General features: G+C 40.8%; 1 non-coding gene across 1 annotated transcript; it reads right to left on the reverse strand.

Annotated features, from left to right (window-relative positions):
* Positions 1-16,531: 16,531 nt before the first annotated feature.
* On the reverse strand, positions 16,532-16,604 carry TRNAC-ACA (transfer RNA cysteine (anticodon ACA)). The gene has a single exon. It is a non-coding gene; the product is annotated as a tRNA-Cys (tRNA).
* Between the last annotated feature and the right edge of the window lie 55,485 nt (positions 16,605-72,089).

Consider the following 72,089-nt stretch of genomic DNA (forward strand, 5'->3'; position numbering starts at 1 on the left):
TCTAATTTTTGTTTGTTTTTGGCATACAGTAGGTAGATTCTATAGCACTGTGAAGTAAGTTTGTTCATTTTAGTATCTGATCTGTATAAGGCTCAAGTGGCCAGAAAGATCCACCCTTGTTTGTCTCTATGTCACCAACTGGCACATAATGAGCTGCCAGGGGCTATGTACTATGACTCCTAAGCATAAACCACTTGAGTCTGCTCTTTCACCTACTCCACGTGTCATCTGGGGTGAAGCAGGATTGAAAGAAAGGGTACTTGCAATATAGCCACATTCGGACTTAGTCATCTACTAGTTAACTTGCACATTTGACCTCCCCAAATCTCAGAGACCATGTCAATAAAATGAAGAGAACAGTAGCTTCCCCGTGAGCTTGGGAATTAAATGGTTTGTAGCTTAGATGTGATAAAACAAATGATATTTTAAATTAGTGTAACCTATAGGGCCTGCACTTTAAACATATACACAAAATGTCTTTTAAGCCAAAACTCTTAATTATGTCACTGCTATCCACACAGAATTTAGCCTGAGTTTTGAATTTAATCTGGAAGTTAACATACTGCATTCCTGCAGGAAATGAAATGCTGTGAGAGGGGAATCTTGCCCAGGTGCTTCTAAATTTGACTTGAAGAGTTCAGAATTTTTAGGATGACATTGGCGCATGCAAACATAAGCATAAAAGTTCTTTTAAAAAGTCAGATAGGAAGATCTGGTAATCATTTGTTCTCCTGAATTATCAAAGCAGCTATGCCTTTTGGAAGAACAGCTCTTAGAAACTTCTTGAGAAAGCTTGCTTTCATCAAAGGTTTACCAGAGGATAAATTGCTCTATTTTAGGCTCCTGATATTTTCAAAGGACAAGTTAAGGCTCTTTTTTCCCCTTCAGATAACTTTTCTAATTCCTTTGGGCCGAAGATAACTAGAATCTAATCATTTCTCCTGTGGCATTGTGATTCACTGCTCATGTATTTCAGGCATCTATTTCCTCCAACAGACTACAAGTGCAGTAAGAATAGACCTGAGTTTTCCATCTTGGTAAATTTTGTCCCTGATTGTGACATAATTATGTCTGGAGCACCAGACCTATTATTGGTGCTCAATGAATCATTCATTAAGGAATAAAAGATGAGAAAACAGGAAAAAGGGGAAGAGAGAAGAGGAACACATGATGGAGGAAGAAAAGGAAAGAGGGAGACGGGAGGGTAAGAGGGAGAAAAGATAGAAGAGAGAGAGGCCAGAGAGGGAGGATTCTACCATAAAACTTAAATATAGCCATCTTCAAAGAAAAACTAACCAAGCTATTTTTCATGGTTGGTAACTTACACATGCATTTTGGAAAATCTGCAACAATGTGAAAAATACTCTCCACCACATCCCCCACTGTTGAGATTGAAATGATGTTGCTGCCAGAAGAAGGGTTTCAAATGAGGAGCCTTCCTTGGTATTCTGTGAGATTTCCTTCCCTCATCTGAACAAACATCAATAACACTGAAGCGTCTGTCCCTGTAGTGTCTTTACAATTTAGCACTTGTAGAAATGAGACTTTCCAGCTCACTAATTTGCTTACGCAAATAGAGCCCCAGAACTAGTTAATCCCCCAAAGTGACTAGTCTTGTTTTCATCGTGTAATGACTTGCATGCCTGGACTTCAGCCTAAGCTAGACAGAGACTCCTCACGGCCCAAGTGGACTGCTGGAGAGCATCTTCAAGAAAACTAATTTAATGTGACAGGTCCTCATCATTTTCAGAAAATGACAGAGGACATCATTATTCAATCAGAAGGCAAGGCTGCAGCAGCCAGGGTAACATAGTGATTGATCTACACGAGATCATTGCAAAGATGCTTGAGCTGACATCCCCAAGATCCACAATCAGATTGGAGTCCCTCATTATATATCCATAATTCCTTTCTGAAGGCATTTTATAAAGTAGTCTCCTTTTACGTATACACGTGTAATAGCTCTTGTGGCCAAAAAATCTGCCATTATTTAAATATGTTTAACACCCCTGTCCTTTAAAAAGTTGAGAATTTATTAACAAAATAATGACAGCAAGTTTGCTGTTACAACTCTCACACTGAACACCAACTACCTCTCTACTTTCTGAAGCATGGAGTCCACAGCCCAACCTCCTGAGGATATAGTGATAGAAATATTTGTAACTTTAGCCTTCTTAAGTTCTGAAAACTACTGGGTCAATTACCTTGAAACTATTTGTTACTTACAGCCAATACAGGTAGGCTTGCCATCTTAGAGTGAACATGTGAAAATAAAGGAACTCTAAAAGTAATTGTCCGAGATAGGATAGGCCTCTGTGCCTTGTGAATGCCTCTATTTTGATCCTTTTGTTTGCTAGGTCATCTTCACTTAGAGAAAAAGCACCAGGAGGGCAAAGCAGGGTGTGATTTGCGGGTGCTTTTCATTTCTCTTCATACCTCCGGTGTTGGTGGACACAGCAGCTGTTCAGCAAATGCTTTAAAAAAAAAAAAAATGAGTGAAGCTAGAAATTGGACAAAGCAGGGGAAGTGTAATTGATTTGCCACAATGGGGCAGCAAACTCTCTGGGCTAAAGCTGGTTGGGCCCTGGAATGGCTGAAGTTGCATTTATTGAGTTCTTACTGTTTCCCCAGGCACTGAACACGGATTATCTCCCAAATCCCTCACAATACCGCCAATGAGATAAAATCAGACCAGGTAATGGGCTTGCCTAAGATCATACAGCCAGGAAATGGCTCAACCAGGATTCAAAGCTAGGACTGTGGGAATCCAGAGCACACTCCATCACTGTTTCACACACCACCCACTTACTGCTAACTTCTTTGTGGTCACAGACAAGCCATTACTTGAAACGAGCCTCATTTTCCACCCTGGTAACATCAGAGCTGGGCGACCAGCTGTTCCCTAATGTCTCATTCAGTTCTGATATTCTATAATCCTATCAATCAAAATTAAGGAACAGTTGCTTTTGAGCCAGCCTCTGTGACAGGGAATAAAATAATTGCCCATTTATGGATTTCTCTCATACCAACCAAATAGCCTGCTTTGCAATGTAAAATCTTGAGACTTCTTTTTAAAATCCTTTAGATATTTTTTTTAATGAAAGCCAAGAAGGGGAAGCAATGATTTTTCTTTCTTGTCTCTAAAAAGAGCTCTGTATGATAGAAACAAAAGTATCTCAGCAGAATAGAATGCTATATCCAAGCCATTCTCCAACTCCCAAGAAAGCAGACACTTCTGAAAGAAAAAAATCCAGGAGGCCTTTTATATAACAGTCTTTTTAGAGCTTATCCTTGATGTACAGTTGCCTATAAAAATCCATGAGAGTGGAATAAAAACAAAACCAGCACCCTTGATGAGTGAGAAAAAAATGAGTAATTCCAGTGAGATAACAATTGAGCATTTTGTTGTTGTTGTTGTTCGGTCACTAAGTTGTGTCCAACTCTTTTGGGACTGCATGGACTGTAGCCTGCCAGGCTCCTCTGTCCACGGGATTTCCCAGGCAAGCATACTGGAGTGGGTTGCTATTTCCTTCTCCAGGAGATCTATTTTCCCAACCCAGGGATAGAATCCACCTGCTAGTGCAGGAGATGGGTTTGATCCCCAGCCCAAGAAGATACCCTGGAGAAGGAAATAGCAACCCACTCCAGTATGCTTGCTATTTCCTTGAGAAATCCCGTGGACAGCGGAGCCTGGCAGGCTAAATCCATGGAGTCCCAAAAGAATCAGACACAACTTGGTGATTAAATAACAACAACAAAATGTAAAACATTAGACCGTGGTAAGATGTTTGCCCCTTGATTCCTTTTTCCTTTTTTTCCTGCTTCTTTCTGGATTAAATTTTTTATGATTCCATACTATACCCTCTGTTGGCTTATTAGACAAAACTGTTGTGTTCTTTAGTGTTTGATTTAAGGTATATAATACACATCCTTGACTTATCACAATCTATCTTCAATTTAAGGGAATTCACTCCGTTTGAGAACCTTACAAACTTATACCTCCATTTCTTCTCTCCTGTTGTCGTATACTTTACTTCCATTTTTAAAACAAACTCCAAACACATTTCTATTACTTTTTTTCTCTAAACAGTTGATTCTGAGAGAGGTTTAAATTATAAGATAAATGTATTTATATTTATCCACTTACTATTTCTAGTGCTTTTCATTCTTTCCTGTAGAGCAAGATTTTCATTTGTTATATTTTTATTATGATTAAAGTACTTCTCTTAAAATTTCTGGTAATACAGTTTTGCAGGGATAAATTAGTTTAATTTTTATATAGTTGGAAAAAGAATTTTCCTTTCTTTTTTGAAAGATACTTTCTTTAGATATGGGCTTCCCTGGTGGTTCAGCCAGTAAAGAATCTACCTGCAATGCAGGAGACCTGGTTTCAATCCCTAGGGTCGGGAAGATCACCTGGAGAAGGAAATGGCAACCCACTCAGGTATTCTTGCCTGGGAAATTCCATGGACAGAGGAGGCTGGTGGGCTACAGTCCATGGAGTTGCAAAGAGTTGGACACAGCTGAGCGACTAACACTAATACTTCACTGGACATGGAATTCTATATTTTTTTTCTTCTAGTACATATAGAATGCATTGTTTCTCATGATAAATCTACTGTCACTGTTATCTTTATTCCTCTATATATAAATGCACCCTCTCTCCCTGCTCCCAGACCTGCTGTCCTTAATTTTTTCTCTTTAGAGCTGGTTTCAACTTGTTTAGATTGTAATTTCCCTCTCTGGATATTTTTGGGGAGAGAAAAGAGTAAGATTTTTTTTTCCTGATTATAGTATTTCTCTCAGCTCCTTTCCTGTCCTTCAGGAACTCCAATTACACATATATTCCTTCAAGTTGCTCTACAACTTTGTTCATTTTTTCATTCTTTGTCCACTTCATTTTAAATTGTTTTTATTGTTCCTGACTTTAATTTCATTGGTATTTTCTTCTGCAATGTTTAATCACACTTCTTCAGCAGAGATCAAATAAGGTAACACTCTGCCTTCTAGTTTCAGCTCACACACTCTAAACAAATTTCCTTTTTTATGGTATAATTAGTACCATGTTTTTCATAATTTTGTGGTTTTTATTCATAATCTTGCTACTTAAAATGGCCCCCAAACACCCTACTAAAATGCAGTCTAGAGTTCCTAAGCACAGGAAAGCTGCAATTTGCCTTACAGAGAAAACACACATTATTCAGTTTTTTTCAGCATGAGTTATTAAAGTTGAACTGATGGCCAACAGCACTATGAATCAACTGTATACATTAAATAAGATATCTTTGCACAGCAGCACATATAAAATAAAGTTATACATCAATTGGCTGACAAAAATATTGTGATCAGAGTTTCAAAAGAAACTAATGAGAGAGGAGAGTGAAAAAGTTGGCTTAAAGCTCAGCATTCAGAAAACTAAGATCATGGCATCTGGTCCCATCTCTTCATGGGAAATAGATGGAGAAACAGTGGAAACAGTGTCAGACTTTACTTTTTTGGGCTCCAAAATCACTGCAGATGGTGATTGCAGCCATGAAATTAAAAGACGCTTACTCCTTGGAAGGAAAGTTATGACCAACGTAGATAGCATATTAAAAAACAGAGACATTACTTTGTCAACAAAGGTCCGTCTAGTCAAGGCTATGGTTTTTCCAGTAGTCATGTATGGATGTGAGAGCTGGACGGTAAAGAAAGCTGAGCACAGACGAATTGATGCCTTTGAACTGTGGTATTGGAGAAGACTCCTGAGAGTCCCTTGGACTGCAAGGAGATCCAACCAGTCCATCCTAAAGGAGATCAGTCCTGGGTGTTCATTGGGAAGACCGATGCTGAAGCTGAAACTCAAATACTTTGGCCACCTGATGCGAAGAGCTGACTCATTAGAAAATACCCTGATACTCGGAAAGACTGAGGGCAGGAGGAAAAGGGGACGACAGAGGATGAGATGGTTGGATGGCATCACCGACTCGATGGACATGAGTTTGGGTGAACTCTGGGAGTTGGTGATGAACAGGGAGACCTGTCATGCTGTGGTTCATGGGGTCGCAAAGAGTCGGACAGGACTGAGCCACTGAACTGAACTGACTAAGTGATCCTGGAGGCAGAGAGATGAGTTTGGAGATCACTGCAACAATCAACACGGGGAGAGAAGAGGAGCATGGAGAAGGTCAGTGCTGCTCCCCACATTCCCACCCATTTACCGTTGCTTAAGTCATATCAACCACCTAGTACACCCCATACAGATCATTTCCTTCATGCCTTTGTGCTTTGACATGCCATTTTCCCCTTGCCTACAATTTTATTCTCTGGCTTTGTTTGTTTGGAAAGTTCCCCCTCATCCTTAAGTACATCTCTATATTCAACCCTTTGCCCACAGCCTCAGGTCAAGTCAGCCTCTCCCTAATCTCTCCTTTCATAGCCCACCTCCACTACAGTAACCTTCAAAACTGATAAATACTCACTCATCTATTTAAGAACTCAACTAGACTGAGATTTGCTTGAGGACAAGGATTACTTCCTGTCCATCTCCCAGCTGGGTGGACACAGGTGTTACTATATGCTGTAGATCCATGGCTGTCAGACTTTACAAAGTTCATCAGAGTCACCTGGGGAGCCTGTGCAAACACAAACGGATGTTCTCCAGAATTTCTGATTCCATAGATCTGAGATGAGACCTGAGAATGACATCTCTAATAAGTCCTCATGTGGTATTGATGCTAGGCCAGGGCTACGCTTTGAGAACCACCACTGCAGAGTTCCAGACGTGACTTACTAGGTCATAAATATCTCCACCATTCCATGTGTCAAGACCTCCACTGTGTGCGTGCCTGTGTGTGGACATAAGTAGAAATGTTGAGCAAGAATGTATGTGCCTTCCCTTATTTCCAACATATCTATATTTCAGAAGAAAGGTTGTTAGGTGTAACTGTCATTTTGATCAGTTTAAGTCATTCTGCTGAGAAATGGAATATTTCCTTCCATATCAGTAAACAAGAACATTACAGTCATCAGCAATCACAGCCCTCCAACAGGAGCCCTGAGGAAGCAGGAAAAGAACACCTGCCATCCAGTAGCCATTAGACTATAGCCACGCCTTATGGTAAGTCCCTAGGAAACTCAGAATGTAAAAACACAGGATGCTAGCTCAGATAACTGAGGTGCATGTCAAAGGAATGATTTCAGTGAGCCCAAACTCTTGCATCTTCCCATACATAGAAAAGCACTAAATTCCTTAACTAGGGATGTCTGGTTTTCTTTTATTCACAATAACCTTGACATTCAGACTACCTGACCTTTATTGAAAGTTTCTATATAATCTGGCTCCTCCCCTCACTTCCTTGGAGCAGTTCGCTCAGGATTACTTGAGGCGCTGCCTCTTGAAGTCCTAAAATTTCCTGCTGAATAAAACATAACTCTCAGCTTTTAGATTACATGTATTTTATTTTTCAGTCAACACTACTTTAGAAGAGCTATTCCATATACCTTCTACCGCATTCCACAAACCCACCTATGCTTTAGCTGCACAGACCACTCTGAATTGCTCACCCATTCGCATGTGACCTCCTATGATTTTTCTCCATTTTCTGCATTACAAATGAAAGTAATCACACACACAAAACAAATTTAGCCAAAATAATCAAGGAAATGTTATGACTCCTTTTTAAAATTTGAACTCTTTGTCCTTGTTTTTATTACTAAAATGTACACAGGCTGATAGTCCAGGGGAATAAGAGAAGGTCGGAAGGAAGAAATGGACCTCTCTAGGCAATGCCAATGACCACCAACCATCTTGATTTTTTTTTTTTTTGTCTACGTGACCCAGTGCTGATCATTCCATCACATCATCAAAGCGCTTTTTCTCTATAAAATCTATTCCACTTCATTTTCAGTTAGTTTTCAAACTTCTCTGGGGAAACATGTTCTACTCAGTTCATTTATTTTGTGAAATTCTGCATCACATTTTCTTTTGTTCTCCTTGTAGTCTTCCAGTATCTTCACAGATTCTCTATAAAAAAACAATAACAATCCCCCCCACACACACACACTAAGAACAATGATTTACATAATCCTTTTCTGTTCTTTACTTGGAACCAATCTTATGAATGTCCCCAAGGCCTAACTATGTAAATAGTTGTGGGGTTTGGGACATGCTTAGTACTCTCACGGTTTCAAATATAATTATTTAAATATCTCCATTATGACATGTTCTCTTGTATTTCTGAGTTTTTCATTGAACTTAGAATGGTTACAAAGTTAGCAATTATCTTAAGGTAATTTCTATCTACTATGGAGCCTAATTTCCCTTGGGGGTGGTGGTTCTTACACAGTTGTTTTGATCAATATCCAAACTCTCTTCTCCAGCTTATTCTAACACAAAATCACTTTCCACGTACATTATCTTGAGCCCTTTACATTATCTTGAAGACTTTCCAGATTGCACATGAGCATGCATGCCTTTGTATGTGTGTGTGTGTATGTGTGTATGAAAGAGAGAAAAGAAACTTGAATACTGAAAACTTCTGTATCTGCTTCTCTTTTTGATATATTAGCCCTCAGGGGCAGCTGTGCCACATGGTTGCTAAGCTATTAGGTTTATCATCCCTGTGGGGCTTCACTTCAGAAAGAACATAGATTTTTTTACATGATTAGGGTCTGACACCTAAACTTTTTGAAACATATAATATAGTTAAGAAACTTAAGCCTTAAAATGTCACATGAAAGCAAAGCAATGCATCTGAGCCTGTATTTCAGAACCAAACGGACCCAGGCTTGAAAGATAGCTCTGTCATTCATGAGCTATATGACAGTGGGTAAGCTACAACTTCTGAGTCTAGGTGTTCTTAGACACACACACACACATATGCACACTTACAGTTCTCAAATATTAAATATTTATACTGTTCTACATTTTTAACACCTGCCACTACACATGTCTTCTATCCTTAATTCATAGATAACATGGTTAGATCAAGTATCATAGTTATTACACAAATATATCAACATATATATTATACAAACATATATAAGAATGAATTTGGTTACCATATGATCCAGCAATCCCACACCTGGGCATCCATCCAGACAAAACAAAAATCAAAAAGATACATGCACCACTAAGTTCACAGAGCACTGTTCACAATAGCCAAGACATGGAAACAATCTAAATGTCCATTGACAAATGCACGGGTAAAGAAGATGTAGTATATATATACAATGGAATACCACTCAGCCATGAAAAAGAATAACACAATGCCATTTTTAGCAACATGAATGCAACTAGAGATTATCACACTAAGTGAAGTAAATCAGAAAGAGAAAGACAAATATATCCCTTATATGTGGAATCTAAAATATGACACAAATAAACTTATCCATAAAACAGACATAGAGAATAGACTGCTAGTTATTGAGGGCAATGGGAGAGGGATGGATTGGCAGTTTGGGGTTAGCAGATGTAAACTGGTATATATATGATGGTTATACAGCAAGTTCCCACTGTATAGCACAGAGAACCATAGTCAATATCCTGTGGTGATAAACCTTAATGAAAATAATATGAAGAAGAATATATATATGCATGTATAACTGAGTCATTAGCACAACACTGTACTTCAACTATACCTCAATACAAAAAATAATGACTTCTTACTGTTCATCTACTTTGTACTAGACATTAGGCTTTATTTCATGCTATAACAGATGTATAAGGACAGGACAGGTTTTATCCTCCCCAGTCTTTGAGAAAGAAACTAAATTCAGAAAAGTCAATTAACTCAGACAAAAACACAGACCTCGTAGTACAGAGCTAAGATGATTCCCACCTTCACTGCTGTGCCCATAACGTGGAGATGACCTGGGTTCAAGTTTAAACTCTGGTCTGGTTAGTTGTGCTATTAGGGAAAGTAATGCAATTTAAATTTCCTCACTAGTTAAATAGGATTAAACATGGTATCTTGTTGCCAGGGCTTCTGTGAGGATTAAATACATTAATTCCTCTAAATCTCCAGCACATAGCAGAGACCTGAGAAGTATTATCTCTTCATGATTTTATAGGGCTTCCTGGGTGGCTCAGTAATAAAGAATCTGCCTGCTAATGCAGGAACTATAGGAGACATGGGTTCAATCCCTGGATTGGGAAGATCCCCTGGAGGAGGAAATGGCAACCCACTCCAGTGTTCTTGCCTGGGATAATCCCAGGCAGAGGAGCCTGGTGGGCTACAGTCCATGCAGTCGCAGAGTTGGACATGACTGAGCATGCAAGCATAGCATTCATGATTTTACAAAGTGGAAAGAGAAGTTATGTCTTCTGCAGGTCAGAGTGAGTGTGAATCATATTGATTAAATAAAAACATATTTTTACATGAGGCACACTTCTGTTGATTTCTGACATCCCCTCTGCCCAGAAGAGAGATTAATTAACCAAATGGAGCTGCTGATCGCAGATCAGAACTAAGGTGAGGTCATCCAAGCATCATCCTATCTCCCTTACCTCTCCCTGCCCTGTCATGATGTGGAACTTATCTGGGAAACATAGCAAAGATAATGGAAAAAAAAAAATCAAAGGATTTTTTTTAACAGAAAGATGAAAGAATTGGGCTTTAGAAAATGATCCTCTATCAGAGGGGATTTTGACCACAGAGGGTATTTGGCAATGGCTGGAGACAGTGTTGGTTGTCATGACTGCACTGGCCTCTAGCAGGTAGAGCCCTGGGATGCTATCAGACATCCTACACTGCACAGAAGCTTCTCTGGCTGCAGCAGAGAGTTCTCCAGTTCAAAACTGGCAAAGTGGTGAAGTCAAGAGTTATTGATCTAAAAGTTGTAGGATAAATGACTTTGTAGATGGGGGAAGAAAAGAGGAGAGAACCCAATGATGTGGCTGTTGACAGTAACCCCAGAAGAAAATGATGATCCCAGGAATACAGATGATAAGACGCAAGAGGACACAAAGACAGTGGTTCCTGACTCGGTGAATGGTTAGCTGTAGTAGGGTTATTATTCAACTTGGGCTCCATAACAAAATACCAAAGTGGGGACTTGAATGACAGAAAGCTATTTTCTCAGTCTGGAGCCTGGAGGTCAGAGGTCCAAGATCAGGGGTGGGCAGGTTCAGTTTCCTCTGAGGTCTCTCTCCTTGGCCTGAAGACGGCCACCTGCTCACAGCATCCCTGGTGTCTCTCTGTGGGTCTCCCCTTCCTCTTCTTAGGACACCATTCAGATTGGGTTAGGACCCACCTGGAAGACCTTATTTTAACTTAATCATCACTTTAAAGGCCCAATCTCCATACATAGCCACATTCTGAGACAATGGGAGTTAAGGCTTTAATCCTATGAATGGGGGTGGGGGGTGGATGGAGCACAGATCAGCCCATAAAAGATGTTTGGCTAAACATTAGTTCTGGGTATATGCTTATAAAGAACTTTCCAGATGAAATTAACATTGGAATCAGTGGACTGAGAAAGCTGTTTGCTCTCCCCAGTGTGAGTGGGCACTATCCAATCCTCTGAGGGCTTGAATAGAACAAAAAGGGGGAGGAAGACCAATTCAGACCTTCCTGCCTGATTGCATGACCTTGGACATCAACTGCTGTAGGGGCCCCTGACTCTCAGGTCTTTGGACTTGGACTAAATTACACCACCAGCTCTCCTGGGTCTCCAGTGTGCAGACAGCAGACAATGGGACTTCTCAGCCTCCATCACAACATGAACAGACTCCTTACATTAATAAATAAATCTCTTCCTCTCTCCGTAGATACACTATCAGTCTGTTTCTCTAGAGGACTCTCACACACTGACTTTGAAAAAGCAAAAGACAAGTTACTTGGTTCCTAGTTCCTTCCTTTTCAAAAGGCAAAATCCAATCTTGTTTGATAAGAACACCTGGATATCAAACTGCCAAGTTTGTTCAGATCAAAACATGAGATTAGTTGGGAAGCTTAGAGAATACTCATTCACATCTATGATCCAAAATGACTTCATTCAAAATACTAGCATAACTATATTGGCCCAAACATGGTCCAAACCACTAACTACCAAGAGTTGCTGGAGGCTGAGCACACAAAATCCCAGAGTGAGAGCCAAATATGTCTTGCTTTGGGAAGAATTTCTTTACAAAATATATCTAGCTGCTGGCATTCATGGTTTGTTGTCAGCCAAAGTCTGTCCATTGGGAAAACACCCGAAGGCTGTGTCAACAATGAATAAGATCTGAAGTTGCTGATTTATAATTTCGAAATAAGAAATCACTTAATCCAACCCTCAGTCTCCTCTCTCTCTCTGATCACTTATTCTTGGAAAGTAAAATCACCTTCCCTCTCCACTTCCAACTGCTACTTACATGCTGCTGACTCTCAGATCTTCATCTCAAGCCCAGACAGTACTTCTCAACTCCAGACCCACCCTACCCTCTATAATCCAACTTTCTACAGGATACATCAATCTGGAAGACCCACAGGCACCTCAAATCCAACAAATCTAGAACTCAGTTCATCTCAGATGCAAATGTCAGCATCCCAAAGAGTTTATTGTCCCATTTTTAATTTCTTCTGCAAGGAAGAGCTTCCTCCCATCATCTGACTGGCTCCTACTCATTCCTCAAGATTCAACCTTAGGAAACAAGTCACACCTGACCCCATGCTGTCTGCTGAGCCCTCCTGAACAGAAACCACTATGTTGTGTGTGTTTTACCACATTTCTGTCCTTCCCACCTGGCGGTGCCTTCCCTGGGGAGCAGAGATCATAACCTATTTCCCTCTGCATCCCCACAGCCCCATAAGCATCACTTCAGTTTTAGAGAGACAATGTCAATGTTATGACACCCAACTCTGCAGGTGTGAAGTCAGTTAGAGCTGCCAAAGTTTAAAAAATAGGAAAACAACTCATCCTCTGAAATTCCTACTCTGCTGCCTGGACCAGAAGAAGTCACAATCCACATTCCATCTGACAGGGTTCCATAAAGTGGAGGTGAGATCACACCATCATCAGCTCTTGCTGAGGCTAGAAGAGAGGTGACTTTTTCTCCATTTCAATGTGTTTGCCATTTATCATTTCCATTAAGTCACTTCTTACTTGGTTGAGTCTTCAAAATGTTTTCCTATAACTCTCCTCACAATGGCATCCTATATTGTCAAATATCAAGATTCTCTGCCTACAACCATGAAGACTTTTGCACATCACTCACCTGGAATACTCAGCATCTTCATCTACTTCCATCCCAACCCCCCCTACCCACCCCGTCTCTAAGTAGAAAACTCCTCATTTTCCTCCAAGACCCAGTTCACTGATCATAAACTCTGAGAAAACATTCCCTCAATTTTCAAAACTATACTTTTCCTTGTGTATGCTTACTGCACAGTATTGCATGTGTCTGTCTTTTATATAAGATGATGAGTTATTTGTGGCTAAAGACAGGGGTCTATTCATCTTCAGATCCCACTGCTTTATTTGGTAACTAGAGTACAGGAACTCCTAACAAACCTATGTATGAGTGAATGAATACATGAATTTGTGAGTAAATAATGTGATGGGGTAGGGGGCGAAAGATCCCTGATATATGTAAATATTGGAGGGTTGACACAAACAGGAATTAATGTAAGCAATCATCTATTATTTGCAAATGTGCTCTTGTGTTAAATTTATGCTCCAAAGTTATTGCAATTAGAATTGAATAGAGTCTCTGAACTGGAGAAGGCACTGGTAACCCACTCCAGTACTCTTGCCTGGAAAATCCCAGGAATGGAGGAGTCTGGTAGGCTACAGTCCATGGGGTCACACAGAGTCGGACATGACTGAAGCGACTTAGCAGCAGCAGCAGCAGAGTCTCTGAACTGAATTAAAAAAAAAAAAAAAATTGGATTTCCAAGGTTAAATTTCAGTTCTGCAGCTGGCCATGGCTGTGACCAGGGGCAAATCAGCCTCTCAGGAACCTAATTTCCTCACCAGTGGGGTGGGGATGTGAGGTTGAGTATTCATCAGGTATACTTCCTGCTCTGCACATCTATAAGCTCATGATGCTACTGTTTTTCCAGACTCTGCATTTCCCACCCACATAGCCCACTCGTCCTGTCCCCTGAGCACCCTGTCACCACCTTCCCACACTTGCTGCCTCTCACAGCCCCCACTTGTCCTGGCTCCATCTGTTTGATGGGACGGATCTCAAAACCCACTCACCCTGTCCTCCAGCACTGTAAGTCCTCAGTACTCACTTGAAATCACCTCCTACTTCATGTCCAATGAGCTGTCTTCTCACCTCCTTCAAAAAATTCCTCAAGGTATTTTTCTCCCCAAAACTCAGCTTTATCCTGAACCACTTTTTACAATGTGAAAATGCATACGTGCATGTGACATACATAATAACAACACTCATCGTTAGCATATCCTAATTGTTCAAAATTTTATCTGGCCCCATCATCTCACCTACTTTTTTCAATAACCCTGTACTGTAGTTAATATTATTAAACATAATTTGGCAGGAAACTGAAGCTCAACATGTTTATGTGGTTTTCGCAGACTCACAGACTTAGGTTATGGAAGAGGAAGGATTTGTTCTCAGGTCATCTGACCCCGGTTTTCATGTTCTTTCCACTCCTCCCAGCATGCCTCTCACAATAGAGATCCTCTATACAGAACCAGAATGAAAATCTTTACATACTACAAGGGATAAATGCTGTTTCCTCATTTGCTTTATTTGTGACAGTATCAGTGTCTAAGCCCTACAGGAAAAGCATGAAATGGTTTGACGGCCAAACTCCTACAAAGCAGCCAGTGGAGAAAAGTAAGTCCTGGAGCAGCAAGGCCAGTTCCTGAGGGTCCCTAGAGGTGACACCCAGGAAGGGGCACAGAATTAAAAACTCTCTGCCCCTAGGGTCCTGAAGCACAGGCCTGTATTCCTGTGAATTTGAAATGTTTCTCTATATTTCAGCCTTTGAACAGGTACAGCTTCTGCGTGAATGCCTGTTCCTATTCTACTCTTTTTTTATCTAAACAATCCCTACTCACTCTCCAAGACTAAGGTCAAGTTCAACTCCTCTACAGAGTTTTTCCTGAACAGCCTAGGCTCAGCCCTATGCCATTCCTTTCTGCTGTTTCAGTATGGATTTTTTCCTATAACCCCAAACAATTAACTCAATCTTAACACTCTCTACCGAGAAAAAGTGTTGGATCCTGTAAGAATGCCCCCCGACCTTCCCTCCTACTTCAGATGTCAATCATCAATCCAGATGATTGTTATTTGCACCACTGATTGGCTATAAATTAGAGGTTCCTATGACCGCTCCTACAGTTTAATTTACAGAAATGCCTCACAAAACTAAGGAAAACATTTATTTTATGCCTATCAGCTTAGGTGGCTCAGATAGTAAAGAATCTGCCTGCGATGCAGGGGATCCAGGTTCAGTCCCTGGGTTGGGAAGATCTCTTGGAGATCTTGCCTGGAGAATTCCATGGGCAGAGGAGCTTGCTGGGCTACAGTCCATGGAGTGACAGAGTTGGACACAACTGAGTGACTAACACTGTCACTTTTCTCACTTTCACCAGCTTGTTATAAAAGGATATAACTCAAGAAGAGCCAGGTGGAACAGATGCACTGGGTGAGGCATGTATTAATACACAGGCACATGGAGTTTCCACATGTGCTGGACATGCCACTCTCCCAGAATCTCCATGTATCCACCAACCCAGATGCCAGAAGCTCTCTGACTCAGGGATTGAACTGAGTCTCTTATGTCTCCTGCATTGGCACAGGTTCTTTACCACTAGTGCCATCTGGGAAGCCCATATAATATATATAACAGGTCTAACTTGAATAACGACCCTCACTATAATACAAATTTTCCAAAGAACTGAGTACGTAGTATTTATCTCACTGAAATAGAGGGACAAACTGGGTCATCTGTCAGTTGAAACTTTGTACTCTATTTTTTTTCCTGTTCTTACTACTGCCAGAAGGAACTGTCAAAAACAGCAGTTTTCTATCTCACCAGGAAATGGCTTCAGTTCTGTTTTCCCAGAAACCTTGTTCCCAAGTGATTTCACCCAAATTCTAATGTCTTGTAGCTGTGGGACTGTAGAGTTAAAAGGGACACTGAAGATCCTTGAGATAGGAGGCTCTTAACCCTTCATGGATTCATCTGAGAATGTATTGAATGGTATTTGAGCAAACTTCAGGAGATAGAGAAGCCTGGTGTGCTGCAGTCCATGAGGTCACAAAAAGTCAGACGTGACAGCAACTGAACAACAAAAGCAAACAGATCTTTACCCCCAGAAAACTGTACCTACACACATTATTTTGCATATACCTCTTACATAGACATCAGCCCCCCAAACGCTATAAATCCCCAATTAAGCAAACCAAATCTAGCAATCTAATCCAACCCACCATCTTATTAAGGAGTGAGTGAGTGAGTGAGTGAGGTCGCTCAGTCGTGTCTGACTCTTTGCAACCCCATGGACTGTAGCCTACCAGGCTCCTCTGTCCATGGGATGTTCCAGGCAAGAGTATTGGAGTGGGTTGCCATTTCCTTCTCCAGGAGATCTTCCTGACGCAGGGATTGAACCTGGGTCTCCTGCATTGTAGGCAGACGCTTTACCATCTGAGCCACCAGGGAAGCTAGCAAATTATGCCACTTTCTTGTTCCCATCCACTTTCTTCCCGTCACATGGTGTGACTTCCCAAAGAGAATTCCAACAACATGAGCACCTTGAATAGGCAATGGACATTTCAAGACTAAAACCTCAATTATAAATATAAAATTGTAGTTTAAGATTATAGATCATACCTAAAGCAAGTCACTAAAATGAAGCCATCATAATAACACACCAATTATCAAACATACCAGGCAAATGTTTGATAAAGATAAAATGTTTTCTATGAAGAAAGCTGAGCACCAAAGAATTGATGCTTTTGAACTGTGGTGTTGGAGAAGACTCTTGAGAGTCCCTTGGACTGCAAGGAGATCAAACCGTTCCATCCTAAAGGAAATCAGTCCTGAATATTCATTGGAAGGACTGATGCTGAAGCTGAAACTCCAATACTTTGGCCACCTGATGCGAAGAACTGACTCACTGAAAAAGACTCTGATGCTGGGGGAGATTGAAGGCAGGAGGAGAAGGGGACGACAGAGGGTGAGATGGTTGGATGGCATCATCAACTCGATCGACATGAGTTTGAGCAAGCTCCGGGAGTTGGTGATGGACAGGGAAGCCTGCCATGCTGCAGTCCATGGGTCGCAAAGGATCAGACACGACTGAGAGACTGAACTGAACTGATACCAGGCCAACTTCTAAATATAATACTGCATTAACCTTCATCATTAGCCTATGGTAGGGGGGCAGGGGGGCAGGTATACCGTTGTCATGCTTCTTGTACAGAAAGGCTGAGTGACTTGCCCAAGGACAAACAGGCTGTGAGTAACGGAGCCAGGGCTGGACCCTAGAATCTGGGACCAGAGTCCGTGCTCAGAAACACAACACTGCCCAGATACAAGCTGAATTACCAAAACAAACAGAAATTGTATATATGATTTTTTTTTTTAGCAAAGTATACTTTTATTCCTGTCAAGAATCTACAGGGATGCAATTTAAGCAAAGCATGTTCCACAGGTCGCATTAATGAGTAGTTAAGAAAGGTTTGCAATTAGCCAATCAATTTTTTTATATCTAAATCCATACTCTTCAAGAGTTTCAAATTACTTGCAAGTGTTCTCTCAAGCATTTTAAACCTTTCTTTCTATAATCTCATTTACACCATTCATTTGTAAAACTTAAAATGAAATTGTTTTACTTAAGTTTTCATTTCCCCATTATTTGTAACTAAATTAAAAAGAATCAGAATTTGCCATTTTTTGTTAAGAGCAGAAAAGGATCTTACAGATCATTTAATCTGACCCATTCATTTTATAATGAGGAAACAGAGCCTAGATTAAAAGTGATTTTTATAAAGATCTCACAGCAAGCTGTTAAAAAATCGGGACTAAAACTCAGTTCTGCTTTTCTATAGCAGACCAGGGTCCAATCCCATGTCCTACTACAGCTCTCTGAGCTTTAAAATTTTCCATAAGATTATTTCATTCTTTTTAAATGAAAAGCAAAACCAAGGAACAGTAGAATTATTTTTTAAGAAGTTGAAATTGCATCATATTTGAGTGGCAAATTAACAAGCAGTAAAAATATACTGGCTTTTACTCTTTTTCTTTTTTTATGATACTTGAAGCACAGGTTTTCTTAAACTTTAGTTACAGCATCGACCATCTTTCCTCAGAACTTCAGATGATAATTCAAAGCATTGCCTCAAATAAAATTTAAAAGCAACAGTAATGTAAACATTTGCCAGCAAACTATGAAATCTTTCAACCAAAGATTCAAAATCAGAACCAGAGAAGAAGGAAACCGAGCCTCCACAAGGCACTGCTTCTCTGATGCTCTGACCAACCTACCCAGAACTTAAAGCTCTGGATGTCCAAAGCCAGTCAGCCCCAAGCAGGTAGAAAGGAAATGAACATGCTTCAGGGCCAGGAGAGCAAAACGTAGTGCCAGACACTCTGCCAACAAGCAGCGTCTCCATCCACGCCCTCATTCCAGCATCTCATTGGAAGCAAGGATTATTATTTCTGCTTCTCGGGTGATCACACTGAGGTTCAGGGACTAAGGAACAGGCTTAAATCTCATGTGTAGTCAATGAAGCAAGAACTGGGTGTGGAGCCTAGATTTGTTGATTTCACCATAGGAGCTCTTTTCTAAAAATACCACCTTGCTATTACAGGCAATTGTGGGCCTTCCAGGGGGTACAATTGGTTCAAGATTAAAGAAAAAATATCTTTAAATATAAGTAAAAGTAGAAATATTTAAGTAAGTAAAATAAACTATAAATAAAGCTATTATGAGTTTTACCTCTAAAATGACAGCTTGTGCACTAAGTATAAAATCTGGAAGATGCCTGGTAAATAGTTACAGAAAATGGAATGAAGAGCAGGAAGGGAAAAAGGGTGAGAGGGAGGCAAACACTCAAAACCAGGTGTGAGGGTGCTGTAGATCACAGGGAGCTCAGCTCGGTGCCCTGTGATGACCTCGAGGGTGGCTTACGGGGTGGGAGAGAGGTCTAAGAAAGAGGGGATGATATGTATACATACAGCTGATTTACCTTGTTGTAGAGCAGAAACTAACACAATATTTTAAAGCAATTACACTCCAATAATAAAAATAAATAAACGTATATTTTAAAAAACCAAGTAGTCTCAACCCTTGTTATTCAAAGTGTGGTTCAGGAACCTCCAGCAAGGAAGCTTGTTAGAAATGCAGACTCTCGGGCCCCATTCGGATTGCTGAAGCAGACCCCGACTTCCACTGAATCCCCCAGGTGATATGCATACACGTAAAAGTGTGAGAAGGGAGGCTTAGACTAAGTAGCAAATAGCAAATACCACTGGAATTCCAAAAAGGAAGAAAGCAGTGATGATCAGAGAGGGCACCATGCAAGTGGTTGAATCTGAGTTAATCTTCCATGTGATTATGCAGAGAATTCCTATGAGGAAATGTTTTAGAACTCTCCCAGGCAGTGAGGAGCAAGAGAAATGTATGAGAAAGAATAGGTGTGTAGGAAATGGAGTGGATTCAGGAGAAGCAAGCAGATCCTTCTGCCCAAGGCGAAGGGTACCTGAGGATAAATGTTTGAAGTTTTCCTTTTGTGTTCTTACTAGGCTCCAGCATCACACAGTCCTGCATATAGGATTTCAATTTACAGAAAGAAAGCTATTAAAGTAAAGTGTGTGCACCTGGAAAAGACAAGTACTCTTGGGGAATAAGAGCCAGCTGGGTTCTCCTAACACATAGGCGAACCGATGGTTGATTCTGCCACCTGAGACGCCGGTCCCTGATGTGAGCAAGTCCAGTGAATCCATGGTGCAGCGGAAAGCCCTGCACCAAGCTTGACAAAGTTTTCATATTTTACAGGTTTTATATAAAGAGGTTCTGAGGACAGGATCCATTTACCAAATGTGGTTGCTACCCATGTAAAGTAGGGAGCATGTGGTGACTGGTTTACTGGGGGTTAACCTGGCCCAGTGCCTTTCTCCAGAGGAAGCAGATTTCACCAGCGTCCCTGTGGCCTCAGTGACTTGCTGTGATCATTAACTAAATGCTGATCACCCGGAAATGCCATAGGTATATGGCCTTAGAAACGAGCCCTGTCTCTCCAAGTCCACGATAATCCATTTGCACACAAAACAGACATTTGCTGGGGTTGACCTCATGTCAGGGCTTTGCCAACTACTGTGAATTTGAGAACAGGAAAAAAAAAAAAAAGGTCCTTGGATTCAAGCAACTTATACTCAATATTTCAGACAGCTAAACAACTGAAAGCCTTTAAGAACTTTGCTAAATGGGGGAAAGGCAGGGTTTTATAGGAGTTTAGATGAAGGAAGTCATCGGTCATTCCAGAGAAATTAATAAGGATCCACAGAGGAGTCAGGAATTAGGCTGAGTGCTGGTAAGTTTGCCAGCTAGAAAGAGGAGAAAGGACAGGAAAGTTCCAGGCAGAGAAAGCAAGTTTGCACAGAGCTGGGAGGCATGAGTGAGCTTGAAGTGTTGGGAGCTGTAGAGGTTTAAGAATACAGGTTTTGGAATCTCATGGTCCAGGGTTCAAACAGACTTTGCAACGTAGTGCTACAGAACCTCAGAAACTGTGAGATAACAATTTGTTGTTTTAGGCAGCTAAATGCGGCGGTGGAGGGATGATCAGTTACAGAGCAATAGATAACTAAAACACTGTGAAACTAATGAAGTTTCAGGGCTCCTTCCTCGCACTGGGCTCTTTCAAAGCCCAAAGGGAGTGGCAGCCCTAGCCACTCCCGGCGTTCACACAGTCACAAGTTTTATAGATATGCAAATATAAGATAATAGATTTTCTAATCTCTGAGACAGTTCTTCACATTTTAAATTTTTTAATCAGTTGTGCTTTTAAAATTTATTTTAATTGGCTGGGCAGGGTGTGGAAAGAACCTTCCTACACTGTTGATGGGAATGTAAATTGGTACAGCCACTATGGAGAATGGTATGGAGCTTTCTTACAAAACTAAAAACACAACTACCATATGACCCAGCAATTCCACTCATAGGCATATAATGAGAGAAAATCATAATTAGAAAAGACACCTGCACCCCAGTGTTCACGGCAACACTATTTACAAGAGCCAGGATATGGAAGCAGCCTCAGTGTCCATCAACAGGCGAGTGGATAAAGATGTGGTACATATTTACAATGGAATATTACTCAGTCACAAAAAAGAACAAAATAGATGCCATTTGCAGCAACATGGATGGACCCAGAGATTGTCATACAGAGTGAAGTCAGTCAGACAGAAAAAGACAAATATAATATCAGTTATACATGGAATCTAATAAAAGGGTACAAATGAACTTACTTGTAAGGGTTCTTAAGGGTTGGGGGGACAAATAAATTGGGAGATTGAGATCAACATATATACATTATATAACATATGCACACTATATATATAATATATAAAATAGATAACTAATAAGGACCTACTATATAGCACAGGGAAATCTACTAAGCACTCTGTAATGGCTTATATGGGAAAAGAATCTAAAAAAAAACAGTGGATACATGTATATGTATAACTGATTCACTTTTCTGTACATCTGAACCTAACACAACACTGTAAATAAACTATAATCCAATAAAATTTTTAAATGTATTCTAAACATCAACTTTTATATATAAATGTATAATATATAAATATGAAAGTTTATAAGTATGTAAATTTCAGTTCAGTTCAGTCACTCAGTTGTATCCAACTCTTTGCAACCCCATGGAATGCAGCACACCAGGCCTCCCTGTCCAACACCAACTCTGGGAGCTTGCCCATACTCATGTCCATTGAGCTGGTGATGCCATCCAACCATCTCATCCTCTGTTGTCCCCTTCTCCTCCCACCTTCAATCTTTCCCAGCATCAGGGTCTTTTCTAAACAGTCAGTTCTTCCCATCAGGTGGCCCAAGTATTGAAGTTTCTGCTTCAGCATCAGTTCTTTCAATGAATATTCGGGACTGGTTTCCTCCAGGATAGACTGGTTGGATCTCCTTGCAGTCCAAGGGACTCTCAAGAGTCTTCTCCAACACCACAGTTCTAAAGCATCAATTCTTCAGTGCTCAGCTTTCTTTATGCTCCAATTCTCACATCCATACATGACTACTGGAAAAACCATAGCTTTGACTAGATGGACCTTTGTCAACAAAGTAAGGTCTCTGCTTTTCCATATGCTCTCTAGGTTGATCATAGCTTTTCTTCCAAGGAGCAAGCATCTTTAAATTTCATAGCTTCAGTCACCATTTGCAGTGATTTTGGAACCCAATAAAATAAAGTCTTTCACTGTTTCCATGGGTTCCCCATCTATTTGCCATGAAGTGATGGGACTGGATGCCATGATCTTAGTTTTTTGAATGTTGGGTTTTAAGCCAGATTTTCACTCTCCTCTTTCATTTTCATCAAGAGGCTCTTCAGTTGCTCTTCACTTTCTGCCATAAGGGTGGTATCATCTGAATATGATATTTCTCCCTGCAGTCTTGATTCCAGCTTGCGCTTCATCCAGCCTGGCATTTCACATGATGTACTCTGTATATGGGCTTCCCTGATAGCTCAGTTGGTAAAGAATCTGCCTGCAATGCCGGAGACCTGGGTTCGATCCCTGGGTTAGGGAGATCCCCTGGAGAAGGAAAGGCTACCCACTCCAGTATTCTGGCCTGGAGAATTTCATGGACAGTCCATGGGGTCACAAAGAATAGGACATGACTGAGCGACTTTCACTTTCAATCAGTATATAAGTTAAATAAGCACAGTGACAATATACAGCCTTGACATACTCCTTTCCTGATTTGGAACCAGTCCATTGTTCCATGTCTGGTTCTAACTGTTGCTTATTGACCTGAATACAGATCTATCAGGAGGGAGGTAAGGTGGTCTGGTATTCCCATCTCTAAGAATTTTCCACAGTTTGATGTGATCCACACAGTTAAAGGATTTGGTGTAGTCAATAAAGCAGATTTTTTTTTTTCTCTGGAATTCTCTTGCTTTTTCAATGATCCAGCTGATGTCGGATTTGATCTCTGGTTCCTCTGCCTTTTCTAAATCCAGCTTGAACTTCTGGAAGGTCACAGTTCACGTACTGTTGAAGCCTGGCTTGGAGAATTTTGAGCATTACTTTGCTAGCATTTGAGATGAGGGCAATTGTGTGGTAGTTTGAACATACTTTGGCATTGCCTTTCATTGGGATTGGAATGAAAACTGATCTTTTCCAGTCCTGTGGCCACTGCTGAGTTTTCCAAATTTGCGGGCATATTGAGTGAAGCACTTTCACATCATCTTTTAGGATTTAAAATAGCTCAAATGGAATTCCATCACCTCCACTAGTTTTGTTCCTAATGATGCTTCCTAAGGCTCACTTGACTTTGCATTCCAGGATGTCTGGCTCTAGGTGAGTGATCACACCATCATGGTTATCTGGGTCATGAAGATCTTTTTTGTATAGTTCTTCTGTGTATTCTTGCCACCTCTTCTTAATATCTTCTGGTTCTGTTAGATCCATACTGCTTCCATCCTTTATTGTGCACATCTTTGCATGAAATGTTCCCTTGGTATCTGTAATTTTCTTGAAGAGATCTCTAGTCTTTTCCATTCTATAGTTTTGCTCTATTTCTTTGCACTGATCACCGAGGAAGGTTTTCTTATCTCTCCCTGTTTTTCTTTGGAACTCTGCATTCAGATGGAAATATCTTTCCATTTCTCCTTTGCCTTTCACATCTCTTCTTTTCTCAGCTCTTTGTAAGGTCTCCTCAGACAAACATTTTGCCTTTTTGCATTTCTTTTTCTTGGGCATGGTTTGGATCACCACATCCTGTACAATGTCACGAGCCTCCATCCATAGTTCTTCAGACACTCTATCAGACCTAATCCCTTTAATCTATTTGTCACTTCCACTATATAATTGTAAGGGATTTGACTTAGGTCATACCTGAATTGTCTAGTGGTTTTCCCTCCTTTCTTCAATTTAAGTCTGAATTTGTAATAAGGAGTCCAAGGGACTCTCAAGAGTCTTGTCTAACTCCACAGTTTAAAAGCATCAGTTCTTTAGCACTCAGCTTTCTTTATGGTCCAACTCTCACATCCATACATGACTACTGGAAAAACCACAGCTTTGATTAGATGGACCTTTGTTAGCAAAGTAATGTCTCTGCTTTTTAATATGCTGTCTAGGTTTGTCATAACTTTTCTTCCAAGGATAAAGTATCTTTTAAATTCATGACTGCAGTCACCATCTGCAGTGATTTTCTAGCCCAAGAAAATAAAGTCTGTCACTGTTTCCATTGTTTCCCCATCTATTTGCCATGAAGTGATAGGACCAGATGCCATGATCTTCATTTTTTGAATGTAAATTTAAAATATGATAAATATACACATAAATGCACACAGGTTAAGTCACTTCAGTCATACCCAACTCTTTGTGACCCTGTAGACTGTATCTAACCAAGCTCCTCTCTCCATGGGATTCTCCAGGCAAGAATACTGAAGAGGGTTGACATACCCTCCTCCAGGGGATCTTCCCAACCCAAGGACTGAACCTGCCTCTCTTATGTCACCTGCATTGGCAGTCATGTTCTTTACCCTTAGCACCACCTGGGAAGTCCCATACCCATATATGTAAATATAAAACATACTCATATACATGAGACAGCGCGTTTAATGTTATGTAGTGTATATGATGCTATGCTTAAGGAGATGTGTGTTGATACTATATATAAACCAGATATCATTTGGAGAATTAAATAAATTTCATTTCCTGAATGTGGATTAATCCAGAACCATGTCAGGCCATCTCTACTCTTGCCTCTGTCTTTCCATTCCTTTCTTGTACCATCTCCATGCAGAGCTCACTCCTCACCATCTTCTTGAAGGAGTCCAGTCTTACCAAACAATGTGTGGTTTTCTAATGTTTCAGGACAGGCTGGCTGAGCCATGAGAAAGAGACCACCTTCTGCCCCTCTAAGGCATTCCATCCCCCTGTGGCCAACCTTCTGTCAGAGCCCATCTACTTGTCATTTGACCCCACCCCCAAAGCCCCGAAAGAAGGGCCTGTGCTGTCACTTGCAGAACCCTACTGGTTGCCTCCCTGCTTCTGACTACTTTTTTCCAAGAGATATATGTGTGCATGTATGCTCAGTCATGTCTGACTGTTTGTGACCCCATGGACTGTATAGCCTATCAGGCTCCTCTGTCCATGGAATTCTCCAGGCAAGAATACTGGAGTGGGTTGCCATTTCCTTCTCCAGGGGATCTTCCTGACCCATAGATTGAACCCACATCTCCTGCATGGTAGGCAGAAGACTCTTTACCACTGAGCCACCAGGGAAGCTTGCCAGGAGATACCTCCCTGGAATTCTAGGAGACAGCACATCACAGCCACTGTAAATTTATGCTGGACTATCTGGATAGTCACATCCTTAAAAACAAGCCTGAAACATGACTCCACTGGCCCTGCTTACTTCAGGTTAAAGTTCATATCACATTCAGAAGCAGAACTGGATGTAATTGAAAGGGTTAATGAGAAAAGTCAGAAGGGAGCGAGCTTCCAGTATATCACACTCCTTCCAAATAAACACAAGTCATAACATGGTATAGAAATTAAAGCTTTGCAGCAGTGCTAAGAGAAAAAATGAAAAATGGAACTGTCACAAGCAAATGACAGGATAGTCCTGTGAGTTCAAAAGAGTTCGTGTCTTAAGAATCAGTACCTTATTCACCTGTGAGTGGTGACTTCATTTCATCAAAACATCATCTATTTTCATTAAGTCAGTAATTGTCAATTTGAATTGCTTTTATTGTGATAAGTGGAATATTTCCTGCCATATCAGTGAACAAGGATGTCACAGTCATCAGTGACTTTAGCCATAGGGATTGCAGCCACTCCCTATGGTGAGTCCCAAAGGAGCTTAGGATGTGAAAAAACACAGGATACAAGCCCCAGGTAGCTGAGATATATATGAAAGGAATGATTTCAGTAAACCCATCCTCTTGCATTTTCCCATATATAGAAAAGTGCTAAATACCTTAACTTGAGATATCTGCTTTTCTTTAACAACAATCTTTGGATGTTCAGACTACCTGCAGTTTGTTGCAAAAGGTTCCTTCCTGCCTTGCCTCCTCAGTGCAGTTCTCTTAGTGTTTCTTGAGATGCTATCTCCTGGGCTTGAAGTCCTAAAAATTCCTACTGAATAAAACATAACTCTCAACTTTTAGATTGAGACTTTATTTTTTTAAGTCGACAGTAGCTTTGTTAGTAGTATGTAGTTTGTAAATGTGGTTTGGCTCTAGAGCCATATAAGAACTATAAGCATAAGGAACATAAATACATTTCACATTTGTTCATGTATAAGTCAACATTTGGTGGGGCTAGTGGTATCCTATGGGCAATTTTTTTCAGGTTTACAACATACCAGCTTAACAGTTTAGAAAATGAAAAAACAAAAACACAAAAAGGAATGTTCACTATGATCTCAGTTATTCATTCATTCATTGACCCATTAAATACATATTTATTGGATACTGATTACATGTTGCCAGGAATCATTTGAAATACTGGATATAGCAATACATGTTAGGCAAGGTCATGATTCTCCTCCGTCTTACTTTCAAACAAAAAGGAAATTTTTTTTAATGTTTTTAAAGGTAATTTTAGAATTTGACATATGCATAGAAGCAAAGAAACCAGGGTGATCTGGTAACAAGTGGCTGAAGAGGCTGCTTTGGTTCAAGGAGCAGGAGAGATCACTCTGTGGACATAACATTAGCCTTGAGACCAGGGAAGGGACAGCCTTCTGCAAAAACCAGAGGATTAACTTTCCAGGAAGAGGAAATAGGAAATGTAAAGGCCCTGAGGTGAAATGACTAGAAAAGAATCCATGCAGGGAGTAGTGGGGAGGGTGTAGGTAGGGAGATCAAACCACACTGGATCTTTTAATGATTTGAAAGGGATCTGGATTTTATTATAGGTACTTCTGGAAACCTCTGGAAAGTTCTTTAGATGGTAATGACAAGATTTAATATAAACTGTGAAAAGTAAAATGAAGTCTATGAAACAAACAAGAGTGAAAACCAGATGAGTTGGAAGGCTACTGGAATAAACAAAGTAAGAACTGACAACGGCTGGGCAAGGAGGTAGCAGTGGAAATAAAAAAGTGGATGAATTTGAGATATAGGTAGAGATACAGTCCACAGGTCTTGTGATGGATTGGATGTTAAAAGGTGAAGGAGAGAAAGATAAGATTCAGAGGTGCTTTGAAGATTTAGGAATTGAGGCGTTAGTGCTTTTTGTTTTATTTTAAAATAAAACAGCATGGATATAGCAATAATTCTGAATGGAAATAAAACATTAAAACTCAGTATGTTTGGACAGTGGAAATAAAGTTTCCTTTTGTGTGGATATAGATTTCTAAATGAAAATATATAACTAATACTTTTTGTTTAAATTTCCTGGTGATAAATATCTTTTCTCTCTTTTTTTTTTTTTTTTTTTTTTTGGCAGAGTCAAGGCTCAAGTCATCTGAGGAAGGCAGAAGTCTGTTAGAAGTCTGCATAGGAGAGTCCCAGAATAGAAGAAACCAAGGCTTAAGGCACAAAGTAAGGATGGGGACCTGGGTCAATGGATGATATTATAGAAAGAAGGTCACAGCAAGTCAGAAAGGGAGCTTGGACTTGCTAACTCGGTAGTCCTAATCTACCTGTGCATCATGACTGCTTTTAAAGAGCTGGCAATACCCTTCTGTTCATGCCAAGCAATAATAAAGCTCAGTATTAGTATTATTCTCTCTCAATGAATGGGAGTTTCTACCACTAAAATGCACAACTGGTACCAATCTACTCCCCTCTTTACCACTCAAAGCACAAGAAAGAAGACAAAGGACAGGGTGGCAAGGAGGTCATATCCAAATTGTGTATTTTATCCTCATTATTATTCATGGTCATTAAAATTGCCAACCTGAAATGGTTGTATAGATGGCAGAACTGGGAAACAAAGTGCTCTGTCCATGAGATTTTTCCCCAACCTCAAAAAAAGAGAGAGAAATAAAGTGCATTTCTAAGATTACACAACTGTCTGGTGACTGAGTTCTATTTTCTTTCCATCACAGTGTGTTAAACACAACGGTTCGGTACTTCCCAATACTTTTCACACCATGCCATACGTAGAGACTGATAGTTTTACAGGATAGTGGGGCAAATGGCCAGGGATGCTCCTGGCTTGCTATTTCCTCAGAGTGCCATCTGCCCCAGGGCTTATGTGACCACACAGAAACTAAATGGGTAAACAGCTAGATACAACTTTAAGAAAACTGTACATTTGTTTACAGGAGACTTAAACTGGTGATTCCCGAACTTTCCACATTTTGGAAAACTTTTAAGACACAGATCCCCAAGGCCTTATCCAAGACATATTGGTAAAATTGCTTATGATTTCAAGTAACAGGAGATACCCACTCAAATTGTGTTAAGCAATTAATAGGAAGTTTAAGCTTTGGTCAGTTTTAACACTAATTCAGTGTCTCATCCACAAAGTCATGCTGAGCGGATCAGCTTTGTCTTCCAGTTGCTTCTCCTTGTTAATCAAAAATGGTTGCACCTCTTCTAGGCAAGATAGTTTCTGTTATACAATCTTCAGCAGTGTAAAGAGGCAGAAGGGGCCATGTTTTCTTATGTCTCTCTAATTTAGAATCTTCCTCTGAACCCTTAAAGCTGACTTAGTCTCATCTAATTAGCCTCATATACTTAGCATGTGTCATCCTTTGTTCAGTAGCTAAGTCCTGTCTGACTCTTTGTGACCCCGTGGACTGCAACATGCCAAGCTTCCCTGTCCCTCACTGTCTTTCAGAGTTTGCTCAAACTCATGTCCATTGAGTTAGTGATGCCATCCAACCATCACATCCTCTGTGGCCCCCTTCTCTTCCTGCCCTCAATCTTCACCAACATAATTAGCTTTATGTAATTGATAACAACTGGGTCACATTCCTACCCTTGAGCAAATCAGTAGCAAGGGGGATGGTTCATCCTGATTGGTTTATGTCACTCATGATTAAAACTCTCGAGCTAGAAATTCAGTTACCAACCTAAGTCAGGAAATACCCAGATAAAACTAGATTTTGCCCCTTAGGAAGTAGTGTAGGTAAGCAACAATTATTGAATGCTACATAAACAAAACCAAAATCTTTGAAAAGCCCTAACATCTATATATATATTTTTTTAATTAAAATCATTTTGATGATGGGCCACCTTTGGGAACCACACTTCTCAACTCAGGGTGCTAGCCCACTTGTGGCCTTTGTGTAAATCAGCAGAGAAGGCCTCCTCCAGCTTGTGGCATACAGCTGTGAGCAGAGGGCAGTTTTGTTTGAGTGAAAACAAAGTAGTCCCTTCCCGCTCACATTCACATCAGGGAGCAGGCCAGGGGCTAAATTTTAACCCCTCGTTCCTCTCCCCTCACTGAGCCCATTGGTGTGCTGATCAATGTTTCTCAGTCAGCTCCCTGATCTGCAGAGGCTGCCAGTTTCCGTTGTGTTCATACGCCCACCAGGGCCGAGTTTAAGCTACTGTTGTAATGTCACTGAATGTGGAGCTGGGAAGTGATGTTCATAGTCCGTGCTCAGAAGTAGCAGTCAGCATCATCACACCTTGGACATGGACACACCATGTTTCACAGCCAAGCACAGTACCCGCCTGTAACCACGCTTTAATCCACATGGGGAGAGCCTACCAAAATAAAGCTATATAAAATTGGCCAGAGTTTTATTATTTTTTTTTATAAAGAGTCCCTAGTTCTAAACACAAGCCCTAATAACTGCATTTTAAAAAGCATTGTTTCACAACCTCCACCCTACCTTAAATGATACTCCACTTGGAAATTAATAACGCACAGAAACTTCATATATTTTAAGTAACACAATGATCAAGAGTATAATTTATTACTCATTAGTGGGAAAGACAACTTGATATAAAAAAAGTAGAACTCATAAAAGGCTAAGTAAAAAATGAATCACTTTTATAAATAATGTCAAAGGAAATGATTATATCTTTGAATTTTGGGAAAAGCACAAAATTTATTGAAGAAAAATTCCTATCTCTGATGCTACCTAATAATATAGAAGAAGCTTAAACAATCTATTACTTGGTCATACAATTTTTCCTTTGCCTCAAATGCTTGCTTTAAGTCTTGCTTTATATAAATGTGGATATACTTCTCCTTTTCATATTGGCATAGAGACCAAAATACAGGAAGCTGGTATAACCTATGGTGAAAGTGTCATATTTTATGTTAAGCTACCTTGGATGAAGTCTCAGTTCTACCACCTGCCAATGGTATAATTCTGGTCCAGTCACTTAACCTCTCCTAACTCCAATATCCTCACAGGTAACATCAAGGGAATAACAGCACTTACATCATAGGGCTTAGAAGCAGTGTAGATGAAATAATTCACACCTGTACTCAGTACCATGGCCAGCATATAGTACATACTCCATAGACATTGGCCACAGGGCACTTGGTCACTTGGGCAGAGCTGGTGTCCAAAAGCCTGTAGACATCTATCCAAGCAACCAATCAACCAACCATCATGGTAGCTACACTAAGGACCTCTAAGAATTTATTCTCATCCTTGCTGAAGGAAACCAAGAGGTGACAGTGATTGGACAAATAGTCTATATCAGGCCCACAACAAAGTAGTCTAACTCAAATGTTCTTATTGTGTTTCACAAGCATGACTGTGACTATGTATTTATGTTTTCACCCCTCCCTACTCACTCTTTCTAGTTCTCTGAGGGTTTTTGTCTCCTCTGCCTCCATTTCCTACTGTGTATTTGTCACCCATTAGGACTTAAAGAAAGAAGAAACCACTGGCCTAAATAGCAAAAAAGATGGATTTCTATGTTTGTTTATAAAATATGGTGTCTTGTTGGTAGGAACGTTTTTTGTTTATTTGATCTTTTCTTGCAGAGATCAGATAGACCAGCTAAGCAAGAAGTGGAAGATGAACTTGGACAGGAGAGGATGAGAACGTTTGGTTCAACAGTGGGAGGAAGAAGGATCTTCTATCAGGAGGACCAGAGAGCTAACAGCAAGCAGGCTCGGGGCTGTGCTTTAGCAATGAAAGACCTGTTCTCCTGCCCATTCCCATCATCTCTCCATCATCTATGGACAAGACACATTCAGTGGTCTGGCCCCTAGACTAAGCTTCCAGAAGGAAGGTGGATGGACAGCTTCTATGGCAATGACCCCTTTCACAGAGGCACTGGCTAGGATCAGTGGAAGTCCCCTATGAGTCATGGCTGTTGTGGACACACCATTCCTATTATATAGGCATTAGCACAGGTATTTGACAGCAGGGTTTCTAGACCTCAGCACAACTGACATTTTGATAGACAATTCATTGTTATTTGGAGCAATATTATGCACTGTGGTAGCACCTGCCCTCTACTTGTAAACACCTAAAAAAATGTCTCCAGATATAGCCAGATGTCCACTTGGGAGCAAAATCACCCCTAGGATGAGGGGCAGGGAACCAGTGTTCTACACAATAACCTCTTAACAGTGCTACAATCCCCACAGCACAGAAGACAACACTGAAGTAGAGGTAGTCAGTAGGCTGTCCAAGGTTTCAGGACCAGTGAACGGTTTGCTTTGTCTGAAGCATGTGTTTCTTTAGCATTCTGCCTCTCTTCATGGGACTCCAAAGTCTAGCTCAGAATCTTTAAAATAATAGGCATTTCATAAATGTTTGTTACGTTAAACAATAAATGAATGAATGACAGGATTTTCCCATTTTAATTCTCTAGGTTCTTATCCTCCATCAAAGTAAATAGGCAGAAATTTTATAGTCAGTAACAAGGACCACTGAGCCTGAAGCAGTGATAATCAGCCTTGTTCACATCAATGTCCAAAGGTCTCTCACCTGGAGTGGCCCAAGAGGCATGAGGTTATTCTGAAAAGCTACTGACAGAGACCAGAGAGATCACACCAGCTGTGGGATAGCCTGAGACACAGGTGATCTACAAGAAAGAAGAAAGTTTTGCTGTCATTGTTATCACTACTCCCTTGGGTAAACAGTCTTTGTATCGTACCAGATAAATAAAAAAGCAGCAGGGGGACTTCCCTGGTGGTCCAGGGGTTAAGACCTTGCCTTCCAGGGCAGAGGGTACAGGTTCCATCCCTGGTGGAGGGGCTGAGACACTTGCATGCCTGCCTCCTGGCCACAAAGACAAAATAGAAGCAATGTTGTAGCAAATTTAATAAAGACTTAAAAAATGATTCACATCAAAAAAAATCTTAAAGAAACAGAAACAACAGCAGGACTCCTTCCCCTCTTTCCTTATATGAATCGTTGAGGTGTATATGCCATTCTTACACAGAAGAACTTTGGCCTGGGAGTCAGGAGACTTGGATTCCAGGCCTGACTCTAGTTAACCATGGGACATGAATACATCATTTGGCCCCTGAGACTGTTTCATTGTCTGACATTTAGAAATGGAGATACATGATGGCTCAGATCTTTTCTGAATCTCTTCTTTGAACCCATGTGTATAAGACGACTGTTCTTTTCTAGATATCTTGTTCTTTGGACTTCTGTATATAAGATTGCCATTTGCTGCAGTATTAAAACCATCTACTCTAAACCATTTCTGTGAATTGTTATAGAATTTAGATTAGAGCTGTAAAAATCAATAACTAAGTCACCAAACATATAAGTTAGCTCTCATGACTTGATTATTTCTATGCATTGCAAATAGCTTGGATTTAAATATTTATGATTTTGCAGCCAGTTCAGGCATGTAGTCTTTCTGTCATGTATTGAATAAAAAACAATCAATGGAAAATAATGCCCTCATCAAGCTCCAGTCAAACTGAATGTTGAATAGCCTAACTGCAGACATGGCAGATTTTCTTTAAATCAATCTTCCAACATAAGTCCTACACTTATAAATACCCAACAACCACTCTTTCCTGTGGAACCACTCAAATTTCTGTCTCTGCTGCTGCATTTGTGACATTCTCTCCATTCTGAATATTCTAGCAACTCTCAAAAGTCTACTACAGATGGACAGTGAGGTCTCTTGAATCTTCTCATGAGTGGTAACACTTTCTGCCTCTGAATTCTTTCAGTCAAAAAACATTGAGTATTTTCTCTGTTATATTCCCTGGAGCTCAGAGCCAAGGAGATGATTGCTGAACCCCACAGAAGTATATGCAAGGTGTTATAAGAGCATCTATGCACTGTAAGACTGTGAGGTTACCCAAGTAAGGTAGGGAAATGGTATAAGACAAGGGTGACAGACAGGAGAAAGCGGGACAGTTGATGCCACTGTTTCATTCTGCAATCACTGCAGCTTAATAAATAAGACCCTGCTTCAGAAGCATAAACCGTAAGAAAGCATCATTCATAAACCCATAGAGGAAGGTGAAGGATGATTTGTGTAAGGTGGCATAAGCCAGTGCAAGTCTAATGAGGGGGTGGACATGATCAGATTAGTATTTTATAGGAGAGCTCTCTGACAACCTCATGGAAGATAGAACAAAGACATGACCAGCTAGGAGAAAAGTGAGACAGTCAGGAGGCTGTTGAAGTGAAACAGATCAGATATCCTGATGGTGAGCACAAAGGCAATGGTCATGAAGTGAACAGGAAGGTTAAGTTTAGAACATATTAAGAGGTAAAAGTCCACCGAACATTATTGTATATGATGATTAAAGAAAAGACAGGAATTCGTGATGACATCCTGATTCCTGGCTTGGAAGATGAAGTGGATGATGGTGGTTTTCACAACTTGAGGGACTCAAGAGGCAGAGCCGATCTGGGGGTAGAATGAATTTATAATCTGAGGTATATTGAGTTTGAAGTGCCAGTGGCACATGTCAATGGAGAGGTCCTTTAGGCATTGAAATACATAAAATCAGAAACTCAGGAAAGTGATACAAGCTAACGACATAGATTCTCTAACCTTTTTACTGTGAAATATAACACATACCCAGAAAAGTATACAAAAATAAATGAACAGTCTAATGAATTATAAATTAAACATTCATGCAACTCAGGTCAAGAAATAAGCCCCTTCCATTCTCAAAGCCACTTGAATACCTTTTCCTAATCACAGCCAAATCCCTCCCTCCCAACAGAATAACCATCTTGATTTTATGGTAATCACTTTCCTATTTTCTACTTTTAGCACCTAATTCTTAATCACTCCAGCTTAATTGTATCCGTTTTGATCTTTATAATGACGTGGAGTGCATATTTTATGACTAGTGTCTTGTCTCCTATATATTTGCAAAATAAATCCATGATGCTTGCTGTGTGTCACTGTGGTTCATTTTCATTGTAATATAGTACTCAGTTTTATTTTTTGCTGGTGGATCTTTGAGTTGTTTTTTCTGTTATGAATAAAGTTGCTATGAACACAGTTAGAATTATCACCTGATAGACATATCCGTTAGGTAAATAACTTGGCATGGAATTCCTAGGTCGAAAGATAGCATAGATTCCTAAACTTCAGTAGAAGATATCAACCATGGTCTTAGTAACTGTACCACTTTACATAAACATCAGCAATAAACAAGACCTCCAGTTGCCACACAATCTCACCAACACTTGATAACGGGTGCCTTTTTAATTTTAGCCATTCTGATGAGTAGAGGTATTACATGTGGCATTTTGCTGATTAAGTAGTAAAGTTGAGTGCCTGCATATTAATTTCTATCTATTTACTAATCATTTAAATACCGTTTTGGGAGGAATGTCTGTTCCGATATCTTACCTGCTTTTTTCTCTGCTGGTTGTCTATATTTCTGTCATTGGCTTATGGAAAATCTTTGTATTTTCAAGATGAAAGTCCTTTGTTAATTATATGTATTGCGAACCTGTTTTCTGATGATGGATTTTTTTTCAACTCTATAAATAGAGTTTATTAGTGAACAGAAGTTTTAAATTTTCCTCAGGAAATTAGATTTTTTGGTTTTTAGGTTTAGATCTCCAATTTACCTGAAATTAATCTTGCATATGGCTTGAGGTTGGTATGAAGTTTCTTTTTTTCCAAGTAGATATCCAATTATTGCAGCACCATAAATAAAGTGCTCTTGTGTGTGTGTATGTGTAGTTTTATGAGATCTCTAGTCTGTTCTGAAGGCCATTTGTCTATCTTTTAATCACTAGCTTGCTATTTTAATTGTTTCAGCTTTAAAGCAATCTTTATAGTAAGTAGAGTAAGTTTTCTTTTCCAAGGATATATTGGCTATTTTGAGCCCTTTACTGTTCCATGTAAATCAAATAATTCTGCACATATTCACATAAACCATTGGATTTTAATTGTGAGTACATTGTATCTATAGATATATTTAGGAAGAATTGATAGATTTATTGTATCGAGTCTTCCAATCTGACATGAAGTGTTTCTCCATTTACTTCAGTTTCCATTAATGTCTCCCAAATTTTCTGTATAGAAGTCATGCACATCTTTGAATAGGTCTAATCCTAGAAATCTTTCAGTTATACTTAGCAAGTTTTTTTTTTTCCCATTTATTTTTATTAGTTGGAGGCTAATTACTTTACATATTGTAGTGGTTTTTTTCATGTGTTACTGTATATAAAAATGAAATGCCTTTTACTTTATTGATCTTATATCTAACAACCTCACTAAACTCCCTTTTTAATTTTACTAATTTCTCTGTGTGTCCTTTTAGATTTGCTGTATTAAAACCATATCATTAGCAATGACAGTTTAATTTACTTATTTCTACCTTACAACTTTTATTTGTTCTTCTTGACTTGCTGCAGTGGCTAAACCTCTCAGAGATAACTAAAAGTGGTGAGAGTGGGAATATTTCTTGTTCTCAATCTCAAATGGAAAATCTCTGTCACGAATACATATGCAAAATCCATAACAAAATATGAACAAACGGAACTCTGTAACATATCGGAATACATCATGCCCAAATTGAATATTTCAGAAATGCAAGTTCTTGAGTCAGGCTGACCTTTGTGTTTCCTTTTCATAATACTCTTGTCAGATTTTGCTATTCAAGTCATGCCAGATACATGGAACTAACAAGAAATATTGCTTCTCTTCCTTTTCTCTGGAGGATTTTATATAAGATTTCTCTAATATTTGGTAGATTTACTGGATAAACCATGTGAGCCTGGAGTTTTCTAGGCGAGAAAGTTTGTGTTTATGGACCTGTATCACAGGCCTTATACAACTTTGTGCCTCTGTTTTACAGCTAAATTTTACTTCTGTGAAGGATTAGTTCCCTACTAGTATACAATTTTCTTGAAGGCCAGAACTGTGTCTCCAATGCACATCTTGGAACCTTGCACATGGCAGATGCACCATGAATCTAACTGAAATAACTACAGTATTCATTTGGGAGTCATTTCAAATACTTAATCCCAACATAATATGTATGAATTCTGTTTTATGGTCTTTATTTATCTCATTGGCATCTATGGGAAAGGTTAGTATACTCTCCAAGGACTAATAAGAGCCACGAAAAGTTATGAGCGTTTAGTACATGCACATCAGCCGTCTGGGTGTGAGATGAAACCAAGGAAGGGGAAGCCTTGGTGATCTGGCTGAGTGGTTTCCAGTCTGGAGAAAGAGGCGAGAAATGCACACGTCCCTTTAGGAAAGCAAAATATTTTTTTTCTAGTTCTTATAAAACATGGACTTTAGATTGTGTCCTTGCTTTCAATAGCTGCACTGAGCAGACTTAGCTCTTCAACAAGTACTCCTTTGAGAAATCTCAGGATGATGCTATCCCCTCAATAATTTACGTGTTCTATTATGTAGTAACTTATACTTATTCTGGGCTTAAAAATTTATATTGCATTCTTTAAGAACCTGGCAAAGTACTGCAAAACAGGCAACGTGAAGCACCTTGGAAATACTTTCAGAATACCAGCGTCTCTCATCCCTGGTGGCAAGGGAGGTGAAGCAGGGTTGTCTTACTAAGTATAGGCCCTAGAAAGCCCCAGAGAAATACCAGGCTTCTCAGACTTAGTGCTCTCAGCGCCTATAACCAGAAAACTAGGACCACAGAGCACACCTAGAAGACCAGTCTAAGCCATCAAGAAAGCGACTGTGGCCCGGGTGGGGATTAGGGTAAGAATGTGAAACCAAGGGTCAAACAAGCAAAAAATGGTTGAATTCGTAAAACAAGGAGACACAGATCATGACACAATTCAAGAAGGGAGATCACTGGCTTTGGTTCTCAGCTGCTCCTAGCATTCTGAGTGTGAGCCAGATTTATTTTAAGAATCTATCATGAAATAATTAACTTTTAGATAGAGAGAGAGAAAGAGAGATCATAATTTCTACAGCCAGGGAGGTCAATCTTTTCTTGGCCTCTTACTAGCTGTGTGATCTTATGAAAAAAAAAAAATAAGTAGTTTATCTAATTTTCAGGTTCTTCATCTGTAAAATTAAAAGTAACTAAGTCTCAAGGTGGTAACCATAGTTAAATGAGATAGTGCATATGTAATATCCTAGCACAACATTGAGCATATAAAAGGCAATTAATAAATGCTATCTCCACACTATAACTCATGCTAATCAGGGTAATATTGATAAACAAGATCCTACTGTATAACACAGGGAACCATATTCAATATCCTATGATAAACCATAATGGAAAAAGTAATTAAAAGAACGTATACCACAAGGAGGTACCACTTCATACCAGTCAGAATGGCTGCTATCCAAAAGTCTACAAGCAATAAATGCTGGAGAGGGTGTGGAGAAAAGGGAACCCTCTTACACTGTTGGTGGGAATGCAAACTAGTACAGCCACTGTGGAGGACAGTGTGGAGATTTCTTAAAAAACTGGAAATAGAACTGCCATATGACCCAGCAATCCCCCTGCTGGGCATACACACCGAGGAAACCAGAACTGAAAGAGATACGTGTACCCCAATGTTCACTGTGGCACTGTTTATAGGACATGGAAGCAACCTAGACGTTGGACTAGATGTCCATCAGCAGACGAATGGATAAGAAAGCTGTGGTACATATACACAGTGGAATATTACTCAGCCATTAAAAAGAATACATTTGAATCAGTTCTAATGAGGTGGATAAAACTGGAGCCTATTATGCAGAGTGAAGTAAGCCAGAAAGAAAAACACCAATACAGTATACTAATGCATATATATGGAATTTAGAAAGATGGTAACGATAACCCTGTATGCGAGAGAGCAGAAGAGACACAGATGTAGCGAACAGTCTTTTGGACTCTGTGGGGGAGGGCGAGGGTGGGATGATATGGGAGAATGGCACTGAAACATGTAAATTATCATATGTGAAACCAGTCGCCAGTCCAGGTTCGATGCAAGATACAGGGTGCTCAGGGCTGGTGCACTGGGATGACCCAGAGGGATGGGATGGGGAGGGAAGTGGGAGAGGGGTTCAGGATAGGGAACACATGTACACCCATGGAGGATCCAAGTCAATGTATGGCAAAACCAAGAAGTATTTGTGGTACATGGAACTCTGCTCACTGTTATGTGGCAGCCCAGATGGTAGAGGAGTTTGGGAGAGAATGGATACTTGTATATGTATGGCAGAGTCCCTTTGCCATTCACCAGAAACTATCACATCACAAACTATCACAGTATTGTTAATTGGTTATACCCCAATACAAAATAAAAAGTTTAAATTAAAAAAAAAAAAAAAGAATGTTATACACATGTAAGGGCTTCCCTGGTGGCTCAGCAGTAGAGAATCCACCTGCAGTGCAGGAGACATTGGTTCAATTCCTGGGTCAGGAAGATCCCCTGGAGAAGGAAATGGCAACCCACTCCAGTATGCTTGCCTGGAGAATCCCATGGACAGAGGAGCCTGGTGGGCTACAGTCCATGGGGTCACAAAGAGTCAGACACGCCTGAACAACTGAACACACACAAAGAAGTTAATATAGATACAGCACCTAGAACAGTTCCTGGCATGTAGTAAGGACTCAAATAGTGTTATTATTATTACAGTGTACAACTGAAAATGTTCACCAGTGCTACCGCTCTAAGGCGCTCCCTCTAATCCAGAGACTTCCTCAAGGACCGGCCTTGGGAGGGACACATGTAACATGTGACTCTTGGTCACTCAACTCCTCAATCAGAGCAGCTCTGCTTTTCTCTTTATCATTCCTTGTCCCTCTGTAGATGGATTTCCCCCAACAAGGGTTTCAGAGTTCAAAGTACACAGAAACCACTTCCCACTGTTTTGTGGCTTCCTTAACTAGACGAGCAGAGAAGGCAATGGCACCCCACTCCAGTACTCTTACCTGGAAAATCCCATGGATGGAGGAGCCTGGTAGGCTGCCGTCCCTGGGGTAGCTAAGAGTCGGATACGACTGAGCGACTTCACTTTCACTTTTCACTTGCATGCACTGGAGAAGGAAATGGCAACCCACTCCAGTGTTCTTGCCTGGATAATCCCAGGGATGGGGGAGCCTGGTGGGCTGCCGTCTATGGGGTCGCACAGAGTCGGACACGACTGACATGACTTAGCAGTAGCAGTAACTAGATGAGAGCTTAGACAACTCACTCTATCCTCTCTGGGCTTAATTGCCTTATCCATATAGTGGTGGGGGAGAGAGTGGAGAAAAATACTAATTCTGCCTCATTGCACACTTTCTGTGACACTGACATTATACATCCTTTGTATGGAGAACATTCTCACCAGTTCCCAGTGACTTACATTTTATTGTAAGTGATTGTGCTGGTGGGGTCTGGAGGGAAAGAAGTAGGAGGGCAGGAGGAATCTATGGGGCAGCTGAACAGTGCAGGCTCTGCCCTTGCAGGGAGAAGAAAACTGTTTGGGGTGTTTTAATCAAGTGGGTAATAACAGGAAGACCAGACTTCCCTGGTTGTCCAGTGGCCAAGACTCCACTCTCCCAGTGCAGGGGGACGGGGTTCGATTCCCAGTCAGGGAACTAGACCCACGTGCTGCAACTAAGAGTTCGCATGCTGCAACTAAAGATCCCAAGAGCCTGCAACTAAAACCCAGTGCAGCAAATAAACAAATGTAAATTTAAAAAAGAAAAAGAGAGGCTTCCCTGGTGATGCAGTGGTAAAGTGTTGCCTGCCATTGCAGGAGACATGGGTTCAATCCTTGGTCTGGGAAGATCCCACAGCTAAGCCTGTGAGCCACAACTACTGAGCCCATGTTCCACACAAGAGAAGTCACCTCAACGAGAAGCCCATGCACTGCAACGAGAGAGTAGCCCCTGCTTGGGGCAACCAGAGAATGTCTGTGCAGCAACGAAAATCCAGCACAGCCAAAAATAGAAATAAATAAAATTACTTTTTAAAGGAAGAAAAAAAAAAAAAAAGACTGGAGAAAAAGAAACCAAAACATTAAAAAATAAATAGGTAAAATAACAGGAAGACCAACTCTGGCTATAGATCACCTCATATCCTCCAACTTTGTGATACTAGCCACAATTTTATCTCCAGCTGTCAGTCTCTTCTGTCTGTTTCTCAACTGATTCCTATTGCAGGGAGGAAGAACATGTTTGGTTACTGGTTTGTTGTAAGCCTAGCCACATAAGCCTAGACTAAGAATAGCAATAATATTATACCTCTGTATATTTACCTAGAAAGTCCTCTATTCATTTTAAAATGCAAGAACAAATCCAGAGGTGTTAAATGACTTGCCAAAGAGCTTTTATCTCGGAAATGGCAAGAGTGTAAGTGGGGTCTGTCTTTCCCAGTACCTAGTCATATATTCTTCTCACTCTTTCTACTTAATCATGTGTTGATTAACATGTAATGGTCAAATGAGATTATGTGGCTGAAAATTGGCCACTGAGGGTGTAGGACTTCCTCTTGAGACAACAGGATCTTTCTGAAAAATCCTGCTAAGCAGATTTAATGACCATCAACAACCAGAGTCAATACTCATTTGAACCACAGAAAAAAATAGATTATCTGAGATGGGCTTTGGCTTAGCATTTCAATGATATCAGCAGGATTCAGAAATGGCCCTGGGGAGCTCTGATGCTAAGAGACTACTAACCAGTCACAGATATAACTGTGACAGTATGAACAATAATAGTGATATATACTTGACCATTTTAGTCCTAGAAACACTACAGAATTTTATGCCCCAAAGATCCTTGAATGGTTTATAAGCTATGCAGAGAAAGGAAAAGCAAACAGAAGAAATTGTAAGAGCTTAAGAGCAGCAAATAAAACCTTCCATCAGGTAAATGAAACAAGTTGATATATCATTAAGTGGAGTTTACAGACTCATCTGTGGCTGGGTCGAGAAGCCAGTCTTCCTGGCCATGTTCCAGGAGTCAATAAAATCTGAGCTGAGCCATAGAAGCTTTCTGAACAGAAAGCAGTCCAGAACATTTCTTGACAGCTTTGTCGCTACAAAGCTACAAAGCTGGCTCAGGAGAGTTGAGGGGCTACAGATTGGCTGATTAATTATGTAATGTTTGCAAACAATATGAAAAGTCCAAGGAAGCAAGCAGTCAGGCAGTCTCTTGGGGAAGACCTGAGCAATTGGCCTAGAAGAATAAATACATAAATGTTCCACCTCAAGACCCAGCCAAGGGCAAACATCTTCATTTGGCAGAGTCTGTGTTTTGACTGTGATGTTTTCAGATTCCTGCCATGGCGCCTCCATTTAACAGTTCAGCGAGCATCCATGAGCACAAGCACGCACGTGCAAGAACTCTGTAAACTGCCGAGTGTGTGAAAGTAAGGACTGGTCATTATCATTAATTAGCAGACTTCCCAGATCTCACACATCATTGAGTTTTAAACATATTAGATTATTGTCCCTCTCTATCTTCTGAGAGTTATGTTTTACTATTATAAAGAAAAGATAATTCCCTTGGACTGCAAGGAGATCCAACCAGTCCATCCTAAAGGAAATCAGTCCTGAATATTCATTGGAAGGACTGATGCTGAAGTTGAAACTCCAATATTTTGGCCACCTGATGCAAAGAACTGACTCATTTGAAAAGACCCTGATGCTGGGGAAGAATGAAGGCAGGAGAAGAAGGGGACGACAGAAGATGAGATGGTTGGATGGCATCACCGACTCAATGGACATGAGTTTGAGTAAACTCCAGGAGTTGGCGATGGACAGGGAGGCCTGGCATGCTACATATTTTTCTTAAATGTGTTTGAACAGATTTTTCAAACATAGAGAGGAAATTTCCTATTTGACCAAATATTATATTCCTGGAATTATGGTTTTCTTTTCTGGCAGTCATGACAGCCAGGCAGAGGCCAAGAAAAAAGCATGTCTACAATCAACCGAGGAAGCTGGGATTCAAACGGAAGATTTCTGGCTCCATGTTACTCAATTCTAGACCTTGAGGACAGGTACCTTTGATGGAACACCTGTCCTGCCACAGACATTGCTATGTGTTGTACATAGAGTATCTCAATTGTTTAGCACCATTTTACAGCTAAGGAAATGGGAGGTCAGAGAGGTTAAACAACCTGCCTAATGTTATTGCTTATAAACGGCAAAACTGGAAGCCAAATCTGCATGAATCTTGTTCCAAAGCTTTGATCTGTCTCCCACTCCATGCACCCCACCTGGTCCATACAGTCGGGGATCCAGCTGAAGGACGGCATTTGTTACTTCAGGGCAGCTTGATCAGGTTTTTATTTTGTCTTTTTAATATTTGAAGTTGCTGTGTTAATTTTTGAGTGTAACAGGACAGTAATAGGATTTGTAGATAATGATTGAAGTTTCACTATGAGAAGTTGTTGTTATTCAGTCACAAGTCATGTCCGACTCTTTGTGACTCCATGGATGGCAATTCACCAGGCACCTCTGTCCTCCACTATCTCCTGGAGTTTGCTCAAATTCATGTCCATTGAGTAAGTGATGCTATCTATTCATCTTACCCTCTGCCACCCCTTTCTCTTTTTGCCTTCAATCTTTCCCAGAATCGGGGCCTTTTACAATGAGTTGCTCTTCACATCAGGTGGCCAAAGGATTGGAGCTTCAGCATCAGCATCAGTCCTTCCAGTGAATATTAAGGGTTGATTTCCTTTAGGATGGACTGGTTTGATCTCCTGGCAGCCTAAGGAACTCTCAAGAGTCTTCTTCAGCACCAAAATTTGAAAACATCAATTCCTCAGTGGTCAGCCTACTTTACAGTCCACATCTATACATGACTACTGGGAAACCATAGCTTTGACTAGACGGATCTTTGTCGTCAAAGTGATGCCTCTGCTTTTTAATATGCTGTCTATGTTTGTCATAGCTTGCCTACCAATGAGCAAGCATCTTTCGATTTCATGGCTGCAATCACTGTTTGCAATGATTTTAAAGCCCAAGAAAATAAAATCTGTCACTGTTTCCCCCTTTTCCCTTTCTATCTGCAATAAAGAGATGTGAACAGATGTCATGATCTTAGTTTTCTGAATGTTGAGTTACAAGCCAGCTTTTTCATTCTCCTCTTTCATCCTCATCAAGTTCTTTAGTTCCTTTTTACTTTCTGCCATTAGAGAAGCCCTCCATGTAAATGACTAATAATGACTTACAAAATAAGAGCCCATAGAAAAGTACAAAAATATATTCATATAACTCATGTGCAGTACCTGAAAATCCTTTCTCCCTAAAGTTGCTGTCCTGAGACTTCCTCATTTTTCTGCAGCTGAATCTGTATGTGTGGACACTATTGGCTCAGCAGGCTACAGCCCAGGACTCAGGAGCCCTCTGTGGGTGCTTCGGGGACTGCACAGGGGTGTCCTCTCCCTCTCTGAACTTAGTCTAACCAATAAAGTACAAATGGCTTTGCTCCCAAACTGTCTTGCACAATTCATTTCTATGGCCTTGTCTTCCCAACATGCCTTTCCATCCTTTTTCTTTTCAAGTTTTTAGATAAATATCACTGCTGAGTTAAGCCATATTGAAAGCTGATCCAAACAAAAAATATACACTTCTGTGTACCTGTTATGTAATGCATACTCAGAGATATCACAGGTTCAGTTCCAGATAAAGTGAATATCATGATAAAATGAGTCACACAAATTTTCTGGTTTCCCAGCGCCTATAAAAGTTATGTTTACATTATAGTCTATTAAGCATGCAATAGTATTATGTCTAAAAAACAATGTATGTACCTTTATTTTAAAATACTGTATTGTTGAAAAATGCTAACCATTATCTGAGCCTTCAGGGAGATGGAGCAGTAATGAGATCACTGATTATGATCATGAATCACCATAACAAATTAAATAATAATAATGTTTGAAGCATCATGAGAATTACCAACATTTGACACAGACACACAAAGTGAGCTGACGCTGATGGGGAAATGGCGCTGATAGTCTTGTTCAGTACAAGGTTGCCACAAACCTTGCATTTGTGAAAAACACAGTATCTGCAAAGAACAGGAAAGCAAAGTGCAAGAAAATGATTTATGCCCATAGTACTTAATGCTGACTTTTCCGAGAACATTAAGGCAGTTAGAAAAAATATATTGAAAAATTGGAAAGTAGGTAGATTAAATTTAAAATAATACTGTGAGTAGTGAATATTTTATTTATATTCAGATCTTATTATAATTTTACTTTGGCTTAAGTTATTTTTTAAAAAATGTTTAAGATTACCACTTGGTCAAAAGAAATGATCAGACATGGGCATTCTCTCAACTGAAAACAACAAAAGCAGAGGAATAAATTTTGAAAATACTATTCATGAGTTTGCTTCTGTTAGAATCAAGGGCATCTATTTTACTTTTGCCTAAGCTCCTCTACGGCTCCTGGGCACTGTTTAGGAGATACATCTGTAGTGTCTTATCTTTCCCTTCTTTATCACACAAGGTAGCATACTATGGATGGATACTTCTTACACTTTGCTTTCTTTCATCCTAGAAAGGCTCATGTCAGTTTATAAAAGGTCCAAAGATGCTGAAGGGAGTGAACTCTGGAAGGTCAGGCAACGGGCACAGTGTCCAAGCCAGGGTATCAGAGGTGTGTTTGTGAAGATGTCATGAAAGTAATCACTGAGACCCAAGGCTGGCATCTGGGCCTCTACTGCAGGAAGGCACTGATGCCAGATTAAATCACTTTCCATCTTTCTTCCTTTGGAAAAATATATTCCTCATCCCTTCCATTTGGTTCTAATAAGTCTACAAATATAAAAGTAAGCTTTGCCTTATAGTGCAAACTAGGGGATGGAGAGAGCGCTGATCCTCACCCTCACAGTTTAACCATTATCGTGAGAAGAGAAGACGCAGAAAGATGAACCTGGGAAAAGACGAGAGCTTTCCCCAAAGCAGAGAAAAAACTTACCAAGTTATTTCATGCCTCCTTTTCCAAGGTTCCATACTGTTTCCAAACTGGAAAGAGCCTCTTAAATGGGGACACGTCTATGCTGCCAGCCACTTGGAGACAAAGAAAATGTGAGGTAATCCTCAAAGAGAAATGACCCAGAGAACGAATCAATACAAAACAGGTCCTTCTGCACAAGAAAAAATTTGAATCAGCTTTCTTACCAAAGATTCAGCATCTAGCATTATGGCCTTAACTGGAAGGGGCAATTTTCCCCTCTCTCCCTCCCGAGTTCTTGTCTATCTTGCTGTTTATCAGTAGACACAAGACAGATTAATAGGAGAGAAAGAAACAAATTTCAACTCATGTGCATGCAGGTCTCATATTAATAGAAATGGGAGTTAAGAAGTGGCCAAAGCAGGTAGTTTTTATACTTTTTAAGAAAGAAACAACAAATTTCTGAGCAACTGACAAGACAAATTTAGGTTTGGCATGCTCAATTAGTGAAAAATCTCAACAGAATTTGGCCTTGGGGAGGTAAGTTATAGAAGTTACAAAATTGGTGATACAGGCTTCTCAGCTCGAATTCTTTGTCTCTGGCGTTGAGGGTATCCTTCTTCCTCTAGATGCAGGAAGCACCCTCTTCACATAAGGGATTTATTTCTTGTTTCAGGGAGACAAAGAAAGGAGGGTCAAGCTGTCCCTCTTGTGCTGGCCATTTCTTAAGCAACTCAAAGTAACCCAGAAGCCATGAGGATATTTTGGGTGATCTGTCCTGGGTCCCCAGAGCCCAAATACAGATTCCTAAAGATAACTTTTTAATTCCCCCTCAGAAGGTTACAGGAGAGAGAGTGTGATGCCTTTCCCAGGGGGAAAAAAAAAATAGGCCTTTAACAAATGGCAAGCTTATAGTGGGAGTCTGATAAATTTCTGTTAGTGAAGTGAAAGTCACTCAGTCATGTCCAACTCTTTACAACCTTATGGACTATACAGTCCATGGAATTCTCCAGGCCAGAATACTGGAGTGGGTAGCCTTTCCCTTCCCCAGGGGATCTTCCCGACCCAGGGATCGAACCCCAGTCTCCTGCATTGCAGGCCGATTCTTACCAGTTGAGCCACAAGGTGTCAAAAAAAGGCAACAATATGATCTCATCCTCTGTCCAGTGAGAGCCATATCCGTGTCACCTGTTTTTCTTCAGCTGCCGACCCACACTTTTGTTATTTTATCATTCACATGAACCACTCTGCATCTCTTAGTAATAATATTTGTTTACATGAAATCTAAAATTAGATTTCACAAGGGGAGACAGGAGGCATTAGCACACAGTGACAACATATACAACGGTAAAATGTGTGTGAAATATGTCAACTTAAGTATCTGCCTAATTTCACATTTACATATTAAAGATTCTATTGACAGAATCATGGTAATTTTTATGCTTAGTCCGGATAAAGGAAATGAAAAGAAGTTACAAGGTGAATACACATCTCTTCTTTGATAAGCATTTCTTTTTCCTTTGCAAACGTGTGCATATTTTCTCCAGAAAGCATCTTCATTATATTTCTAAGTCATACAGAAGGGTAGGATGATATTAAAACGTATGTATCACAAAGTTAGTATTTGTGTTGCTGTTTATATTTTGTTCACTTACTCTGAACAGTATATTTCAAATGCTTAAATGCTTTAGGCTGGCAATTTCTCTTGCCTCCTTTTAACATGTAAGACATACAAGGAAATTCCTTAGCATACTTAAGTCAAAGTTGCTCTACACTTGGAAGTTAAAACAATGCTAATCCCTACAGGGAAAAAAACCTAGAAAATGATTCCTGACATCAAGGTCATGTCCATGGGCAAAATTTGGGGGCAAAATGTCATTAAGATTCAGAGCCAAGAAACAAGAATTCTTATATCAGCTCCATCACTAGAGGAAACAGGCCTAGGGATGAAGAGCAACCTCTCAGGACGTCTCCACCCTCCCCCCAACCAAAAGCTAGATATTAGGAGGTAAAGGAATTTGAATACAACATGAAAGTGGAACACTGGATACCCATTCAGAGATAGATGGGAGGCCTCTTGCCAGGAGAACACAGATTCTCTAAAGGTCCAGGATGTCCACACCTGCCTTGGTCCAGCCAGGCATTCTCCCCAGCACTACAAGCTTCATTCAAAGATGAATCAAAGTACCAGTTTTTATAAAGAATTAGGCTTATGCTCACTCTTCAGCATGGAGCTGTGTTACAAACAAAGCCAGAATATAACAGATTTTAGGATCTGGGAGCTACTCCCACACCCTAAACCTAACTCACACCTGCACCGACATCTGAGCTTGAGACTAGAGCAAAGTAGCAGGTGTGAAGAGGGATGGAGAGGTTCACCTGCAGGAGAAAGAAGAATGGCTCCTGAGCACACGACCTTTCACAAGCACACTCACTAGAACAAGTCCCAGAATCTGACCACATCAGAACTGGGGTCACTCACCCCAGGAACAGTGAGGGACAGGATGAGGGACGGGGGAAAGAATAGAAACTCTGTCAATAAATTTATGTCATTTCACTACAAGGAAATGGTATATAACAGCTAGCTGAACGAATATTCTAAAATTATAAGATGCTCACATAATGCATGTATGTACCTATGTGTGAGTATGGACTCTAAATAAACTAAAATCCTTCCAGAATATGTGTTTTGAGGTAATTAAGCAAGTTATTGAAATGTAATAAAGCAATTAACTAAGCAAGTTACCCAAAATGTATTAATAATAATGTACAAGCTTCTGACAAGAAAGTCTTCCAAAGAAAATGGAGAAGGAAATGGCAACCCACTCCAGTATTTTTGCCTGGAAAAATCCCATGGATGGAGGAGCCCGGTGGGCTACAGCCCATGGGGTCGCAAAGAGTGACTTCACTTTCTTTTCTTTCAAAGAAAATACAGACTTTCTGCTTGCAAATGCTAATACCTATCTTCCTGAATTATTTCCCCTCATCTGTGGAGACTATGAAAAGAAAAATTTATCCTTTATTCATAATTCCTAAGGATTTTGTTCTTTAGAGCTCAAAGATTCATTTTACAAAAGAGATAATGAAAGATTTTTAGCCAAGGAAGTAGAATGTATCATGATGTAAGATATAAATTTCCATATCTTCCACACAGCAAAAAAGTCTATCTTAATACCAGCAAATGTCCTTAAGAAAAAAAAAAAAAAACATAATGCTTAGCATGTAGCATATTTCATAATTTAATTTTTTTAGCAACCCTAAGCACTTTTTACTGATAAGGGTATTACCTGTGTATTATCTACAAGAACTTAAAAATTATTTTGCTGAAAGTTGCAAAATTAAAACATATTAATGGTAGTTGGTAACCATTTACTCTTAGAATAGCAGGCACTAAAATCAAAGTGTAAAACGCCTTAGACTTCAGTTTCAATAGTACCCTTTTGTAAATGAAAGATTATTAGTAGCAAATCTTTTTTAGAATAAAAGAATTAGAGTTAATTTCTATAAAAATTACCACCTTCTTTCTTGCCAAATTGTTCCCTGAGAGATTTGAAGTTGAAAGGAAAGAGAGATTCTGAAATTGCTGCTGCTAAGTCGCTTCAGTCGTGTCTGACTCTGTACGACCCCATAGACAGAAGCCCACCAGGCTCCCCCATCCCCGGGATTCTCCAGGCAAGAACATTGGAGTGGATTGCCATTTCCTTCTCCAATTAATGACAGTGAAAAGTGAAAGTGAAGTTGCTCAGTCGTGTCCGACTCTTAGCGACCCCATGGACTGCAGCCTACCAGGCTCCTCCGTCCATGGGATTTTCCAGGCAAGAGTACCGGAGTGGGGTGCCACTGCCTTCTCCCTGAAATTGCTATATTAGCATAAATATACCACATCTAAATTTTTGGTTAATTCTTCATGGCCACGGGATGAGAAACGCAAAAAGACAATACTGCTTTCTTACAGTATCTAATACCTAATATTCCCCTCCACATACAGACACAAGGATCTGACACAGAAAAGCCCCTAATAAATACCTATAGAAAGAGGGGATTGTCCTAGTCTGGAAAAAAGGGAACACACAATGTTGAAGACATTCACTAACTGCAGGCATTCTGTCAAACATTCTACATACAGGATCTTAATCCTCAACCCTATCTGTGAAATTTACATGGCCATCCCCATTAAGCAGTAAGGAAATAGCAGGAGGAGTAATCCAAACATTCTTACCTAATAAACAGCAGAAACTGGAACTCCTCAATCCCACAGCTACACCTTTCCCTTCACTCAGGACAGCCTTGATTCTTTCCCAGAATCCAGCTTAGGAGAAGGGCCCAGGCCCCGTAGCACATGTCTTCAACAGAGAAAACCTGGGCTGTTACCTACTTGGCCATCACCACGTTCTACAGTTTTCTGTAATTCTCAAGAAGGCAAGAGGCAGCTGTGGTGTGGTGTGAATTGCAGTGAAGTTTGGAATCAAGTAATGTAGATTCAGGCCCCAGCTCTGACATTTATTTGCTGACCAAACTCATTTCCCCATCATTTCATCAAGACTCAGTTTCCTCTTTTGTAAAATGGGACTGACACTTCCACCCAGCATCATTGCGAGACAAGCCAGCTAATTAGGGTGTTCTATAATTGCCTGACCTGCCACACAGAACCCAGGAGATGCCCAAACAAAGCATTTTTAAAGAAAATTGAACTCAGAAATTATAGGCACCCCTCACGCATGAGACAACGACTTTGGTGAAAGTGTTGATAAATCTCCTTTTCAACAATAAAGCCTTCAGCATATAGAATGGTCACATAAAGATACAGAAGGAAGAGGAAAGAGAACAGGAGGCAGCAACCCTCACATTGCTTACCCAGAGGGAAACAGATTTTCCATTTCCTCTGATGGTAAAAATAAGGGAAGAAATAAAAACACCTCAAGGTCACACCAAGAAAATGTTGCAATCTCAGGCTAGAGCATAAATATAATTATGCCCCCCAACTCTGGTGAAGTAAGTTGTCCAGTGGAAATAGATCAAGATTATATAGAACACCTGAGTTCTCCTGCTTGCTCTGCTCATAAATCACGACTAATTTTTAAATCTCTTCCTAGGTACCTCATTCTTCTTCTACACAAGTTAAGTGTTTGGACTATACTGTCTTTATGATTATTGTATTTGTTTACATAGACTCCTTTAGTCCTAGTTGATTTAGTTTTAATTAGGAAGTTCTGCTTAGCTTAACAAATGTCTTTTCGGCAACAATTGATTTGACAATATCATCTTTCCTTCTCCTTTATTTTGTATGTAATATATATTGTATATAATATATAAATTTTATATATAATAAATTATATTTTGGCTGACCTCAAACCATCTTTGCATTTAGGGGATAAACCCTGCTTAACATAATATATTATTCTTTAAATAGTCTGGATTCTATTTTTATCACTTTGTTTAGACTTTGAGCAACATTATTCTTAACAATGGTCTAATATTTGTTCTTTTTTTTTTTTTTTTTTGGTTTTTGTCCTTCCTTATCAGCATTAAGTATCAAGACTGTGGTCACTTTTTTAAAATGAATTAGACAGATCTTTTTCTAAAGCCTGGGATAGCTTAATTAACATTAGGATCGTTCATCCTCTAAAGGTTAGGCAAAAAATTATTAGCTGTGAAGCCATCTGCTCAGGAAGCTTTTAAAAACTTTGATCATGGGTCTTCTTTCTAAAATCCTTTACAGTAGTTGGATTTTTCAAGTTTCTACTTCTTTGTGGATTGGTTTTGGTAATTTGAATTTTAAGATAATAAAGTTTCATGTGTAAGGAAATAGTTGCATATAACAGTCCCTCTTAGTCTCTTCCATTCATATAGCCATTACCTTTTCGTTTCTAAATTTTACATATTTTTCAGTCTCTCTTTTCCTTCATCAGATTCCTGAGGGCTTTCTCCATTTATGTGGGCTTTTTCCAAAAAATGGCTTTTGGATTTACACATCCTTTTTGCTATTGCCTTGCTTTTTGTACTGTTTATTCTGATTTTTATCTTTAATATTTCTTTCTTTCTAGTTTTATGTTTATTTTCTAATTTTTTAAGATAGGCAATAATACCTGTATTTTTATCTTTTTTCTTTAAAACAAATATGAATAAGGCTATAAGTTGGCCTTTGAGGTCAACCTTAACTGTGTCTCATAATTTTGGCAGGAAGCATATTTTGTTCTCCACTTTTACTCAGCATTTTCATTTCCCATCTTTTTCTGCTCTATTCTAAGCTTCCAGAACCCTACCCTCCTGGACTATATCACCCAGATTCTCTTGCTGGACAGATTTCAGTTGAGTTTGGCCCATGGGAGGCATCAACATGAAGAAGGAAAGAGGAGTCCCACCCTGCTTCCTCCTGTTCCATCCCAGCAGATTTCGCAGTGGCTGTGGCTACACTGCTCTCGGGCAGCGTCTCTCCCATAGGTACAGTTCAGGCTGGAGTCCTCTAACACTGTTTCTTCACTTTGTCTGCTCAAAACAGACAGCACCCTTCTATTGTCACCAGTTTTGGGGTGCCCCAACTGTCTTTATTCTCTTGGCTTTACTGAAAGCTTTTAAATAATCATTTTACAAAAATCTCTACAGTTGAACCATCAGAATGGAGTTCTGCTTCCTGCTGGGGCTCTGACTAGTACAAAATATGCATTGCTCTCTATACAGTTCAATTCAAAATTTATGTCTTTTGTCCAGTGCTAAGTGGATTCAGTGGTGTCCAACTCTTTGCGACCCTATGGACTGTAGCCCACCAGGCTCCTCTCTCCATGGGGCTTTTCAGGCAAGAATACTGGGGTGGGTTGCCATTTCCTTCTCCAGGGAATCTTCCCAACCCAGGAATTGAACCCACATCTCTTATATCTCCTACATTGGCAGGAGGGTCCTTTACCACTCATACCACCTGGAAAGTCCCTTTGATCCAGTATCCATATATTACTTAGGAGAGTATTTTTTAATTTGCAAAAATTAAGGTTGTTATCTTTTCTTTAACACTTGTTAGAACTGTAGAGACTCGGGGAAAAAAAAGTATACCTCTCATGCATGTCTACTTAGTAAGTTACTAGAGGATATGCTCCATCAAGATAGGAAAGTAAAGCAAGAAAGAATTTATAGGACCCAGAAAACAGGATCTAACAGGCAATAGGCTAAGAGACTTCCCCAGTGATTGGGATGGAAGCCCTCAAACACCAACAAAGCAATCTAGAATGGAGCAGGAATACTGGGATCACCAAATGATGTGTCTAACAAGAAAAAAATGGACATTTGGAACTAGTATATGTTTGGCTACATTGAGGGAAGAGGTATAAATATTTTTGAGTTTAGAAAACATTTATGATGAACACCTAGATAACTAAACAAATGAAAGAAATAACTCAGTGTTCAAGAAGAGTGACAAGTTGTATGAAAAAGGAAATACCTGAGAACACTACATGGTTTATCTGTGGAAAATGTTTACATGATCACGAACATATAAACCCTGACTACTGATTTAACCAAAAACTCATATATTGTGATTTGAAATAGCTCAACTGAAACTCCATCACATCCACTAGCTTTGTTTGTGGTGATGCTTCCTAAGGCCCACTTGACTGCACTTCCCAGGATGTCTGACTCTAGGTGAGTGATCACACCATTGTGATTATCTGGGTCATGAAGATCTTTTTTGTACAGTTCTCTGTATTCTTGCCACCTCTTCTTAATATCTTCTGCTTCTGTTAGGTCCATACCATTTCTGTCCTTTATTGAGCCCATCTTTGCATGAAATGTTCCCTTGGTATCTCTGATTTTCTTGAAGAGATCTCTAGTACTTCCTCTATTTCTTTGCATTGATCGCTGAGGAAGGCTTTCTTATCTCTCCTGGCTATTCTTTGGAACTCTGCATTCAAATGGGAATATCTTTCCTTCTCTGCTTTGCTTTTTGCTTCTCTTCTTTTCACAGCTATTTGTAAGGCCTCCTCAGACAGCCATTTTGCTTTTTCGCAATTCTTTTTCTTGGAGATGGTCTTGATCCCTGTCTCCTGTACAGTGTCACGAACCTCCATCCATAGTTCATCAGGCTCTCTATCAGATCTAGTCCCTTAAATCTATTGTGATACTGTGAGGGAAGTAGCATGAGGGAGAGAGAGGTTGTGTGTGTGTTCAGTCACTCAGTCTTGTCTGACTCTTTTGTGACCTCATGGGCTATAGCCCACCAGGCTCCTCTGTCCATGGGATCTTCCCAGCAAGAATACTGGAGTGGGCTGCCATTTCCTCCTCCAGGCATCTTCCTGACCCAGTGACGAAACTTGCGTCTCCTGTGTCTCCTGCACTGGCAGGCAGATTCTTTACCACTGAGCCACCTGGGAATCCCTAGGTATAGATAGAGATTATAAAGGCATGAATTCCTTAGTTTCACAATAGAATGCCAATTGACAATACATAAATTGATACTTTTAAAAGTAGCATAATAAGCAAATTATTTAGGAATCTGGAGGTAAATACCAAGAGTAGCTTACAACATTGAAGGAGAGAGAAAAATTACAACTAACATTGTAATTTACAGTCTCATTCAGGACTGTAAAGGAGAGGGCAAAAGACTTGTGTTGTGTGTTGTGGTAGCTGTTATAAGCCTTCTTATTCTATTTGACTTTTTAAACTACATAACTACATTAATATAGCTATGATGTGACTTTTTAAACCATGTAAGCTGTATTATAAGTTAAAAGTTTAAAATAGAAAGATAAGGAATCTAAGAAACTCAGGTTTCCCTCACTCAGGCAACCAGGGAAAAGAATTATCTGGGGAAAAATGAAACCTTTAATATTATAGTATGAATTACATTAATTGTCTCCTATGTCTACATTTCAGCAGTCCATTGGTTCAGGGTTTCCCAGGAGGTTCTTTAGGACGTGTGGGGAAGACGTGTAGCCCAAATCTGCTCCTCAAAAATCTTAGAGACTTTGCTTCAGCTTAAGACACACTGTTTCATGTTCATAATATCAACATTCATTATACCCTAACTACCAACTCATGTATGTATTATTAATTTTTTCAAATTTGGTAATTTACTGCTTGAAACTTGAGAGCAGCTTTACTGTTTTTTTCATAGCAATTAAATTTTCCCCTTAGTCATCTGCCTCCTACACTCTCACACTTAACAAATCTTCCTCCAGTATGATGTGGGGAAGGTTTTATAGCATATATCTGAAAGAGCCCATCCTCAGCACAACAAACCAATTAGCTGCTAAGAAAAACACTGCAGAGTTCTCTTGCCATTTATTTTGACTTAAATCTTGTGTTTTAATAATAGCTCAGCAAAACAGGGAACACTGACAATGTAACAGCACTGCAGCTGTTGAAGCTTCTTTGTAGACTATGCAGGACCATCCTAAGCAAACAAGAGGCAGGACCCCAGGCCTGCGGATCATTAACAGTGCAAGTCTGCAGATCATTAAGAAGGTGGAGTTGGGGACTTCCCTGGCAGTTCAGTGGTTAAGAATCCATCTGCTAGTGCAGAAGACACAGGTTTGATCCCTGGTCTGGGAAGATTCTACGTGCCTCGGGGCAGCTAAGCCCATGTCCTACAACTACTAAGCCTGTGCTCCACAAAAAGAGAAGCCACTGCAATAAGAAGCCCGGGGACAGCTAGAGAGTAGTCCCCTCTCACCACAACTAGAGAAAGCCCACACAACAACGAAGATCCACAACAGCCATAAATAAATAAATAATAATAATCAACTTTAAAAAGAAAGTGAAGTTGATATTTTTAAACACTTGGGATATGGATCACAACAACCAACCATAGATTATTTACTACGATGATTCTGTTGATAATCTATAAGCTTCTTAAGAGAAATATCCTAATGCTTCATAAAAATTGCCACCAAGTTTGACCACATAATGTGAAAGAAAGGAAAGAGTCCTAGTTCACAGATTTCCAATTCTAGTTTGAGGACCCTAGAATTGCAGGAAAATTAATCAAGAGCATCCACGGCAGACAGGGTAGACTGATGATGCAGCTCCAGAGTCCTTCAAAACCTGCACATTCCTTTTTTATTCATCATCTCACACCTGAAAAAAATTAAGGCCTCCAGGAACGAAGAAAAAGTCACCCAACATCACACAGCTAGCAGATGGTAAAGCTTGAACCAAATTCAGATCTGTGGATTCCCGGTTTAATGTTTTGCCACCATCTTTTGCTGCCTTTCTTATTTTAGGTGCTTTTCTACATATGGAAACTAAAAATGTATCCCTTTCTGAGAGTTATGGAGATGCTGCTACTCTGCATTTTCCCTAAGGAAAGAAGTTTGATAAATTATTTAAATATCCACTTTTCTCTGCTAAAATGTACAGTATGTGTTTCTCTAAGTAAAATGTGAAAACACTTATTTTACTGAGCCATTTATATTCATCATTTTTCTTCTGAAAAGCTTCCCTTCTCCCATATCCATTGCTTTGGAAACCTCTGGAGATATTATAATGAAATATTGATTGCCCTCTCTCTCATCTCCACCCTATTCCTAGTCTAATAACCCTACAACTCCAGAATAATTTTTTGTTGAGGAAACAGTAATTCAGAAATCTGTTTGTACATTTTTTAATTAATTTATTTTTTATTGAAGGATAATTGCTTTACAGAACTCTGCTCTTTTCTGTAAAACCTCAACATGAATCATTTTTTAAAAAGAAAATTACACTGACCGGGGACTATGCACCAGCATTTCACATATTAGCTATTTGGAGTGTCTCCTATTGCGATATTACATTGCATTAACAGGCAGAACTCTGAATTACTGGGTCCAGAAGGGAATCTTTCAAGTCCCCGGGGATGATAGAATCAATTAAGATGATGATGGTTAAAAAGCAGAGTTTTCCTCAGAACAGCCCAGGAAAAGCCCTGGTCTACACCTATTTTAGCTTTAGTCCTTCCAGCAAAGTCACCAGGCACACACCGTATGCTAAGGATGCTCCTACACAAGGATACTTCTTCAAGACCAGGAGAGGTAACTGTTTCACCTAATTCAGAGACAAACACAGGAAATTAAACAAAATGAGAATTCAGAAGAATGTGTTCCAAATGAAAGAATAAGATAAATCTCAAGGAGAAAAACCTAATGAACAGTGATAAGTAAATTATTTGATAAAGATTTACAAGCAAGAGTCATAAAAACACTCACTGAACTCAGGAGAAGAATATAGGAACACAGTGAGACTTCAACAAAGAACTAGAAAATATCAAAAAGAGCCAATCAGAACTAAAGAGAACAATAAAACAAAGAACACAGGAGAAGGAATCAGCAGCAGATTAGGTCACACAGAACACATAAGTGACACAGAAGACAGAATAGTGGAAATCACCCAATTAGAACAGCAAAAAGAATTTTTAAACATGCGAATAGTTTAAGGGACCTCTGAGACCATATCAAGCGCACCACATTCACATGAGAGGGGGTCAGAAGGTGAAAAGATAAAGAAAAGGGCAGACAACATATTTGATGGAATAATGACTGAAAATATCTTCAATCTGGGGAATGAAACAAATATCTGGGTCCAGAAAACACAGAAAGTACAAGCAAAATGAACCCAAAGAGAAAGAAAAGAAAACCCTACCACACTGTTGGGAATGTAAACAGCTACTGCCATTATAGAATATATTATGGAGGTCCCTGAAGAAATTAAAACTTCAAGCATGATTCAGCAATTCCACATCTGAGTATTTATCCTAAGAAAACAAAAACTTAAGATATATTCAGCCCAGTGTTCACTGAAGCATTATTTACAAGAGCCAAGATAAGGAGGCAACTTAAATACCCTATCAATGAATGAATAAAGAAGATGAAGTATGTAAATACAACGGAATATTACACAGCCACATGAAAGTGAAAGTCACTCAGTCATGTCCAACTCTTTGCGACCCCATGGACTATATAGTCCATGGAATTCTCCAGGCCAGAATACTGAAGTGGGTAGCCTTTCCCTTCTCCAGGGGATCTTCCCAACCCAGGGATTGAATCCAGGTCTCCCACATTGCAGTCGGATTCTTCACCAGCTGAGCCGCAATGGAAGCCCACTATAAAAGAATGAAATTTTGCCAATAGCAAAACATGGATGGAACTGGAGGGTAATAGGTAAAGTGAAATTAGTCAGACAGAGAAGGACAAAATATTGTATGTTTTCATTTATGTATGGAATCTTAAAAAAAAAAGTAAATACTCAAAACAGAAAAAAGCCTCACAGGTATAGTGAACAAACTAGCGGTTGCCAGAGGGGAGGAGAGTGAAAGCATGTGTGAAGTGGGTAAAGTGGATTGAGAGGTACAACCTGCCAATTATAAGCCATAGCACAGAGTATACAGTCAATCATGTTTTTAATAACTTTGCATGATATGTAATCTATAAAAGTACCAAATTACTATACTCTACACTTGAAACTAATATAATATTGTAAATCAGCAATATGTTAATAAAATAAATAAAAATAAATTGAGACAAAATAAAATCCAATTTTAAGCTTTGGGAATGAGGAGGAATCATTTGAGACTCCACTGTAAAGGATGCAAGTTTAACTCCTGAGTAGGACTGGGGTTTATAAGCCTTTCATAGAGCATCCCTGCTTGCACCAGCTCAGAATGGAGAGCAGTGCTGAGGGAAGGTCCCAGGCTTCTTTGGAAAGAGTCCCGAATCACTTTTGATCTGATGAAATATGTTCTGGATTTAGAATCAGAATCAGCTAGTCTAAAAGGTCACTCCATTGCCTACTGAGTCAGTGAACATTTAATTAACTTCTCCTTAGTTCTCCCATTTGTAAACTATTGATAAATGTGGACCATATTTTCACTGATATTGTGAAAATTCAAAGAGATAATTCATGTTAAAAGTCAACAAATGCCTACAGATCCTTAAGAAATGTAGTCTTTTTTCCCTTGAGAACAAAAGGTAAAAAAACAAAACAAACAAAAAAACAAACCCACAGTGTTACTCTTTCTAGAGAGACACTGAGTAGTTTTTCTCAATAAAGTTAAAGTGAAAGTTAAGTCGCTCAGTCTTGTCTGACTCTTTGCGACCCCGTGGACTATAGCCCACCAGGCTCCTCTGTCCATGGGATTCTCCAGACAAGAATACTGGAGTGCGTTGCCATTTTCTCAATAAGGTGCTAATAAATCAGTCTCCCATGGATGGTCATTATGAAATGGGTCCATTTGTGAAATTATGCCAGTAAAACTACAAAGCAGCAGAAAGCAGAAGAAAGTCTAGACTAGAAGGGCTATTCTGCTTTTCAATTGCTGCATATTTTTTAAATAAAACTACCCTAAAAGTTAGCCACTGAGATCATCAAATGTATTATTTATTTCATGGTTCTATAGTTTGAACTCAACTGGGAAGTCCTATGGGTCTTGCTTAGGGCATCACGTAGTTTCAGCCACATGGTGGCTAATGGGGAGCTACCCTGGAAACTGGGACAAGTGGGCCTCTCTCCTTGTTCACGGGATCTTGGTGCCTCTCCTGCCCACATGGTCTCTCCAGCAGGGTAGGTGGACTTCTTCTGGTAGCTTACTGCGTCCATAAATTATGTATTCCAAAAGGGGAGAAGAAGCTTTTCAGGCCTTCCTAATGACTGGATTCAAATTCTAAGAATATTACTTCCTCCACATTCTATGGTAACGCAATCCCAGGCCCAGCCCAGATTCAAGGGGTGGGAACCAAAGATCTATCCCACAGGCCTTGGGGTCCACTGCAAAGTCTAGATGGCTGATGGTCCCGAATAACAGTAGCTCAGAGTCATGCACACAGAACAGGTTCACTAAGTAAATGTCAAATGACTGGATACATACACAATTCTACTTAGAACAGATGAATGTTTCAGATCTTGATTAAATAAAATCAAAAAGAGTTAAATCTGTGGCTGGCATACCTACAGCAGCCACCATTTAGAATGTTATTAGGTTCAGCAGTCCATAGGCTTTTCACATAGATTCTTTTCCACTTTTTTCCAATTGCCCATTTAACCAGCAACTGAGTTGATGGGCCAGTTAGGAGCTTCCAGTAGAAATATTGCTGATTTACCACCTACTATTTTAAAAGTGAATATGTCTTGGGACTTCCCTGGTGGTCCAGTGGTTAAGACTTTGTCTTCTAATACAGAGGGTGCAAATTAGATCCCTGGTCAGGGAGCTAACATCCCACATGCCTTTTGGTCAAAACAAAAAAATAACTGAAACATAAAACAGAAGCAATATTGTAACAAATTAAATAAAGACTTTGAAAATGATCCACATCAAAAAAAAAAAAAAAAAAACTTAAAAAAAGGAGGGAATATGCCTTGATGTGGTCATAACCAATTTAACTTGGATTTGTATATATGGTTGCCATTGTCAAAATACTTCTGCTCATTTCTTCCAGGTCCTTTAAAAAGCAGGATCGCATTGATTCTGTTTGTTTGTTTGTTTGCTTTGCTTTGTTTTTTGTGGCCCCAGGGATCAGGTCAATGTTTCCCTGGGAAGGAGGTCGCCCAGAACAGGTAGTTTTAGGAGCCTGGAAAAAGAGACCCACAAATCCGGGACTCTCTCTGATTGCTTCCTGGGAGCAAAGTGTTTGATTCTACAAAGTGTCAACTAAAAACTTAGTCATAAGCCAAAAGTAAAGAGTTATTTTATTTGGTTGGAATGTTAAGGACTTCGAGCCCTGGACACAGCATCTCAATGACCTGGAGAAAACTGCTCCGAGGAGGCAGGAGAAGGAGCCAAGCTATATACAAGTTTGCAACAAAGAGGGAAGGCAGTCTAAACATCAAAATTATTGTTAAGTAAAGGAAAACCTTCCCAGCTTCTCCGGTGGCTCAGCAGTAAAGAATCCACCTGCAATCCAGGAACCACAGGAGACCTGGGTTTGATCCCTGGATGGGGAAGATCCCTTGGAGGAGGGCAAGGCAACCCACTCCAGTATTCTTGCCTGGAGAATCCCCATGGACAGAGGAGCCTGGTGGGCTAAAGCCCATGGGGTCACAAAGAGTCGGACACAGCTGAAGCAACTTAGCATGCACAAAGGAAAACCAGATATTAAGCTAAGGAATTTGCCTTTCTTCTATGTATGGGAAGGTACAGGCTTTGGGCTCACTGAATTCATTCCTTTCATATGCACCTCAGCTATCTGGGGCCAAATCCTGTTTCCTGATTGTTTACATCTTTGATTCCTTGTTCACCATAAGGAGCAGCAGATGTAGCGGATGGCTGCTACTTGCATTACCCCACTTCCTCAGCAATCATCATGCGGGTTGGTGGCATCTGCTGGATTGCAGGCAATGTGTTGTCTGTTGGGAGCCCTCATTCACATTTGGGGCTTCCCTGGTAGCTCAACTGGTAAAGAATCTACCTGCAATGCAGGAGACCCCGGTTCGATTACTGGGTCAGGAAGATGAACTGGAGAAGGGATAGGCTACCCATTCCAGTATTCATGGCTTCCTTGGTGGCTCAGATGGTAAAGAATCCACCTGCAACACAGAAGACCTGGGTTCGATCCCTGGGTTGGGAAGATCCCCTGGAGGAAGGCTTAGCAGCCCAGTCCAATATCCTTGCCTGGAGAATCATCACAGACAGAGGAACCTGGTGGGCTACAGTCCATGGGGTCTCAAAGAATCGGACATGACTCAGCAACAAAGCACGCACAGCACAGCATTCACATTTGGAGGTCCCAAATCACTAATGGCTGTGACATTTCTTGCCCACCAGTATGTCGGGAAATATTTCATTTCACAAAAGTAAAGATCTGGTTTGGAAGAATAAATGGGGTAGAATCCTCACCAAGGTATCCATGGTGGTGATGTTGGTGGTGCTCAGTCCTGTACAACTCTTTGTGATCCCATGGAGTGTAGCCAACCACACTCCTCTGTCCATGGAATTTTCCAGGCAATAATACTGGAGTTGGGTGCCATTTCCTCCTCCAGAAGATCTTCCTACCCAGGGATCAAACCCATGTCTCTTGCATCTCCTGTATTGGCAGGCAGATTCTTTATCACTGCACCACTTGGAAAGTCCCAAGATACCAGTGACCACTGCTAAATGCTCCAGGAGATCAGGTTACAAAAGGATGTTAGAATAAGAGCACCCTAAAATGTAGAGAGAGTGCATAGACATGAGGATCTTAGGGTAACTTTTCAGTTGTATCCTTCCTCTCTTCCCCAAAAGCTGAGCCTGCTTGAAAGTCAAGTTAACAAGGAAATGTTGACTCTATAAACTGACCCAGCCAATCCTTCAGGAAAGACTACCCTTCACCACTTGCTCAGTTTCTTCTTTCCCCAGTCCTTGAGACTTTTTAGGCTGATACTCAAGAGGCCCTTCATAATCCATCCTACGTTTCTACCCTTCTATTATAAGATACATAGGAGACCCAACAAATACCTGTGGGAGGAATAAAAAGTAGGAATGATACCATTCCTTCCCACTTAACATGCCTGCATTGGCCACAGTAAAGGGCTTACTATTGTCCTCCCTGCCTCACACACACACACACACACAAATTACCACTTTTACCTTTTTTGTACAGGTGATCCCTCCATCTGATATGCTGTATCCCATGAAATTTCACCACTGAAATTATATTTGTACTTCATAGTTTGGTTATAAATCCCTGTCTTCCAGGAAATCTCCCCAACTCTCTTCATCTATAAAGAATCCCTTTTCTTCTAGGTCAATCAGTTCATCATAACTTCTAAAATAACAAACATGAACTATGCCCAGTATTATCATTAATCTGATAGAATTTTCTGAATGATAAATTAGGAACTAGGGGATACAGATTTGAATAAGGTAAAGTGCTAGTCTCAAGGAGTGGAAAATCTAGTAGACAGAGTTTTTAAATAGTCACAATATTGTAAAATAAGAACAAAAGTATACATAAGATTTAGAAAGCAGAAAATAAAAACTTTGGAGAAATGTAAGCATCAGAAGACTTTGAGAGGAAGTAGAGCAAGATTGAGGAAATGGAAAGAAGGCATTCCATCCTTCATGCTAACCATTGGCAAAGTCTTGAAGATCTGAATCTTCATGCCAAGTTTGCAATTCCATTTGGCAAGCAAGTTGTAACTGATGCTAGTGGTCAAGAGAAAGAGATCAGAGCAGTGACAGCTCCACCTGACGGGCTTGAACTTCTCATGGATGTGACAGAAGGTCATCGTCACATGTCAAGCAGGAACATTGATCTTTTCTTGTCCATCTTTGTAACCTAGGGTCAACAAGCACAGTGCCTGGAAATAACAATAATCAGACATTTATTGAGTGCTTACTGTATGCCTGTCACTGTTCCAGGCATTTTGTACGCATTAGTTAGTAGGCACTGAATAAAAGTTTGCGCCATTAAATTAAATGGAATTGCAGCTCCATCCCAACCAGACTGAGTGAAAATAGAAACAGTCATTAGATCTTTAGCAGAGTGACAGAACTATGAGTTTAAAGAAGTTTGGTAATGAAAAGGGATCAGAATAAAAGAGAGAATCTGATTATTCCTCAACTAAAGGCCAAACCAGAAAGACTCAGGTAATAAAATAAAAAGGACAGGTAATATTTTAAGTGGTAAAAGAGCTAGAGAGGATTTTCTAAACACTTTAGAGAAGAAATAGATAAACCACAGAGAAAAATAGGCCCTCTAATAAATGAGTAGGAAAAGAGAATTAACAATAAATGAGAACAGCTGAAATATTGAACTCATCCTTTGCAAGAAAAATGAGAGAAAATAACTTAGATTCTTAGCAAGTAATAAAAATCTTGCAAAATACTTAATAGGGGTAGAAATCTAGTGAGGAAGTATTCATTAAAGTTAATTCATCATTTTAAAATAGCACAGAGCCCGCACAAGGTATGTTTCAACCAGGAATCAGATCAGAGTTAGTTCTCTCCTTCCTCAGTATGGCTTCCAAAGACATTGACTCTTAGGAGAGACTAAACGTACTGGGAGATGGTCCACATGTGAATGTGGCCTTTGGGACACTGCCAAGAAAAGGGGACGCTGGGAACAGCAGGCGTATGTGGGGGCAATGCTAGAGTGGGGGGTAGGGATGACTCTGTTCTCACGATAACACCCTCCTCCAGTAAGAGCACCACTAAGCTCCTGAACTGCTCAGACTCTCAGCTGGAAGGCTATTTCTCCTATCTTTCTGAATCTGGCTTTTTGGGTTTTTTGTTTGCTTGTTTGTTTGTTTGTTTTTTCCTTTCTGCTGTAGATCAGGACTGCTTGATCGATGCAAAAATAATTTCTTTTGTTCTTCCAGTCCATCATTTTCTACATGATGTTTTCTGTAAGAGGGAGTAGGAGAAAAATGAGAGAGAGAGAGAAAAGGCAGTGGGGAAGGAGAGAGAAACTGTGTATGTGTAGACATGTTACTGGGATAGTATCTCTGCAAACTCTGGAAAATGTCCTGAAGCATTGTTTACTGGCATAGCTGTCAACCTGAGAATTTTATCTCACCAGCAGTGAGCCCTGACTCACTGACCACAATGATGACCAGCAACACAAGAAAACTGAGACGTCTGGAAAATTGGGGAAGGGGGAGGACTGCAAGAAAAAGAGAACCAGGAGGTTAGGAGGAAGGTGATCCAGGTTGAAATTAATAGATAACAAATCAAATAAACATGATTTTCAGGGTTTCTCAGGTGGCACTAGTGGCAAAGAATCCACCTACCAATGCGGGAGGTATAAGAGATGTGTGTTTGATCCCTGGGTTGGGAAGAGCACTTGGAGGAGGCCATGGCAACCCACTCCAGTATTCTTGCCTGGAGAATTCTGTGGACAGAGGAGCCTGGCTGGCTACATTCCATAGGGCCACAGAGTCAGACATGACTAAAGCAACTTAGCATGCATGTATGATTTCAAAGCAGAAAATCTGAGGGGGAGGAGGTCCCATAAAAACAACAAATGGAGTTCTTATCGGAGCAAATTAGCTGTTCTGGAGAAAATAAAGTAGGGACGTTATGTCAAAGAACCAAAGGAATAGGCAGTCACATGGTCAAGACACTGTAATAAAAACTGGGCAAAAAGAAAGAAAGACAGGGAAGCCACAGTTTGAACCAATGACAAAGACCAATCCCAATGAAACACAGTGTCAAGAAGGCTCTTGATAAATGAGTAAATGAATGAAGAAATGCGTAAGTAAGAGAATAAACCAAGTCTCTTGGTATCCTTGGTGTCCCAGAAGATAATGGCCAATCACAATACTCTATGAGACTTTTCTACTGAGGGTCAAGCCTTTTGATGATGGTTCAAGCAATTCTACCTGCAGACGACAGGCATGTTCAGATTATGTCGCAGAATCTCAAATCCTACAGCCAGACTCCTTTTTGATTTGTGAAATGAGGCTTACAAAAATATATTGAGAATGAAAGTCAGAAATTTGTCAAGAAAAGCTAAATGAAAAATATATACAAAGTATTCTCCTGAAATGTTGCAGAGAGGCAAGTGTGTTTAGAAGATAAGCCCCAGGTGAGAAAATGAACCTTTCCAGTTTCAGCAAAAGCTGCTCTGGGGTGACTCTTTTTTTTCTTTTTTTTTTTTCCTCTGGGGTGACTCTCACTGCTTGTAAACAGGACACATTATTGACATTTAGTGAAAATCCAGAAGAGAAAAATATAGAGGGGGAGCAAGAATCTTATAACAGCGCTGTCAACATCAACCCCCCTAGGTCAGCATTTCACTAGGATGGAAAAGAGACATTCTGAGGGAAAAAAATGCTGCCTTAGTACGGAAGTCACGCAGCTGTTTTCATAAGAGCAAAATAATGGTTCCAAAGAAATCAGGGTTGGGGTTTTCAACTGGGGAGTTCATCACTGACTTTTTACAGCTGAGACAAACAGTTCAGGGAAGAGTTATGGTGGTCTCATGGGCTCCCCTGTTGGCTCAGCGGTAAAGAATCCACCTGCCAATGCAGGAGAGTTGGGTCCAATCCCTGGGTCGGGAAGGTCCCCTAGAGAAGGAAATAGCAACCCACTCCAGTATTCTTGCCTGGGAAATCCCATGGACAGAGGAGCCTGGTGGACTACTGTGCATGGGGTCACAAAGAGTCAGATATGACTGAACAATAACAAATGGCTGTCTCATGATGACAGTCACATCTGGTGAAGGAGGGATGCTAGACGCAGCATAGCCTAAGCCAGGAGCCTATAGCAAGGGTGCCCAGGAATGCAATGAGAGGGAACAGGGGCGAGAGGAGATCCAGGTGAAGCCATCACCTGCCTGGAGCCTCCCCTGAGCCTCCCAGCATCCACTTCCCCATTAGACTGGGTTAGGCGCCCCCTTCTGGGGTCAGTGAGTGAAGTCACTCAGTCGTGTGTGACTCTTGCGATCCCATGGACTGTAGCCTACCAGGCTCCTCTGTCCATGGGATTTTCCAGGCAAGAATACTGGAATGGGTTGCCATTTCCTCCTCCAGGATATCTTCCCTACCAAGGGATTGAACCCAGGCCTCCCAGATTGTAGGCAGACACTCTACCGTCTGAGCCACCAGGGAAGGTTCCCCTTCTGGACTCTCCGAGAAATGTGAGCATCTCAATCTGCTCTCCACTTCTTTTATAATTTTGTTTTTCTCTTTTTCCTCTAGACTGTGAGCCTTGTGAGGACAAAGGCTACATCCAGTTAAATAGTGTGACTCGAGTGGTCATTGCTCCTTGGAAGAAAAGTCATGACCAACCTAGACAGCATATTAAGAAGCAGAGACATTACTTTGTCAACAAAAGTCCATTTAGTCAAGGCTATGGTTTTTCCAGTAGTCATGCATGGATATGAGAGTTGGACTACAAAGAAAGCTGAGCACCGAAGAATTGATGATTTTGAACCGTGGTGTTGGAGAACTCTTGAAAGTCCCTTGGACTACAAGGAGATCCAACCAGTCCATCCTAAAGGAGATCAGTCCTGGGTATTCATTGGAAGGATTGATGTTGAAGCTGAAACTCCAATACTTTGGCCACCTGATGTGAAGAACTGACTCATTGGAAAAGACCCTGATGCTGGGGGTGATTGAAGGCAGGAGGAGAAGGGGACAACAGAGGATGAGATGGTTGGATGGTATCACTGACTCAATGGACATGAGTTTGGGTGAACTCCGGGAATTGGTGATGGACAGGGAGGTCTGGCGTGCTGCAGTCCATGGAGTCACAAAGAGTCGGACACAACTGAGCAACTGAACTGAACTGAATGGTTACTTCAGGTGACACTAGTGGTAAAGAATCCTTCTGCCAATGCGGGAGACCAAAATTGGATCCCTGAGTGGAGAAGCTCCCCTGGAGGAGGAAATGGCAACCCACTCCAGTATTCTTGCCTCGAAAATTCATGGACTGAGGAGCTTAGCAGGCTACAGTCCATGGGGTTGCCAAGAGTCGCATATGACTGATCATGAACACACAGTGGATATTGAAAGAACAACATGAAAACTTAGTGAAGACTCCAAAATGCATTGAAGAAGCCCACAGAGATGTAACTATGAAACCAAAGCAACCAGAGCAGAGAATATGTCACCAGGAAGACACATGTTGCCCCTGTGCAGCCCAGCACCTTCCTGTCTCATGGAAGAGCTTCAGGAGAGCTGGACCAAAGACCCAGTTCTCTCAGGTGACCCTGCCTTGCTCTCTGCGGTCTTCTCTTCAGAGAATAATCAACTCACCCAGTAGCCTAGCCAGGGTCTGTAGAATGCCACTCACCTATTTTCCTGCCTTCTTTATGGGTCTTGAATTGAATGCCCTGTGGGGAAAGTGACCTGGTTGAAGTGGTTGAAATCTGGGAAGATTCAAATGAGATTCACCCTTTTCGACACAACGCAGGGGTATTCAGGAGAGAGTGAGTAGATGGTGACCGCTGAGCAGAAATGCAGTCCCTGCCTAGAATACTTTTGTCCCTTAAGTGAAAATCCAATGGACCCAAAGACAACATCCCCAAAGAGATGTTGTCTGATGTCTGAAGCCCTGGTCAGAAGCACCTGCTGCCTCTTAACTTCCAGGGCACCTTCTTGGCCTATTTACAGCTTTCTTCATAGTTGCCTGGATGCACAGACAGGTATGCGTGTGTGTTCATGCTGTCAGATTATGAGCTTTCTGCACGCAGGGGATATTTCTAACTTGTGATTTTATCTGTGCTCCCTGATTTGATTTCTAGAACATACTGAACACTCTAATAGCTGTAGAAGCAGTTTTTTCTTTTAATGCTTATTTATTTATTTGGTTGCCTTGGATCTTAGTCGGGGCACGTAGGACCTTCTTCACTCTGTCATGTGGGATCTTTCTTTGCAGAGCACAGACTCTCTCCTTGTGGCACCAGGGTCCAGTATCTGCGACATGGAGGCTTAGTTACTCTGAGGTTTGTGGGATCTTAGTTCCCTGACCAGAGATCGAACCCATGTCCCCTCTATTATAATGCATTGCAAGGCAGATTCTTGACTGCTGGACCACCAGAAGTCCTGAAACAGGAGTTCTGAGAGCAGCAGGAGTTGCAGGCGCGTCTGAAGCAGAGTCATGGCCGTCTCCCCGCCTCCCCACCCACCGCCATTTAACTGAACACCTGGCGCTCTGTCGGGCTCTGTGCGCAGTGGGTGTCTCCCTAGTTCATCTAATCCTAAAAGCACCTCCAAACACCAGGTGCTTATTTCCTCAGTTTTATGGCTTTTCCTCTTACAGGTGAGAAAAAAAAAAAGATAAGTGAGATCACATCACTTGCTGATGACTTTAGAGCCAAGATTCACACTCACTGACATCAGGGTCTGCTCTCGGTCTGATTGAGTGAATCCACTGGCTTGGCTACTGAAAGTCACCCCACAAGTTTAGCCCAAGTTCAGAGACACCTGCTGCTCCTGGAGACCCACCTTCCCTCCCGGAGACCCACCTTCATTCCCTGTCGCTCCTGTGCCAGCCGCCTTGCTCTACCTTAGAGAATTATGGCATTCGGGAGTTACTAGGTGCTCATATAAAAGCTCAAAGGGACCAAAGCTCTGGAGGTGACATGCCGTGTGCTAAGCCACTCGGGCACTCTGGTGCAGATCATAGCAAGCAGCACAATGTCCTGCCTCTCAGGAATCTGGCACTTTCCCTATTATTCCTCAATTTGTTTCCATGTTGAGATGCCAGGCTCAGATCTCAACACATGGAGGAAAAATCCCAAGCAAAAGCACAAAATCATTTCCTTCTGCCAAGTCCAAGATGGCAAAGCTCAGGACTCCCATGATTCAGTCCTGATGATAAGAGGAAAGTGTCATAAGTTAGGCCTTGTTCCGCTTTTCCATCCTGCTTCCTGTCCTCTCTCTCCCCCAAACCTACGGTCGGTGACTTCAACTTGAGCCCCTCAAGCAGAGGCTGCTTATTACTCCTCCTGAGAGGTGGGTTCCCACACCTGCCTCGACTTCCTGGTTTAGTGAAATTAAAATCTCAGCCATGCATGTCCTTCCTGGGTCTCTTGGCTACTGCCTCTGTCCCTCCCGCCAGTGCCCTGGCTGCTGTGGGCTAGAGAGGATTTATTCCCTCTGCTGGCTCCTAGTGAAAAGGAGGGATCTCTGGGTGGGCCAGCTCGCTGCAATCTTGGTCCCCTGATGGCCTCTCGTGATTCATTTATCCCATCCCATGACAGAGGTGCACCTAATGGATGATGCCTTTTTATTGGAAAATAGGAGCCATAACAATACACCTACTACAGTACTTCACAGGCCCTGTGAATGAGGCACATTTTCACAAAAGCACAAAGCCAGAACAAAGTAATAAAGGATTGCTTTGCCTTCCAAGTGCAATACCAGAAGAAGCACACTACGTCATTTCCTCTTGTGTAAATGTGATAGAACATCACGCCACTGTTGTGATAGGGATAAATAGCAAAACACACATGAGGGAGTGAGCACTGTGTGGACACACACCCAGTCAACGGCCAGCTGTAGTTTCCTTACTTTCCTAGCTTCCTTCCCTGGAGAAGGAAATGGCAACCCTCTCCAGTGTTCTTGTCTGGAGAATTCCATGGATGGATGAGCCTGGCAGGCTACAATCTATGGGGTCACAAAGAGTTAGACACGACTGAGCAATTAACACTAGCTTCCTTCCAGATGTGGCTCGAACACAATCCTTTTCCACAGCCCTTCCTGAGTGCCTCCTTCCCCTGAGCCCAGATCATGAAGCTGTTTCCTTGACGCTCGTAATTTCCTTTGACAGTGATCACATTCTGACTTTCATGATTATTATTCACAGATCTTTAAGTCAGAGGCAGGGACCTTGTCTTAGTTCCCTGGCTTATGTCAGGTGAATGGAATTGGCTTGCCTTGAAATGGATGGGACTTGACATCACCTGCTCTGCTGTCAGCTTTCTGGGTGACTCCTCTCTGTACTGAAACTCATGTTCTTATGATACAGGAGAGTCAGTCTAAGAAAGAGGCTTTTGTCTGAGAGTATCGGTTCTCAAAGTATCCTCCCCACGTCAGCAGCACCACATTACCTGCCAGCTTGTTAGGAATCCGAAACTTCAGGTCCCACACAGACCTACTGACGGGGAAAGTCTGGGGTGGGGCCTGGCAGCCAGTGGTTTCCTGACCCTCTGGATGGTTCTGATACCTACTTGTTGAAGTTTAAGAACCACTGTCCTCAGAACTTCTGAGAACACTCTAAGATAGGGGTCTCCAAACTCTAGGATCTAATGCCTGAAGATGGGAGGTGGGACTGATATAATAATGATAATAAAGTGCACAATAAATGTAATGGGACTGAATCATCCCAAAGCCATCTGCCTCACCATTGGACCATGGAAAAATTGTCTTTCACAAAACCCATCCCTGGTGCCAGAATATTTGGGGACCGACTGCTGCCCTAAGCTATATGAAAAATCTGTTTTGTGTATGTGTGTGTGTGTATACACTTGTATATCCTTTCCCTGGAGAGAGTCTGCTTAACTTTCATTGTATTCACAAAAGTTTCACGACCTTAAAAAAAAGTAGACATCCTAGATAAACGTTGCCCTGTAGTTCCTTCTTGATATAAAATGTCATGAGTCTTACTAGAAAGAAAAAGAACATCGGACAATTAACATAAACCCTACTTAATTTCCATGCTGATTGATTAGATGAACATGAGCTCAGGGCCCAGGGCAATATGCCAACGCAGAGGCCAAAAGGGAACAGTATTCATATAATACTGCCAGCATTCTGCCAACTGCTCTTAGGACAAGATCAGCCCTAGACCTCTGTCCCTCCCAACATCCTGGTGCCAGGGCCCCTCCCCCACCTCAAAAATCATAGTATCACAGAGTTGAGGGGGGTCATCGGAATTCCTCTGAGCCCTGGCTATCTATTAGAACCACGTAGGGAATTTTAGAAAGTACCAAAGCCACAGCCTACTCCCAGAGACTCCTACATAATTGGTCTCAGATGGGGTCTGACTCATCTATTTTTATACTCAGATGACTCATCTATTTTTATAAGTTCTCCAAGATTCTAAGGCACAGCTAGAACTGAGAACCACTGAGCCTACAGGTGGTGGTTTTGGTTCAGTTGCCATGTCCGACTCTTGTGACCCCATAGCCTGTAGCCCACTAGAGTCATCTGTCCATGGGATTTCAAAAAACCTGTGTCCTACCTGCACCGAAGGGCTTCCCAGGTGGCACAGTGGTAAAGAATCCACCTCCAATGAAGGAGACACAAGAGACTTGGGTTTGATCCCTGGGTCAGGAAGATCCTCCGAAGAAGGAAATGGCAACTTGCTCCAGTGTTCTTGCCTGGAAAATTCGGACAGAGAAGCCTGGTGGGCTGCAGTCCATGGGGTGACAAAAAGTTGGACACAACTGAGTGACTGAGCATGCACAAGCACCTGCACTGGAAATAAAAGGTACTTTTACACATAGCAACCATTGACCCTCTGCAGTAAAATGATGGAGATGGCACGAGAGGCTCAGGCAGAAGGCCTATGGACCAGGACTGGACTTGGGGTTAGAATTCACTTCTGAACACAAATCCTGGCTCTGTTGTTTCCTGGCTCTCTGCCCAAACCGAATCCCATCACCTTTGTGAGCTGGGTTTCCTTGGCTGTAAGAAACAGGTAGTTAGTTCTCTCCTCTTACATGCAGTGGTGAGAAGAAATGAGAAAATGATGCCAACGACACTCTGTCAATGATGTACCACATCCGTGGATTGTGGTGATGAAGTTCCAGGGAGGGGGTTAAGCTGGAGGCAATAAAGGAAATGTCCACTTATCTAGTGGGAGACTGGTGGGGAGACTGCCTACAGAGTAAGGAGGGGAGGTGCTGGGAGGGAAGGTGTTTGAGATGCCCCCACTGAACTGGCTTCTTCCCAGCCTCTTCGAGCAAGGTGCACGGAAGGGCTAACTTACTCCAAAATTGATGCTCTCTGGCTTCTCCTGTTGCTGGCAGGATTGTTTGTGCTAATTAAAAACAGGTGCATTTGCCTGAGAATTGTGCCAGGAGCCTTTCTCAGGACTGGGTGCCCTGGAGACGACCATCTCCACAGGCAATCAGTTTAGGGGACGCGTTCTAGCTTTATTTGCATATGAGAACTTGAGTTTCACCTGAGGTTTATAAAAAGAACCTGAAAAATGATATGTGCTTTAGTTCAGTTCAGTTCAGTCACTCAGTCATGTCCAAGACTTTGCGACCCCATGAACCGCAGCTTGCCAGGCCTCCCTGTCCATCACAAACTCTCAGAGTTTACCCAAACTCATGTCCATCAAGTCGGTGATGCCATCCAACCATCTCATCCCCTGTCATCCCCTTCTTCTCCTGCCATCAATCTTTCCCAGCATTAGGATCTTTTCA

This window comes from Dama dama, chromosome 11 (assembly GCF_033118175.1).
Source record: "Dama dama isolate Ldn47 chromosome 11, ASM3311817v1, whole genome shotgun sequence".
NCBI lineage: Eukaryota > Metazoa > Chordata > Mammalia > Artiodactyla > Cervidae > Dama > Dama dama.